This window comes from Eumetopias jubatus, unplaced genomic scaffold, assembly GCF_037043125.1.
Source record: "Eumetopias jubatus isolate StellerSeaLion01/CBP00866 unplaced genomic scaffold, mEumJub1_p1.0 scaffold_1, whole genome shotgun sequence".
NCBI lineage: Eukaryota > Metazoa > Chordata > Mammalia > Carnivora > Otariidae > Eumetopias > Eumetopias jubatus.
In genome coordinates, this window is record NW_028274807.1 from 148,593,612 (window position 1) to 148,654,559 (window position 60,948).

The 60,948-nt window shown below is 48.5% G+C and overlaps 1 protein-coding gene, 1 long non-coding RNA gene and 2 pseudogenes across 2 annotated transcripts; 3 read left to right on the top strand and 1 right to left on the bottom strand.

The window, feature by feature from the left end:
- The first annotated feature begins 9,694 nt into the window (after nt 1-9,694).
- LOC114212242 (syntaxin-6-like) lies at nt 9,695-16,679 on the top strand (annotated as a pseudogene).
- A 20,582-nt stretch (nt 16,680-37,261) lies between these two features.
- Nucleotides 37,262-42,799, top strand: XIRP1 (xin actin binding repeat containing 1). The gene has a single exon (XM_028107146.2). It carries the CDS (start codon nt 37,262-37,264, stop codon nt 42,797-42,799), a length of 5,538 nt encoding a protein of 1,845 aa, XP_027962947.2.
- Nucleotides 42,800-45,046: 2,247 nt separating this feature from the next.
- Nucleotides 45,047-48,934, bottom strand: LOC148165076 (uncharacterized; annotated as a pseudogene).
- A 1,838-nt stretch (nt 48,935-50,772) lies between these two features.
- On the top strand, nt 50,773-60,634 carry LOC114212197 (uncharacterized). Its single transcript, XR_015768975.1, has 5 exons — nt 50,773-52,528; nt 53,539-53,706; nt 54,237-54,518; nt 55,011-55,156; nt 59,444-60,634. It is a non-coding gene; the product is annotated as an uncharacterized LOC114212197 (long non-coding RNA).
- The last annotated feature ends 314 nt before the right edge of the window (nt 60,635-60,948 follow it).

The window sequence follows — 60,948 nt, forward strand, 5'->3', positions numbered from 1 at the left end:
AATTAGCAAGGAATTGTAAGCAGATTTTGGGCTGGGGTAATAAATTAGTAAAAGTAACAAGGTTTGTTTATATAGGCCTCTTCAGCCCTAAATTCCCTGTCTCTGATAAGGAGGTCTCTACACCTGCTGGTGAAGGGAGGGTACCTTTCACGTGGGAGATTTATTTTCTGCTTTCTAGAGACAAAGCAGGGGTCAGAGTGTTCTTCCTGCACTTGCCATTTCTTAAATGACTTTTTTTTTGAGAGAGAGAGAGAATGAGAACATGCACACACAAGTGGGGAAGCGGGCTGGGCAGAGGGAGAAGGAGAGAGAGAATCTTCAAGCAGACTCCCCACTGAGCTCAGAGCCCAACCTGGGGCTCGATCCCACAACCCTTAGAACACCACCGGAGCCAAAATCAAGAGTTGGATGCTTAACCGACCGAGCCACCCAGGTGCCCCTCTTAAGTAACTTTAATGCAAAATAATCAGTATGCCAAACTGGTACATTTGGCATGGGAGAGATTGATGGTAAATATAAGAAACTGATATATGATGCAAACACAGCTGATATTCATCAGGTATATAGTAGTAAGCCAGAGTAGTTGAAATATTTCTGTACATCTGCCCTAAAGCCCAAGTGCCTCCTAGCTTCCTGACTTCCCAGGAACACCACCTGCCCCCATCTTCCTATGATCCTAAAGGACTGATACTCAGCCCAGCAGGGGTCTCTAGGATCTATACTCTATTCCGCACTCTATATTTCTATACCTATAGTGTGGGTTGTTAAATATTTTGAATATCCTCCCCACTAGGAAGATGCAAAGTGCCATAGAAACGAAAAACAGAGCAAGGCAGTGTGATAAGAACCGTGATTTTTAATGGAATGACCAGAGTAAGTCTCATCAAGAAGGTGGCATTTGGGCAGAGATCTGGAGGAAGGAAGGGAATGAGCCTTGCAATTATCTGGGAGAAAACAGTCTATTTAGAGGAACAGCAAAGGGGGCAAAGAGCAGGAGGTGAGAGCAGTGAAGTAGTGTGGGGCTAGATCCTGTGGACTTTGTAAGGGCTTTGAACTGACTCGAGTGAGATGGGGAGCCTTTGGAGGGTGTTCGGCAGAGGCAGGATGTGATCATAGGTATATATATATATATATATATATATATGGATGTAGGCCTGGATGACTTTAATGAGATATAATTTATATACCATATAATTCACTCAGTAAAGTGTACTTTACTGCTTTATAGTATATTCACAGAGTTGTGCAGCCATCACCAAGGGCAATTCCAGAATATCTTCATCATCCCAAAAAAGCACCCCCTTCCTTTCAGATGTCACCTCCTAATCTTTTCACCACCCCTCACTCCCAACCATAGTAATCACCCATCTACTTTCTGTCTCTATAATATCTGCTTATTCTGGACATTTGGTATAAATGGGATTGTATATATGTTCTCTTATATGACTGGCTTCCTTCACTTAACATACTGTTTTCAAGATTTATCCATGTTGCAGCACATTTCAGTACTTAATTCCTTCCTAAGGCCAAATAATATCCCATTATCTCTATGTACCACATTTTGTCTATCCATTCATCTGTTAATGGAGTTCAGGGTTGTTTCCACTTTTTGGCTATTATGAATAATGGCGCTATGAACATTCATATATAAGTTTTTATTTGGGCTTATGTTTTCATTTCTGTTTGGTATATACCTAGGACTGGAACTGCCAGGTCAGCTGGTAGCTACATTTAAATTTTTATGAAACTGCCAGACTGTCTTCCTAAAGTGGCTGCATTTTACACACCCACCAGCAATGTATGAGGGTTCTTTCTTCACATGGTTGCTAACACTATCTTATTTTTATACTAGGCATCATAGTGGGTGTGAAGTGTTATTGCACTGTGGTTTTGATTTGCATTGTCCGGATAACTGATGATATTAAGCATCGTTTCATGTGCTCAGTGGCCATTTATTTATCTTGTTCAGAGAAATGTTTATTCTGATACTTCACATATTTTTTAATTGGGTTTTGTCTTATTGATTTGCAAGTGTTCTTTATATATCTTAGATTTGCAAATATTTTCTCCCATTCTGTGGTTTGCCTTTTTGCTTTCTTGATGTCCTTTGAAGCACAAAATTTTTAATTTTGATGAAGTGCAATTTATCTTTTTCTTTTGTTGCTTATGCCTCTGGTGTCAGAGCAAAGAATAAGTTGCCAAATCCAAGGTCATGAAGATTTACAACTATGTTTTTAAAGAGTTTTAATAAAAAAATTTTAAAAAATAAAAATAAAAAAGTTTTGGCTTTTTTTAAATTCAAGATTTTTTTAAGATTTTATTTGAGACAATGAGAGAGAGAGAGCACATGAGAGGGGGGAGGGTCAGAGGGAGAAGCAGACTCCCCGCTGAGCGGGGAGCCCGATGCGGGACTCGATCCAGGGACTCCAGGATCATGACCTGAGCCGAAGGCAGTCGCTTAACCAACTGAGGCACCCAGGCGCCCTAAATTCAAGATTTCTATGGAGAGGAACAACTTGGAGTCTTTTAAGATTTTATTTATTTGAGACAGAGAGAATGAGAGAGAGAGAGAGCACATGAGAGGGGGGAGGGTCAGAGGGAGAAGCAGACTCCCCTCTGAGCCAGGAGCCCAACCTGGGGTTCAATCCTAGGACCCAGGGATCATGACCTGAGCCAAAGGCAGAGGCTTAATCATCTGAGCCACCCAGGCACCCCCTTTTTTTAAGATTTTATTTATTAGAGAGTTTATAAGTGTGGGGGGGGCAGAGGGACAGCAGACTCCCTTCTGAGTGCAGAGACCAATGCAGGGCTCGATGTGGGCTCGATCTCAGGACCCTGAGATTATGAGCTGAGTTGAAGTCAGACACTTAACTGAGCTACCCAGGCACCCCTAACTCAGCTTTAAACCAACTTTTTGAGGCCTTGTCTTGGCAAGGCTATATAAACACACACACACACACACACACACACACACACACACACACACACAAAGAATTTGGGCTTTTACATTTAAGTCTTTAATTCATTTTGATTTAATTTCTGTGCATGGTGCAAGGTAGGAGGTCCAGCTTCATTCCTTGGCATGTAGCTATCCAGTTGTCCCAACACCATTTGTTGAAAAGACTATTCTTTCCTCATTGAATGATCTTGGCATCCTTAATTAATGAACCAGAGATATATGGATTTATTTCTGAATTCCCACTTCTATATATGTGTATATCCTTATGCCAGTACCACTGTCTTGATTGTTGTTCCTTTGTAGTTTTGAAACTGGAAAGTGTGGGTCCTCCAACTTTTTCTTCTGTTATCAAGATTGTTTTGGCTATTCCAGGTCTCTTTAATTCCCATATGAATTTTAGGATCAATTGTCAATTTCTACAAAGAAACCATTTGGGATTTTGATAGAGACTGCATTAAATCTACAGATGAATTTGGAGAGTAATATTGCTTCTCAGCCTTTTGGCTAAGATCAAGTGTAGAATTTGGAGAGTATTGTGATCTTACTAATATTCAGTCTTCTGTATTATGAGCATGGGATGTTTTCCATTTATGTAGATCTTCTATTTCTTTCAACAATTTTGTAGTTTTCAGAATATGTTTTGCATTTTCTGTTAAATTTATTCCTGTGTTTTATTCTTGTTGATGCTCTTATAGTTTTCATAATTTCACTTTTGGATTGCTCACTACAAGTGTATAGAAATGCAATTGATTTTATAACTGGTATCTTATCATTTCAGTGAACTCATTAATTAGTTCTAATAGTTTCTTAGTGGGTATCTTAGGATTTTCTGAATACAAGATCATGTCATCTGCAAATAGAGATGGTTTCATTTCCTTTTCAACCTGAATGCCTTTTAGTTCATTTTCTTGTCTGGTTCATATTTTAACAAATCCCTCTGGCTGCCTTGTTGAAAATACACCAAATCAAGGTGAGAGAAAAGCAGAAGTCCAGCTGGGAAAAGATTGTGCATGGAGCAGGCGGGAGCAGAGAAAGGGTCACAAAGTGGTTCGGGGCATTTCTCTTTTGTTCCTCTCTCCTTTATTTCCTCTTTGTCCTGCTGACCTTCTTGGTGATTTTTTGCCTTGACCAACAACAAAGCTGACACTAACTTTCTTAAAATTTTCCTGTGGTAAAATTCTTAGTAAGCAGTTCTGCACAAAGGAAGCAGATACCAGACAGGAGATAAGAGAAACCCAAACCCTACATGTTCTATTTCTGCAAGAACAGATCCTATAAGACTGGTGGACTGAAGTCCTATTTTTATGAAAGAGGGAAGAGAGAAGTATCCGTCATCAGGTCTCAGAAATGCTGCAAACCTCAGCAACCAGCTAAAGATAGCCCAGGCAAGGAACTCTGTGCCCAGACTTGGGGGGCCCTCAATGCTCTGGGTATAGAGGATATTTCAGGCTTCTCCAGTGAGCAGCCATCCCAAATGATCAGATCCTTCACCTTGGGGAAACCAGCTTAACCAGTCTTCCTCAGGAACTTCTCCCTGAAGATAGCAATGCAGGAAAATTCTCCATAAGTCCCCCTCACTTAAACCCTTCAAATCAGATGTGATTGATCTGTCCCTCCTGCTAGGCAGGATCCTAGAATTCTAATCAGGGCTGGGGCCTAGGGTGAGAACAGGGAGGCACCTCGGGCACTAGCATGACTCTGAGATTAAGGACCTCCTTAAATTGTACATCCTGGGTACTTTGCTTGCCTCACTGTACTGCCAACCCTGGTTCTCATACCAGGTCTGCCACCGACAGGCCATGTGGACCAGGACAAATCCTTCATCCTCTCTGGGCCTCAGTTTACTCATCTGAGAAGTTAAAGTGCTGCACTTAAGTCAGTGTTTCTCAATGACGACCCATGAACTCAAACTAATCCTTAATTTTCAGATTCACAAAATCTTTATACCAAGTGTCCTCACTTATTAAAATCTATAAATTGATTTTTTAAAAGATTTTATTGGGGCACCTGGGTGGCTCAGTCGGTTGAGCATCTGCCTTTGGCTCAGGTCATGATCTCAGGGTCCTGAGATTGAGCCTTGCGTCGGGGAGCGGGGAGCCTGCTTCTCCATCTGCTTCTGCCACTCCTCCTGTTGTGCTCTCTCTCTCTGTTAAATAAATTTTTAAAAAATCTTAAAAGATTTTATTTGTTTGTGGGAGAGGAGCAGAGGAAGAGAGGAGAGAGACTCTTAAGCAGACTCCATGCTGAGCAGAGAGCCCAATGCAGGGCTTGATCCCAGGACCCTGAAATCACGACCTGAGCTGAAACCATGAGTCAGACTCTTAACCAACTACGCCACCTAGGTGCCCCTATAAATTGATTTTTTTAAAAACCTGCCTTATGAGAACTTAATGTATGAGTATAGATTTAGTAGATATGTTCTGTGTCCTCCATATGACTCATCCTTCTTAAAGAAACTGCTTCATCTTATCTACAGCTGAGGGGGTCTCCCCAGGAACTATTCTAACTTTGCTCCCCACCCTGATCCAAGGTGATTGGACCAGAGATAGACCCCAGACCCAAGATGAACCAATCTATAGCCTGGACTGAGTCAAACAGATTGTCCCTTTCAAATGGGCATTGTAGAGACCCCATAGTCAATAATGGTGGCAGTCCCGTGGTCAAATCAGACAGATTGAGGTTGGTAGCCATGAGGCACATGTGCAAGCAGAGGAAGCTACTTATAAGAAGGAGGAGGCAGAAAGAAGCAGTGATGAGTAAATCCTGTGGCCCATGAAAGATGACAAACTACTTGGCTCTTGAAAGATGTAGAGGATCCTCAGTTCCTGACTTACCTGTTCTAGTGCCAATATGAGTCATGAACTGTCCTCGCATTCTTGAGTTGAGTCCTTACACAAACCACAGCCAAAGCAATTGTGATTAAAGCAGAAGGACAAACTCTTCAACAATACTATTGATTGCTACACTTGAGAAAAGTGTGAGAAAGATTCCTGCCTCATACTGTAAAGAAAAAAATTCCAGAAGGATTAAAAAATGTTAAAGTGAATTTTAAAAAAAATGCATATTCCCAAACAAGACCCATCTCTGCTGCCTACAAGAGACTCATTTTAGACCTACAGACATCTGCAGATTGAAAATGAGTGGATGGAGAAACATTTATCATGCAAATGGATGTCAAAACAAAGCTGAGTAGTCGTTCTTACATCAGACAAACTAGACTTTGAACCAAAGACTGTAACAAGAGATGAAGAAGGAAAGTATATCATAATTAAGGGGTCTATCCAACAAGAAGATCTAACAATTGTAAATATTTATGCCCCCAACATGGGAGCACCCAAATATATAAAACAATTGAAAATAAACATAAAGTTTGTTTGAGTTCATTGATAATAATACAATAATAATAGGGGACTTTAATATCCCACTTACATCAATGGACGACAGATCTAAACAGAAAATCAACAAGGAAACAATGGCTTTGACACACTGGACCAGATGGACTTAAACAGATATATTCAGAACTTTCCATCCTAAAGCAGCAGAATACACATTCTTTTCAAGGGCACATGGGACACTCTCCAGAATAGATCACATACTGGGTCACAAATCAGGCCTCAGCAAATACAAAAAGACTGAGATTATAAATGCATATTTTCTGACCACAACACTATGAAACTTGAAGTCAACCACAAGAAAAAGTCTGGAAAGACCACAAATACATGAAGATTAAACAATACGCTACTAAACAATGAATGGGTCAACCAGGATCAAAGAAGAAATTTAAAAAAGAATACATGGAAACAAATGAAAATGAAAACACAACAGTCCAAAACCTTTGGGAATGCAGCAAAAGCATTCCTAAGAGGCTGGTATATAATAATACAAACCTACCTCAAGTAGCAAGAAAAATCTCAAACAACCTAGTCTTATACCTAAACGAGTTAGAAAAAGAACAAACGAAGCCGAAAGCCAGCAGAAGGATGGAAATAATAAAGATTAGAGCAGAAATAAATGATACAGAAACTAAAAAATAGAACAGATCAATGAAACCAGGAGCTGGTTCTCTGAAAAAATTAATAAAATTGATAAGCCCTTAGTCAGACGTATCAAAACGAAAAGAGAAAGGACCTAAATAAATAAAATCATGAATGAGAAAGAAGAACAAACAACCAGCACAATGGTGATTAATTCAGACAAGAATCATCAATGGATACAAAGTCAAATGAATGGAGGTTTAGTGGGATGAGGATATTGCCATAGTTTGAGAGTATCTTTTCACAACATACTTACCAATTACAGAGTGCCGGAGTCCAGCTCCAGCAGGAAAGGGTTTCTTGAAGGAAAGGATGGCGTCGGCGAGTGAGGAGACAGGACACAGGATCAGGTTGTAAGCATCTCCTCCGATAGCCTGGGAGCGACTTTATTTATAGCTTACAATGTGTACACCCTATCTTATCAAAGTACTTATTCCATTTCTATATGTTTTCATCTCTTGTCCTTGCTCCATAGACACCAGGGAGGATCACTCCTCTTAATCCTTTCCCAGAGGCTGTCAAATGATGCCCGCACCCTTTTTCCCTTAATCTTATGCCATTTGTTCATGTCCTCATTATCAACTCCAGTATAAGGAATGGGAGGAGTAAGGGTAAGGAAGTTAATCTTATTCCAGGCTTGCCTCCAGGGGCATACCAGAGGTGGCCTCCTATTTGTATGCAACATAGGGAGGTCCCTGTACTGTGGGAAGGACAATGAGATTTTCCTTTCCTAGAATCCTGATGTTTCAGAGGTGCCTAAGGAATCTCATCAATAGGAATTTTTACTGGGCCTGGATCCAACAGCTCCCTTACAGATTGGAGGGCATTGGGTATTTGTACTTCTTGGCCCATCGTCGGCCTTTTTGGAATCAGTTTCATTATGATTGCTTGCATAGGCATAACTAAATTTATAAATCATTTTATCATGAAATCCCAGAAAAAAAATCCCATGATTATAAAGATTGCCGCAAATAAAATGAGAGGAAGTAGCAGGAGCCAGCTGTGGAGTCTCCTGATATTCAGGATCGTCCTTCATACTTGGACTTTGTCAAACAGCATGAGTAGCTTGGCTCGCGCCAAAAGAGAAAGGTGATAATGTAAAGTGGAGAAACCTAGCAGACATCAAGTATACCTAGCAATCAAGATTAACGTCATCAGCGGTCAAACAAGTCAACATCAGGAGTTTCCTGATGTCATGAACTGGGAAGAGGACAGCATCACTTCTGCATATTCCTCCCAAGAATGCATGTCTGAGTCCTGTCCTGAGGAAACCACACCAAGCAACATCCTGCAGAATGAAAGGTCTGTGCTCTTTAAAACTTTTAAGGTTGTAAGGACAGGGAGAGGCTAAAGAACTGTTCTAGATTGAAGGAGACAAGAGACATATGATTATTAAGTGGAAATGCATGAACCAAACAGGAGAGAGACGTTGTTGAATAGTTGGGGAAATTTGAATGGTCCTTGGATAGGATGTCAGTGTTACACCAATGCTGACATCTGATGTCCTGATTTGGGGGGTCATATGTCCTTGGTTTGGGAAGAGGCTCACTGAAGATTCTGGGAGTTTAGGGCATCGTGCTACAAAGATATATATTTATACAACTTTTATATTTTGGATTTGAAATACTATATAAGCAAACTACATGTATATGACATTTATTTATCATTAGTATCCCCAAAGATAATGTAATTTTGTCTCTCAATCCTACTATTATATTTTTTTCAATTTAACAAATATTTCTAATTTTCTAGAATGCTTACTTACAACTTTTTCCATACCATCTGTTCTTGTTTTACAAACAGAATATGTTCTCAATTTTCCCTTGATTTCTGGATGCTGCCAATTGCATATGCCGCAAGTACCTCCATACCAACCTGATCAAAATGGAACTCTCCATCTTTGCTTTCAAGCCTGTGGATCCTGACGTCTTGGAGGTCACTGAAAGCAACAGCTTTCTCTCTGTGTGGCATGGGGAGCCACTGAAGGGTTTTGAGCAGAGAAGTGACATGATAAAATTTGCTTTTCAAAAGAATCCGCTTATCCCCACTGAGAATAGACTGTAGGGAGGCCATGGAAGCAGCAGAACCCAGGTAGAAGTAGGGTGAAAAATTATCCTGGTTTGCCCTGGGGCTGAGGGGGTTTCCTGAGACTGAACCTGCAGTGAGAAAATCAAGAAAGTACCATGCAAACTGGAAAGAAGTGGTTATTTTAGTTAGGATATTATTCCAGAAGGTCCAGGTGAGAAATGATTATAGATAGTATGGCCCAGGTGGAGGTGATTATTAGATGTCATATTCTGGATATAAAATGGCTATATTACATGACACGTAATGTATGCGATGTGTCATGTGAGGAAAAGAGAGGATTCTCACGTCCTTAGGTAGAGTACTAGGAAAGCTAATTACTGTTTTTTGTGACAGGAAGGAGGAATTTGGGAGGAACCATTTGGGAAGAGGGATGTTGAGATGAGGAGCTCAATGTTGGACTTGCTGAGCATGAGGTATCTATTTGACAACCAAAAAGAGATATTAAATAGGCAGTTAAATGCCTGAGTCGAGATCAGAGGAGAGAAGTTAGGGCTGTAGATACTGGATATAGATGGTCTTCAAAAAGAAGTTCATGAAGAGTGCAAGTAAGAGTTCGAGAACTTATCTGGAGACTCCGGGATTGAGAGGGTAGACATTGGAGGGTGAATGAGCCATGGAGAGTGAGGAGGAACTGCCAGTGAGGTCGGAGGTCAACCAGGAGAAGGCGAGTCCTTGAAGCCAAGTGATGACAGTGTTCAAAGAAGGAGTGATTGCCTCCGTCCAAATATAAGATGGGATCTGAGAATCGAACATTAGATTTAGTTATAAGGAGATCATTGTTGAACTTGACAAGATTTATTTTGGCAGAACGGTGAGGACAAAATCTTTGATTGAGACAGAATGGAAGATGGGGGCGCCTGGGTGGCTCAGTGGTTAAGCGTCTGCCTTTGGCTCAGGTCATGATCCCAGGGTCCTGGGATCAAGCCCCTCATAGGGCTCCCTGCTCGGCAGGAAGCCTGCTTCTCCCTCCCCCACCCCCACTCCCACCCCCACCCCCGCTTGTGTTCCCTCTCTCGCTGTCTCTCTCTGTCAAATAAATAATCTTAGAAGAAAAAAAAAAGAGAATAGGAGATGAAGAATCAGAGGCAACTAGCTTAGACAAGTTTTTCAAGTTCACCTGCAAAGGGCAGAGGAGAGAAAGGCAGTACCTGGAGGGGGAAGTAGAGGATTATTTGTTGTGTTTTAAGGTGTGGAAATACCTGCCTGTTTGCATGCTGATGGGAATGATACAGTAGAGAGGGGGAAATGACGCAGGATAGAAGGGAGGCAGTGGTGAAGCTGCGTCCCTAGGATGGAGAGAAGGAATGGGATCTAGGGCATAGGGGAAGGAGCTGGGCTGCTCTAAGAGCAGGGATGATGACCTCATAGTAAGAGGAAGATAGAGGATCAGGGAGTTGGGTAGATCCAATGTTGGGAGCTCCTGGGAATTCTCTTCTGACTCTTCTAATTCTCAGGGAAATCAAGGTAGTCAGCTGCAGATGGGGATGGGGGAGGCCACACTGGAAGTCTGAAAAGAGAGATAAAGATATAAAATCATTGTCTAGGGGAGGAGGGGAGTGAGTAGAATAAGGAAAGGGACAGTTACCGAATAGCATGCTGGGCGCCTTGAGGTTTTGGTAGTCACGAACTCAGAGACCAGTCAGCACTTTAAAACTTTCAGTTCCCTGAATTGTATCTGTTTTTTTCTGTTTGTTCATCTTCGTCCTTCATCAGTTTTTGCTGTTGATTTTGCAGAGATGTCTGGTGGTTAGTCGTTGACTATTCATGGTTGATATGAAGGGCTAGGATAATTCGGGAAGGTGGCTGGAGATACAACCTTCAGTTAGAAAGACCCTCGAAGGGCTGCACAGACTAAATTAAAAAAGACCCACAATTAGACACAAATGGTCAGGTCTCAGAACTAGGCATCCAGACACAGTCTAAAAAGCCTCTAGTGTGAAACTATATGCTGTAACAGCAGTAAATGTCACCTGCAAAGAAAGGAGTATCAGACCATCATCAGCAACCCTGAGGGCTAGAAGCCAAACACCAAGCCTTCAAAATTTAGGAATTCTAGACCCAGCTCAATTACCAATACAACTTGAGGGTAGCATAAACACACATTTCATAGTAGTGGGATGTATCCCAACAAAATAAAGGCATAAACAGGAAGAAAGGGGCAAGAAATAATGAATCCATCTCAGGAGAGCAATGAAGGGAAATTCTAGGAGGGAGGTTTACTTTTAATTACTCCTGGTTGCATACCTTTCCTTAGATTTGCATGTCTACCTTGTGCATTTATCACTCTTACAACTGTTAAAAAACAAAAGCAATAATAGGCCCAAGGTGGAGTCATTTGCCCCCAGGATAGCAAACCAAGACTTAATTATGGTTTCAACCACTCCCAGGAGTGGAATTTTAAACCAATCAGTCTGGCATTTCCTGGTCAGCATTAGTAAGGTCATCTGCCTGATAAGACCTCAGCCTTCCCCCCAAGGGAAGGTAACCATGCCTGAAATAATCCTTTTTTTTTTTCCTTTTGCTAATAACCTCCTTGCTCTGCCCTCCCTCCTATAAAAGTCTTCCATTTTGTAGAGCTCCTTGGAGAGCCTGTCTATTTATTAGGAAGGATGCTGCCCTGTTCAGGGATTGTTGGGTAAGGTCAATCAGGTCTCAATGTAACTCAGTTGAATTTTTTTTTTCCAAGGGAAAAAGTGATTTAATACCCACCAATCCCCCCACTTACAAGTAATTACATTCTGGGATTTCACCTTTTCTTCCAATTCTGAATCGTTCTGTTTTTTTCCTCTTAATGGGAGAAACGTTAAAGTAGGCTTAAGGTCATCAAAATAAAAAAAAAATTGGCCAAGGGCTCATTATTCATTTGTCCTACATTTTTTACTTCCATGAAACTGTCCATATTTGTGGGTCCTCCAATCCAGACACACATTCACTCCACTTATAAAGTGAAAGATGTAAATGAGGATATATCAGCTGTTACAGTGACCAGATTTTGTGAAGTGCCTTCTGTTTTAATGCTTTAAGTTTATCACATTTTAATAACTTCTGACATTCCACTTTCCTAGATTATAAGAAAGGTCTGTGTATGTAGTTAGTTTTAAAAAATGTACCAACGCCAGGGCATCTGGGTGGCTCAGTCAGTTAAGCTTCTGACTCTTGATTTCACCTCAGGTCATGATCTCAGGGTCATGGGAATCAAGCGCCACATTGGGCTCCAAGCTCATTGGGGAGTCTGCTTGAGATTCTCTCTCTCGTTCCTTTCCCTCTCCCTCTGCCCCTCTCTCCTCTCTCTCTCTCTCTCTCTCTAAAATAAATAAATCTTTTTTAAAAATGTGCCAAAGCCTGTATATTAACAAGATTTTTTAAAAATAAAACTATATGAAACATTTAATTTATTGGTCTTTTTGAAATGTTTGATGTATCACCAGCGTATCACAACTGAGCCATTAATTGCTTCATCAACATTTTTGTGACTCTGCTGAAGAATCAGCTGTTGAGAAATGTGCAAGTTCCTTTTGTGTATCTACAAAAGCTTTATTCAGTCAACATTTCATCATTCACAATGTTTATCTTCTTAGGAGTAGTGGTAATTGGTTTTGTTTTGTCTTTAGTCTTAAAGCTTTTTTGGCAGGCTATATGCAATGCATTTCTGGATTTCTGCCCTCTCAGTTTGTGGTTGGTTATTGTCTTTGATACCCTTGTGCAGCAACTCAAACTCCAGGTGACACCGAATTTTTGTTCTTCAACAGATTTGATACAGTGACAAGATCTGAGGTGGTCTTCTGGCGGCGTTTGGGGGTCAGTGAGAAACACAGGCATGGTACCCCTCGAGGCCTTTGAGTTCCCTATCTTTCTTGCCATTTCTGAGGGTCATGGGTAAGTTCCTCTCAGTTCTGAGCTATGCCCTCTGCATCGAGCTCCCAATCCAATTGGCTTTCCTCTACAGGGCAGGTCAGATTGAGCTGGCAGAGGATTCTTCCCAGAGCCAAGTGAGCTGCCAGACAGTTCTGCCTGGAACCAAGCTCCTAGTCCTTTTGATCTCAATTTCCAGGTTTCTGAGTGGAAAATTCCAACCATTGCCATGCTAGGAATCATTTGTGGTTATGGCTGGAGTAAGTCTGCATTCAGTTTAAGAACTGGACTAGGTCCAGCAGAAGGCCTCAGGTGAATAAAATCTGCTTAAATGGGATTTTTCCTATCTGAAGAGTTGAGCGTGCCATCTTCTGGCACTTGTGCTTCTTTTATGCTTAAGAACTATAGTCCTGATAAAGAAGATGTGGTATATATACACAATGGAATATTATGCAGCCATCAAAAGGAATGAGATCTTGCCATTTGCAACGACATGGATGGAACTGGAGGGTGTTATGCTGAGTGAAATAAGTCAATCAGAGAAAGACATGTATCATATGACCTCACTGATATGAGGAATTCTTAATCTCAGGAACAAACTGAGGGTTGCTGGAGTGGTCGGGGGTGGGAGGGATGGGGTGGCTGGGTGATAGACATTGGGGAGGGTATGTGCTACAGTGAGCGCTGTGAATTGTGCAAGACTGTTGAATCACAGATCTGTACTTCTGAAACAAATAACGCAACATATTTTAAGGAAAAAGAAAAAGAAGAAGATAGCAGGAGAGGAAGAATGAAGGGGAGTAAATCAGAGGGGGAGACGAACCGGGAGAGATGATGGACTCTGAAAAACAAACTGAGGGTTCTAGAGGGGAAGAGGGTAGGGGGATGGGTTAGCCTGGTGATGGGTATTAAAGAGGGCACATTCTGCGTGGAGCACTGGGTGTTATGAACAAACAATGAATCATGGAACACTACACGAAAACAAATGATGTAATATATGGTGATTAACATAACAATAAAAAATTTAAAAAAAAAAAGAACTATAGTCCTGGCAGGGGAAGAGGCTTGCAAGGGGGCCGACATCAGAGTCTGGGATTCGATCTGCAGAGTGATTGAGTGCTGGACCCACAGCGGTCCCATGTGCACCAGCTGCTCTGGGCTCCCCAGGATGAGGAAGAGGGCCCGGCTGTGGCAGACCCGTGGGGTCAGCAGAGGGAGGCTGGGAGGGCGCAGGTGCCCTGTGAGCAGAGTAGGTATGAGGCAGCCAGGGGCTGGGAGGCCGTGTCTGTGGAGGACCCCTACTTTGTGATGAAAGGGGAGATACAGAAAGCAGTCAGCACCACCCAGGGATTATTTCAGAGATGGACAGAGCTCCTTCAGGACCCCTCCTCAGCAAAGATGGAAGAAATCGACTGGACCACCAATGAGCTGAGAAACAATCTCCGGGGTATAGAGTGGGATCTAGTGGTATATATACATACAATGGAATATTACACAGCCATCAAAAAAATGAAATCTTGCCATTTGCAACGACGTGAATGGAACTAGAGGATATTATGCTAAGTGAAATAAGTCAACCAGAGACAGACAATTATCATATGATCTCACTGATATGTGGAATTTGAGAAACAAGGCAGAGGATCATGGGGGAAGGGAGGGAAAAATGAAACAAGAAGAAACCAGAGAGGGAGACAAACCACAAGAGACTCTTAATCTCAGGAAACAAACAAACTGAGGGTTGCTGGAGTGGTGGGGGGTGGGAGGGATGGGGTGGCTGGGTGACGGACACTGGGGAGGGTATGTGCTATGGTGAGCGCTGTGATTTGTGTAAGATTGATGAATCACAGATCTGTACCTCTGAAACAAATAATACATCATATGTTAATTTAAATAAATAAATAAATAAATAAATAGAGTGGGATCTAGAGGACCTTGACGAGGTCATCAGCATAGTTGAAGCAAATGTTAGAAAATTCAACCTTGGTACGACTGAATTAAGTATAAGAAAAACCTTTGTCCCAAGTACTTGGCAAGTTGTCAGGGACATGAAGGATCAGATGTCAGCTTCATCTGTGCAGGCGTCAGCTGAGCGAAAAACTAGACAGGCACTGCTAGGGGACAGTGGCGGTCAGAGCTGGAGTGCCAGAATGACAGAGAAATAAGGACGCCTGGACCACAAGGTCCAGTTAGCTGACTCCCATTTCATCGAGGAGCATCAGGCAATCTGGAACAGAAGGATGAGCAGCTGGAGCTGGTCTCTGGGAGCATCTGGGTGCTGAAGAATGAGTCCTAGCCCATCGGAGGGGAGCTGGAGGAACTGGCAGTATACAGATTCTTCTGAGCGGATTCTTGGAGTGTTGTGAGGAATGCGAGCATGAGACAGATATGGCTCTGTAACCTCCCTGGAGATTCGGGGACCAAGGAAGATAGGACATGAACTGACTTCACTTTATCATCCCATGGCTCTCCTGCTCCATCAAACAGAACTTCTTGCTCTGCATCTCTAACTTAATGACAAAAAGTTTAAAATTTAACTTCAATTAATAAAAAAAAAATCTTCCCTCTCAAAAATAAAACAAAGCAAACAAGAAAACAACAACAACAAAAGAACTATAATCCTGGAAGCTGCAGATACCTGGCAAAATGGCAAATTTTACTAAAAGTCATGTAGTATTACAAAGGCCATTATGAGCAACATTCCAATTAAACAAGATTGCTCATTTAAGAAATGCACTTGAGAAATGCTCAAGGTATTCCAAGTTGAATAAACAAAATGGAATACCTACTTTAACTGGTACGCAGAAACTTCCAAAAGGCTTCAAGATTCCAAAATAGCTTCACTAAGAGACTCATTACAAAAGGCTAATGAAAAATTAAAGATGCAAGAGATGCCTAAAACACGAGGCGATTGGACTGACTGATACCACTTCCCTGAAGTCTCTTTTCACCTGAGTGCTCACATTTTACCAAATTCTCTGTCTGAACTGCCTTTCCCCCCCTGAAGAGACTATTAGACAGTTCTTAGATTTTAAGATTTTATTTATTTTAGAGAGAGAGTGTGTGTGTGTGAGTGAGCACAGAGAGGGAGGGATGTAGGGAGAGGGAGAGAGAAGCTCAAGCAGACTCCCCATGGAGCGAGGACACCCATGTGGGGCTGGATCTCACAACCCTGAGATCATGAACTGAGCTGAAATCAAGAGTCGGCACTTAACCAACTGAGCTACTGAGGCGCCCCAAGACAGTTACCTTTTAAAATAAAACTACCCGGGGCGCCTGGGTGGCTCAGTTGGTTAAGCAACTGCCTTCGGCTCAGGTCATGATCCTGGAGTCCAGGGATCGAGTCCCACATCAGGCTCCCTGCTCAGCAGGGAGTCTGCTTCTCCCTCTGACCCTCTTCCCTCTCGCGCTCTCTGTCTCTCATTCTCTCTCTCTCAAATAAATAAATAAAATCTTAAAAAAATAAATAAATAAATAAAATAAAATAAAATAAAACTACCCAAGGTTGCTGACAAACAACGCTGAGGTATCCTCAGTCCTTGGTCAAAGACTGAAGGATAGGACCAATGTTACAGAATTTCCCACACCTACCGGAGGAAACTCAAAAGCTTTTTAAAGAGTGTAGAGTCATTATCCGGGCCCGTGACCCTGGGCTGCCAGATCTTTATCAGCTTGCGCACTTGCTGGCAGCTCCTGGGGAAGCCCAGATGGATGCAGGAAGCAAGATGGCAAAACCCCAAGAGCAATGAATTAGAGATCCTCGACCAGAAAGTACTGGCAGAATAGCAACTGAACTTTTTATAAGCCATTCCTAGAGTCTTTTCCTGCTTGCACTGATTGGTGTATGATACAAAAACATGCAGACAAAATAAAGATAAATCTGTGGCAGCTTTTCAAGCCCATTTGGAAGGCCTTTTTCTATGGCATGTGGGGTTCCATACAATAAATAAGGTCACCGAGCCTTCTTTAGCTGCTTTTTCTAAGTGGATCATCTCCTGAGATCAGTGGTTGAAAATAAGATGGGAGGCCACTGCCTGACTGAATTCGTGACCAGAGCTGAGCATTTTGAAAGGACCCTGAGCAAGATCACAAACAAAAATCCACCAAACTAATAGCTTCGTGGCTCCAACAGCTTCAAGACCAGAAACTCAAAATAACACCTCTCCAGTGCACCCCGCTATGGGTCCATCATCAGAAAAAACGCTGGTCCAAAGAGTAATGCCTCAGGTATAAGACACTGGGACACTGGAAGAGAGCTTGTCCTCAAAGGTCCTATGTAAATTCTCAAACGTCCTTATGTCTACCTTCAAAGGAGGGACTCCATAGGGGCCTCACCCATAGCTGATGGGCTCTAAGGGGTTCTCCAGTAAACTATTACTAATAATTCTCCTAAACAGCCAAGGGGAAACTAAAATAAAAATTAATGGGATGCCTTGTCAAATTCTAGTTGAGCTATGCTTTCTACTTTAAATGCCACCCTCATAAAGCAACAAATCCCTCAGAGTAAAAAGGAAGTTTCCATGGTGGGGTTATCTAACAGAATTCAGAGAGAATTTATCACAATCAGTACAAATGGCTCTGGTACCTTCTACTGAAAAACACTCCTTACTATGTGATACAGCCCATCCCCAGGCAGAGATCTTCTGTCTAAATTAAAAGGGCACATGTTGGGGCGCCTGGGTGGCTCGGTCGGTTAAGCGTTCAACTCTTGATTTCGGCTCAGGTCATGATCGCAGGGTTATGGGATTGAGCCCTGCATTGGGCTCCTTGCTCAGCAGGGAGTCTGCTGGAGATTCTCTCTTTCCCTCTCCCTCTGCCCCTCTCTCCACCACGTGCTCACACACACTCTCTCTCTCTCAAAAAATAAATAAATCTTTAGAAAAATGAAAAATAAAAGGGCTAATAGGTTTTGCCTCCAATGGAGACCTCACCTTAGAATTCCTGACCAAGTCGAACCTGATCTTTCATATTCCTTATAGTCCATCCTTGACACAGAAGAGGAAGAATTCCCCATAAATTTCCCTAATTTAATTGAGGTGCCTGGAAATCTGTGGCCTACTTTTTTTAAAGATTTATTTATTTCAGAGAGAGAGAGAGAGAGAGACAGCACAAATGGAAGGGGCAGAGGGAGAGAGAGAATCTCAAGAAGATTCCATGCTCGGCATGGAGCCAGACACAGGGCTCGATCCCATGATCCTGAGATCACGACCTGAGCTGAAGCCAACAGTCAGACACTTGACTGACTGTGCCACCCTGACACCCCTGTGGCCTACTTCTAATACTGTCGTTGGAAGAATAAAAAGTGCAGAACCTATAAAGATTCAGATAGATATAACTAAACCTCCACCTAAATTACCTCAATGTCCCTTCAAACCTGAGGCCACACAAGGCCTCACACCCAGAGTAGAAGGCCTAATCGCCCAGGGGCTTGTCATTCCCTGTACCTGTCCCGGCAACACGCCTGATCTTGCCAGTTCAGAAATCCAATGCACGAGGATGGCCGTGGGCCCAGGACTTAAGATCAATTAACAAGACAGTTTTTCCCCATTTCCCAGTTGTTCTGCACCCAAACCTCCTTTTGTCAGAAGTCCCACTGTTACAGAATTTCTTTTCCTTTAGTACCATGGTTCTTGGTCCTACCACTTCAAAGAATGAAGAGGTAGACCAGATGAAGAGTGGTGGGCCGCAAAGCAAACTTTATTGAGCAATAGTACAAAGTTCCCAAAGAGAGAGGGGACCTGAGAGGGTTGCTAATTTGGCGTTTAGATCTAGGGGTTTTTATGGCTTTGTTGGAGAGCTGTTTTAATCTGATTAACCCTCCAATCAGGTAGTTGCCATCTACCTATCACATGGGAAAGGGTGAAGGGCTCCTTATAAAGTCCTTTATAAGGGTGGTTTCCTCTTAGGGCAGGGGGCCCCTTATCCCTGCCTGCCTTTCTTCCAACTACCTTTCATCACCACTTGCCTCAAAATGATGCACTGTTGTAAACCTCTGCTCAGCCTTCTTCAGCATCCATGAGGACTTCAACAGCCTATATCTCTTTACCTTCACTTGGAACAACCAACAATATACCTGGACAGTCATGCCTCAGGCATTCCCTGAGGCCCCTTCTTATTTCTCCCAAGTACTTTGTAGGGAAGGAAAAATTCTTCCTCTACCCTTTAAGGTCTTCCAGCTGGACTGAGACTTAAATTTCCATGAGACAAATTAACAAGAGAAAAAACACAAGGTTTTATTACATGCTCGGGGGGCCCAATAATGAAATTGAGGCCCAAAGAAATGACCAATGCAGGCAGTTTTCATACATTTTAGACAAAAGGGCAATAAATTTGTGAGGAATTGACAGGATAAAGAAAACAGGTGTTTGGCTGCTTTAATTAGCAGGGAATTCTAAGCAAAAGTTAAGTTGAGGTAATAGATTAGGAAAAAAGTAACGAGATTTGTTTCTACAGTTTTTGCAGCTTTAAAGTTCCTGTCTCTGGTGATAAGGGTGCCTTTGCACTTCTTAGTACAAGGAGGGTATTTTTTATTTGAGAAATTTGTTTCCTGCTTTTGAGGAATGGAGGAGGGCCTGAGTGTTCTTGCATTTGCTCTTTCTTAAGTAACTTTTATATAAAATAATCAATATGCCAAAGTGACACATTTTAGGGTAGCCTGCCTTTGACCCCTACAACTTCAAGATATAAGTACACCTATTCTCTGGGAAATCCACCCTTTTACAATACTTAGATACCCTCTTGCTGTGGTCAGTCACTAAAGAGGCATCCATAAAAGAATCCGTGTATTTGCTGTAACAGCTGAAAAAGGACACAAAGTCTCTAAGGAGAGATTGCAATTATTTCTAGACATTGTTCAATTACCTGTTTGTTTATTGTTTCTCTTCTCTATTATGAATGTAAGCCTCATGGAGGCAGGGAATTTTATCTGTTTTATTCACCCCTGCATCACCTGCTTCTAGAATGGCACCACCAAGCCACTTATGGCTAGTGAGCACCAGAAGAATGGCTAGCCCAAATTGAGATTTGCAATAAGGGTGAAATAGACACTGAATTTTAAAGTCTTCATATTAAAAAGAATGTAAAATATCTCATTGATAATTTATATTAGTTATATGTTGAAATGATAGTGGGACATATTGGGTTGTATAAAATACATTATTGAAATTTATTTCACCTGTTTCTTTTTTTTTTATTAGTTTCAGAGGTAGAGTTCAGTGATTCATCAGTTGTATATAACACCCAGGGCTCATTACATCAAGTGCCCTCCTTAATGCCTATCACCCAGTTACCCCATGCCCTCACCCACCTCCCCTCCAGCAACCCTCTTTGTTTCCTATAGTTAAGAGTTTCTTATGGTTTGCCTCCCTCTCTGTTTTCATCTTCTTTTATTTTTCCTTCCCTCCGTTATGTTCATCTGTTTTGTTTCTTAAGTTCCACATATGAGTGAAATCATATTCACCTGTTTCTTTTTTATAAACTTATTTAATGTGGCTACTAGAAAATTTAAAATTACATATGTGGCTCAAATTTGAGACTTGCAATATATATCAGACAGCACTGAAACTAGAAGAGATGTTAGCAAACCTTTTTTCTGTAAAGGATCAAATAGTAAATATTTTAGGCTTTGTGGGCCATATGGTCTCTGTGCAGCCTTGCTGTTATAGCATGAAAGCAGCCACAGACAATATTTACACAAATAGGTGTGGGTGGCTCTGTTCCAATAAAACTTTACTTATAAAAACAAGCAGCCTCACATTTGGCCTATGAGCAGTTTGTGATCTATGATCTAGAACATTGTGTAGTCCGTAGTAAATATTCAGCAAATGTTGAGCAAATGAACAGAAAGATGGCTAAAAAGATAGAGCCCGGTGAGCCAGAGGGAGCCCGGTTAGCTCATGTTGCAGAATGTAGGGCCTACTGCACATGACTTTTATTTTATGTCATTGGAAGGCTTTAGGCAGGATGGTGATAAAATCCCATAGCTTTTGTAAAAGGTCACTGTGATAGATAGCATCCAGCCCTGTGCCTTCACCCCTGCTGGAACTCATGCACCCAGCTGGCTGAGAAGGCTTTCAGGTGAGTCTCTCTCTAAGGATTGCCTAGGCTGGGAAAAACTCCCTTGCACACGGTCGTACCCCTGTCTGGAGGTACCCACTTGCACCAATGAAGGAACAGGAAATGCCGGCCCTCTTGCCCCATGTGCAGACAACATGGAAGTGTACCCCAGCTGCAGACCTGTTTATAGGATTGGCAGTTGTGGCCCTCGTGGTGGCTGCCTTCCAATTCAACTGTACCCCACTCCTCTCAGGAGTCCATCTCCTCCCATCCCTTGCCCACAACTCTTGGTCTTAGGAGCACTCCCGAGAAATATATGTGAATCTGCATCTCAGAGTCTGAGTCCCGGGGAACCTGACCTGCAACAGCTAATACCAGGAACACTCTAAGAAAGCTAACTTAAAATGGGACTTTGGGGCTGAGTATCTTGCTGTTCTAAGTATGCATGGCCTCTGACAAGCTGCAGCAATGCAGTTGTCTGAAAAGTCCCTGGGGCTGAATATCACTCCAGCTTCTGCTTCTGTGTTCACACCTTCTTTTTCTGACTTGTCTTCCTCCCTTCCTTGTGATTAGATTGGGTCCACCTAAATTATCCAGGATGACCTCCCTGTCTCAGAATCTTTAACTTACTCACATCTACAATGTCCCCTTTGCCATAGAAGGTAACATATTCACGGGTTCCAGAGATTAGGATGTGAACATCTTTGAGGACCATTATTCAGCCAACCACAGGATTGGATGGGGGCGTGCAAGCAAGGGAAGGGCCAATGACCTCGAGGTTTTAGGGCCTGAACAACTGGAAGGAGGGGTGGCCATGACCCAAGATGGAGAAGACATGGGGCTCAGAGATTCAGCCAGTCCCTCTTCAGAAGCTGAGTCTTGCCACTTCTCCTCCCAGAGGCTGGCCTGTGTTAAAAGATAATTTTCAGAAAAAGGTAAGATCTCATGACTTTCATACAGTTGTAAAAAATGAACCCATGTTGAAGAAGTTATCTTATTCATATGATCTGAGAAAAAAACCAAGCAGATATTATAACCGATTCAAAGGAAAACTCCAAACAGCACAAATTTATAGGGAGTAAAGGAATGTTGAAATGAATTACAAAAAGGCCAAAAGTGATTCTTCCACAGTGAGGAGGAAGTCAATTAAAATCACTACCAGACAGGACAGCATTTATATATCAGTTACTTACAAGGTAGGAAGAGTTGCAAAGTCACTCAGATTCAATGAACAGGGGGCTAGAATCTAATGAACCATAGAGGTGTGTTATAGATGGTACATAATTTTCTATTGAAACACATTTTTTTCCCCACACCTGATTTTCCTGTCAGAGGACTCCACATGTAATTCCCAGGGAGGGTCAGTTGAGTTTCTGGCAGGAGGGGAATGAGGAGGTGGGGTTGATGTCTGCTGGCAAGATCCAAGGAAGAACAGGCAGAAAGAGAAACAAAAACAACACATTGTAATACAAACATTTGTGTTTTTTTTTTTTTTTTTTTAAAGATTTTATTTGACAGAGAGAGCGTGGGCGCATATGTGCACGCACACGTTGGGGGAGGGGCAGTGGGAAGGGAACAAGCTGACTCCCTGATGAAGGCTCGATCCCAGGACCCTAAGATCATCACCTGAGCCGAAGGCAGAAACTCAACTGACTGAGCGACCCAGCTGCCCCTTTTGTGTTGTATTTATTACAGTACTTCTTAACTGGTTAGTCTTTGTTCATAGAGAAACTTATGAACTGAATATTCGTGTCCCCACCCCAAACTCATATGCAGGAGCCCCCCCCCATGTGATAGTATTTGGAGAGGGGGCTTTTGGAAGGTAATTAGGCTTTGATGAGGTCATGAGGCTGAGGCCCCTGTGACAGGGTTAGCATCCCTATAAGAAGGAGCTCTCCGTGCACCCTTCCCCTCCACTGCCACGTGAGGACACAGCAAGAACGTTGGCATCTGCAAGCTAGGAAGAGGCCCTCCCCAAAGAAAAGAATTTTCAGGTACCTTGACCTTGGATTTCCCAGACTCCAGAACTGTGAGAAATAAATTCCTATTGTTTAAGCCACCCAATCCCTGGTATTTCATTATGGCAGCCCACACTAACTAAAATACAAGCTATTGATTTTTTTTTTTTTTTTTTTGGTCCAGTCATTTGTAATCAGCCACCTGGTGACATTCTACATTCCACTCCAGAGCAATTAGACCAGACTGCAAAAACAAACATAATTCATCCACTCTCCTGGCCATGATCGCTTTGGAACTGAGAAAGCATTCCTTCCGTACAGCTGCTCCCCAGCAATACAACAGCTCTTCCTTGTTTGTGGCTAAACTGGAGGTACAATGGTTTCTACAAATGAGTAATAAATTTAGCAGTATAATCTCTCATATATTTTCTTTTCTCCCATCTCTTCTTCTAATCCAGTTAGCATGCGGGATGAGGGAGAGAACGAGTGAACTCTGCTGTGCAGTAACATTCTCAGAGCAAGAAGGTAGAATTCAGCACCAGATGGAAAATCTTAGATGGCCATCCATACGCTTGTTGTCAAGAGGAGAATGTGTTGGGATAAAAAAAAATTTTCTTCTACTGACTTAGGTTCAGTACTGGGGGCCTGTGAATTAACTAACAACAAACAGATTAAGAGGGGAGAAGACAAAGTTTCTTTATCAGGGACCCTTCAGTGTACTGGCTCCCCAGATAACCGAAGATAGGTTTATAAACCCTCTTAATAAGGAGAAAGAGCTTCTATGGAAAAATAAATGGAAGGTAGGAGAGTTTCAGATAAAGTTTATTTAAGCAATTACTCAACCCAGTTATAATGGTTAGTCTCCTTTCTGGCTGCAAGTAACAAGAACTTTTCAAAAGGCATTTCCTACCTCCGAGATTTTAGTCAAAGCTCCGTAGGTAAGAAAAATGGACCCAAGAGCCACGCTCCCCACCCCAACCTGAAATGAAGTGCAAGATTTACAGAAAGTTGACAACCAAATTGGGTCTTGACCTTTCATCCAACACGTTCCACCAGGCAGAAGTGTTCGACTAGAAGTGAAACTGGAAAGAGGGTTTCTTGAAGGAAAGTGTTGTCCTCCGCCCACTTTAGGTCTGATAGGGGCCTTCAAGAGTGCCCCCGGAGAGCCCGGCCCCCTGGACTGAGTGGAGAGCAGGAGTGAAGAGGGCTGATGGTCTCCTGTAGCGCACTCAAGAGGAGGTATGTGCAGGTGGGGAGATGGCGTCAGCACTTGCCTTAAGGTCACGTCACCCTGTTCAGGGAATGGCCTACCCATGGGTGGTGTCTCCAGTATACCCACAGGGCAGTCCACACAAGGAAGAGCCAACACCTGGCCCTCCAACCCTCCCAGAGAGTGCCACCAACACTTTTCCTGCCCTCCGTCCCTCCTCCCTCTCCTTCCTGCTCACCCTGAGTCTGGAGTGACAGCAGATGGGTAAAGGGTAAACAGAACAGAGTCTGGAGAGGAAAAAATGAGATAACACACTACACCCCCCCTTCCCCACTGAGTTTCCAAGTCAAACCCGGGCAGCCTTCTTCCATCACTCCACCTGGCTCACCTCCCCTCCAGAGTCCAAGTTCAGGTGGTGGGGCAGGGAGAGAGATCACAGGTCTGGTACTTTCCTGAAGCATTGATTCCTGAGCTTGGCAGAGGTTCAAGGCTGGCTCTTTCTAACATGGTGTGTTTTTCAACGACGTGGATGGAACTGGAGGGTGTTATGCTGAGTGAAATAAGTCAATCAGAGAAAGACATGTATCATATGACCTCACTGATATGAGGAATTCTTAATCTCAGGAACAAACTGAGGGTTGCTGGAGTGGTCGGGGGTGGGAGGGATGGGGTGGCTGGGTGATAGACATTGGGGAGGGTATGTGCTATGGTGAGCGCTGTGAATTGTGTAAGACTGTTGAATCACAGATCTGTACTTCTGAAACAAATAACGCAACATATTTTAAGAAAAAAGAAAAAGAAGAAGATAGCAGGAGAGGAAGAATGAAGGGGAGTAAGTCAGAGGGGGAGATGAACCAGGAGAGACGATGGACTCTGAAAAACAAACTGAGGGTTCTAGAGGGGAGGGGGGTGGGGGGATGGGTTAGCCTGGTGATGGGTATTCAAGAGGGCACGTTCTGCATGGAGCACTGGGTGTTATGAACAGACAATGAATCATGGAACACTACATCAAAACAAATCATGTAATATATGGTGATTAACATAACAATAAAAAAATTAAAAAAAAAATAACATGGTGTGTTTTGAAGCTTCTTTGAGGAATCCCCAAGCCCCATACTCCCTGCAGTTACTGACATGGTGGATGCATTTCCCAGCTCCCTCCTGATAATTCCCATTTAGCCACTGGACCTAGAAGTCTACCCCTACAAATATTCTTTCTTCGGGGTTCCCATTTGGCTCCAGGCAACCCCATTGGGCAAGGCCTTTGAAGAGGTCTCTCTCCATCTCAAGGTACCTGGGACTCTGGTATTTTCTAGTCAAACATTCTAGTCTCTTTTCTAGGTCCATCCACCTGACAGCAGACTGTTCTGCCAGGGCCCACATCTTGAGGCCTGGCAGTGGCCATGGAGGGGGGTGTTTATGATGCCATGTGGGCCTGCAGACTGGGTGTCCTCACACGGACATAGGCCCCTCACAGTGTAGAACAGAACAGGGACAGGAGGAGAAGAAGAGAACAGCAGGTGCTAAGATCCCGAAGTGAGAGAAAGCTTCGTGCATCCTGAGGACAGGACAGGGAAGGAAGGAGGGAGTGCTGCGAGGCGGGGTCGGAGACACAGCTGGGGCTGCTTTGCTCGGAGTCTTGGGAGCCCTGGCAGACTTTGGTCTCATGCTGGGGCAGTGGGAAGCCTTGCTGGGAACAAAAGGTGGGAAATGGCGGCCTGGGCTGCAGCAAGGGCTCTGGAGGTGGTGTGAGTGGGGAGGCTCATGGGCTGGGTCACCCCGTGGGGGGCTGCCCTGGATGTTCTCAGTAGCCACTTTCTCATGGGAGGTTCGAGTGACTCAGGAAAGGGAGGTTAACCGTTCGTGGACGATACCTGGAGATAAGGAAAGAGGTGAGGTGCCTGGAGCCAGGTAACCTTGCCACGGCTTCAAAGTTAGCCAGCAAATTATAGTGCTTTGATCACACTTTGTTTTCCCAGCTGGACAGTAAATGCCATGACAGCAGAGATTGTGCCTATCCCGTTTACCCTATATCCTCAGCCCCTAGCAAAGAGCCCAACAGAGAGTGGGCCCTCATAAGTAGTAACCTAATGACTTGTATCTATCTATTGCGGCATAACAAACTACCTCAAATTTTAAGTGGCTTAAAACAGCAGCAATCATGGGCGCCTGGGTGGCTCAGTTGGTTAAGCGACTGCCTTCAGCTCAGGTCATGATCCTGGAGTCCCAGGATCGAGTCCCACAGCAGGCTCCCTGCTCAGCAGGGAGTCTGCTTCTCCCTCTGACCCTCTTCTCTCTATCTCTCATTCTCTCTCTCTCTCTCAAATAAATAAATAAAATCTTAAAAAAAAAAAAAAAAAACAGCAGCAATCATTTTGCCCACGGTTCTGCGATCAGAGAGACAGCTCATCTCTGCTCAGTGTGGAGTCAGCTGGGACAGCCAGCCCGGAGACTGGAATACCCACTTCTAAGCTGGCTTCCTCTCGTGGCTAGCACTTGATGCTGACTGTTGGCTGGAAACTTAGCCAGGGCCCTGGGCTGCTGGCCTCAGTTCATCTCTGTGGAATCTCTCCACGGGCTGCTTGGGCTTCCTCACAACTTAGTGACCGGGTTCCAATGTCCCCAGAGAAGCAGGTGGAAGCTGTGCTGCTTTTTATGGCCCAACCTCAGAAGTCATGAAGTGCCCTTCCACCAGTCACAGCCCTGCCTGGATGCAAGAGGGTGGCATATAGACTCCTTTCTGTCAATTGGAGAAAGTCTGTCAAAGTCACATTATAAGGGAGATGGGATGGGATGGGACATATCGGAGTGGCCATCTTTGGAAAAATGCGTTCAATCTGTCCCACAAACAAGCATGGTACTGTTCGGTTCAAGGAGGAAGGGATATATGTCACATTCTAGAAAAGTTCCCCTGGAACCTGGAGAAGATAAAGCATTGAAGTTAAGAGAGTTACTTGACAGTTATGATTATTCACTTGCTTGTTTTATCTGCCTCTAACCAAAATGTAGGCTCCCTGAGGATATATATAGATAGAAAGAGAGAGATCTATATATAAAATCTCCAGTGCTTAGCCCAGAGCTCAGCACATAGTAGCCGTGTATTCTTTTTTTTTTAATTTAAATTCAGTTAAGGGGGATGGGGGAACAGGGTGATGGGTACTAAGGAGGGCACGTGTTGTGATGAGCACTGGGTGTTATATGCAACGAATGAATCATTGAACACTACATCAAAAACTAATGATGTACTATATGTTGGCTAACTGAATTTACTTTTTTCATTTTTTTTTTTTTTTTTACTGTGTTCAGTTAGCCACTCTATGTATAACACCCCGTGCTCATCGGGTGCCGATAAATAGATGAGATGGTAAAATGCAGTCCTGGTCCGGAGAGGTGAAGTGTCACTTGATGACGTGCTGCCACCTGCTGGGCACTGGGGGCCTTGCCAGCCATTTCCAACACTCCGCTTGCCCACCTGCGTTTGGAACTAGGCATCTCTCTTACCAGCGGGGCTTTCCTGACCCTGATTTAGTTTTTCACCACAAACCTGACTCCTATATTGGTTCCCACTTGACCGGTGAGAATTGTGAGGGGCATGTCTCCTGGGTGCCTCCACAAGCTCACCCCAAGCCCTCCGCAGCCCTCGGCAGCCTGGAGGTGGTTCTGGGGCAAAGTCCTCAAGGGCGTCCTTGGTGAACCTGGCATCCCCTTCCCAGTCCTTCTCTTTACTCTGTGGAGCACTGAACACTGTCATTCTTTTCCCTTCTCGAAATGCATTCCTCCCTCAGCAGCTTCCAAGATCAACTCCCCTCGTGGTTTTTCCCCTGCCTCCCTGGCTGCCACTTCCTTCTGCGGCTTCGCTACAGTCCACCTTCTCTACGTCTGTCCCTGTGCCCACCCCTCCCCGCAGACCCCTGGCGGCCTGCATCCTCCCTGCACACGAATGGCTGCTGGGGCTCTGTCTCAGGTCCAGAGGTCCAAATCCCATTATCTGGCCCCTGAAGACAGGCTCTGCCTACCTCACCCTCATCTGGTTCAAAGTCAGCCTGTCACCCCCTCCCCGCCAGCCACCCTGCCCTCCGCCTCACTCCCAGTGCCCACCCAGAGCCCCAGGCCGGACAGCAGGGGGCCTCCTCTGAGGGCCTGTCTCCTCATGGCCGAGGACACTGAACAGTTTTCTGCTGTACAGACAGGGAAACTGAGGCTTGGAGAGCTGATATGGCCTGTCCAAGGTTGGAGAGCTGGTAAGTGTGGAGCTGGGGTTCCAGAGGAGGGTTTCTTCTTTTTTTTTTTTTTTTAAGATTTCATTTATTTATTTGACAAAGAGAGTAACACAGCGAGAGAGGGAACACAAGCAGGGGCAGAGGGAGAGGGAGAAGCAGGCTTCCCGCGGAGCAGGGAGCCCGATGCGGGGCTCGATCCCAGGACCCCGTGATCATGACCTGAGCCGAAGGCAGAGGCTTAACGACTGAGCCACCCAGGCGCCCCTGGAGGAGGGCTTCCTGAACCAACTCCTTCACTACTCCGCGGGGTTCTGGCTCCGCTACAAACCTCCAGGCCCCAGGTGTGAAATGGGGGGGATGAAAGACTGGGCTCTTCCTGCTCTGACTTCCCCTGACCAGGATGATCTGAGGCTCTCTGGTGACCTCGGGGTGCTGAGCACAGCTGCCTAGGACCCCCTAGCCAGCCGCACGGTGGGGAATGCTGAGGCCGAGCTCCGGGGTGCCTGGGCGCCTGTTACAGGTGGGCAGCCGTGGCCTCCTGCCTGCCCTCCACTGCTCCGGTTTCCTCTATTCCTTTTCTATTCCTGGGAGGCAGAATACCACAAACTTAGCAGCTTAAACGACCCCCTTTATTAGCTCACAGTTCTGTAGCTAATACAGAAGTCTGGCATGGCAGGGCCATGCTCTCTGCTCAGGGAATCATAAGGCTGGAACAAGGCTGAGCCTCAGCTGGAAACGGAAGAAAACTCCTCTTCCAAGCTCATGCCAGATGGTGACAGAATTCAGTTCCTGCCATTGTTAAGATGGAGGTCCCCATTTCCTTGCTCTCAGCCAGGAGCCTCTCTCAGTTCCTGAAGGCACCACATTGCTGCTCACACAATCCGCCCATCTTCAAGTCAGGGAAGGTGTGTCAAATCCCCCCATGCCTGCAGTCTCAGTGACTTCTTCTGCCACCAGCAGAAAGCCTTCCTCTTCTAAGAGCCTTCCCTGATCAGGTCAGGCCCACCCAGATAATCTCTTCATCTTAAAATCGGTTGACTTGGGACTTGAACCACACACGCAAAATCCCTTCACAGCAGTGCCTAGAGTAGTGTTTGATGAATCACCAGGGGACAGGCATCTTGGAGAACCATCTTTAGAATTACACCAACTATATCCTGTGAAGACCTGCTCAAATGAATCTGTACTCAGCAGGGCGGGGGGAGCAGAAATGGATAAAACTTGACTCCATGACCTCCAGGACTCCTGTATCAACCCATCTCCCTCCACCCTGGGCTCAGTCAGATTTTCCCACTCCCCTGCCTATACTTAGGCCATATCTTCCACCTAAATGTTGTTCCCTACTAACTTCATCAGCTCAGACCGCCAGAACAAAATACCACAGACAGAGTGGCTGAAACAACAGAAATTAATTTTCTCACAGTTCTGGAGGCTGGAAGTCCAAGATCAAGGTGCTGGCCGGTTTGGTTTCTCCTGAAGCCTCTCTCCCTGGGTCCTCACATGGCCTTTCGTCCTTGCACACACATCCCTGGTGTCTCTTTCTCTTCTTCTAAAAGACATCAGTCCTATTCAGTTAGGACCCTACCCTCTTGGTCTCATTTTGCCTTAATTACTTCTTTAAAGGCCCTCTCTCCAAATACAGTTACATTCTGAGGTCTGGGAGTTAAGGCTTCAACATATGAATTTGAGAGGGATAAAATTCAGCCCCTAATACCCACCATCTCTTCTCATCAAGTGCCTCCTCATTTGGGGGCCTCAGCTCACAGGCTACCTCTCCATGAAACCACACTGGGGGCCCACACTTGGAGTTTGCTTCTCCCTCCCTGGGCCCCTCAGTGCCAAACTGGTACCTCTGTCCTCACCAGGTCCATTTCCCACTGAACTGTGGGCTCCCAGGACAGGTTCTGCAGCTGGGACCTGGGTCCCAGCAGGGCATCGTGTGTACTGGGGAAGGAAGGGAGGAGGGGAAATTGGCCAGCAGGATGCTAACAGGGTCAAAAGGCAGGGCCCCTGTCCCAGGAAGCTGCCAACTGCAGCCCTCCCCGGCCACAAGTGCTCTGGGGTCCCCGGAATGTGTGCAGGACTGACAACAATTCTCCAAGCCCAAGGATTAAGGGGCAGCCACCTCCAGGCTTCCTGCTGTTCTATCAGGCAGGGCCGGGCATCTTGGCGGTGGCCATGTCCTTAGTGGGACCCAGGTATGTCTCGTCCCCATCACATCCCTCCTCACAAAGCATCCCCGGGGGCTGGACCTCCCTGACCTCAGGGGCAGGAAACCTGAGTTCTAGTCCTTGCTGAGCCTGTCACTCATACGTCGACCTAACTTCTCCAAGCCTTCATTTCCTCACCTGTAAAATGGGCACAAACATACTGGTCCCCGCCCCCCTCCCCGTACCACCCTCACTCCACTTCAAGGGACAGTCCCTGTATAGACACAGATTCCCGCCTCAAACCCTGTTATCTTTCTGTCTGAGGGGCAGGCCGGAAGGATAGGAGAGCTGGTGCTTCTGTCCAGGTGGGGCTGAGGAGGGGTGGGTGAACACCCCAGCTTCCTTGCCCTGGTGACACACGTTCTGCACCAGCTCTCCAGAGGCTCTCCAGTGGGATCAAGCCTCAGCTGTCCACAGTAGTAACCTGCTCTCCTCCGCCCCCAACTCACTTTACTCCTTCACCACATTCCTCCCCTCCCAATGAAGTCACGTGCTCCCAAATGCTCCTCTCCAGGGTTTGGGGGGCAGGGGCCACTCTTGGGAGATCCCGAGCTAGGGAGCTAGGACGCTAGGGTGCAGAGAACTGAAAGACATTCAGAGGTCATCTAAATAGGAAGAGCCAGGCTGGCGATTTGATCCCAGCAGTCTGACGCCAGATCCCATGCTCTACCGCCTCTCACGTGGTAGCCACGTTCCCCTGGCAGGAGGGCGGAGACTTTCCCCGCTAGTGTACCCACCCTCAGAGCTGCCCCCAGAGCAGAAAATCCCTATTCCGAGTTCAGATGGTTTTATCAAGAGGCTGAGCAGACCTGTGTCTCCCGCGGGCCTGGAACAGACCCATCCTGACCTGCTCAGAGCGGTCCCTTGGCACCAGTGTCTGCTTCCCAGTCAGAGGGAAGCCAGGACTGCCAGCCAGTGCCTTGAAGGGCACTTGTCTTCAGACCGAGAGGACACACTGAGATCTGGGACCTGGAGAAGCTGGGGGTGGCAGGGATCCAGGAAAAACTTAATGAGCTTTCTCATTTATTGAGCTTGTAGTATGCCAGGCCCTGCTCTAGATGCACCATGTGTGTGTGTGTGTGTGTGTGTGTGTGTGTGTGTGTGTGTGTGTGTGAGAGAGAGAGAGAGAGAGAGAGAGAGAGAGAGATGTATATTCACAGCAACCCTTTAAGGTCTACACAATTATTATCCCCATCTTATAGATGAGGAAACTGAGGAACAGAAGGGGTCAGGAAGTTGCCAAAGTCAGACAGCTAGTGAGTGTCACAGGTAGGATTCACACTCAGGCAGTCTGGCCCCTAATCATCCCTGGACCCTGTCTCTCCTGAAGCTTCCGGTGAGTCTGCCACCAGCTACTAACTCTGAGCTCTGCCATCATGTGCCGGCTCTGCAGGGAGACTATGAATTTCTGACCAACGCCCAACTTTGGCGGAACCCCACGTGGAGGGAGGGGCTGACCGGGGAAGGCGCCCTCAAGACTGAGGAGCAGTGGGGCTCCAGAAGGAGGGACTGGCGTCCCTGGAAACCACCACCCCTCCCCCAAGGCCCCTCTGCCTTTTGACAAAGGTCGATTAATCAGCACAGCCATTCAACCTCAGTGTATTTGTTTATTCCCAGCCTCATTCCCAAGATGATTTGAGGGAGCTGAAAAAGAGAGATGTGCAATGTCTCCACCAAAGATACTCTGATAGGGGCGCCTGGGTGGCTCAGTCCGTTAAGTGTCTGTCTTCGGCTCAGGTCATGATCTCGGGGTCCTGGGGTTGAGCGCTGAGCAGGGAGTCTGCTTGTCCCTCTCCCTCTCCCGCTGCCCCTCACCCCGCTCGTGCTTTCTCTCTCTGTCAAATAAATAAAGTCTTTTTTTTTAAAAAAGATACTCTGATAAATCATGCCTCAATGGCCCTGTAATTGACACTTTCATGATGTGGCACTGTTGGATCATTACACATAGGATGCCTAACTCATTCTGGTTTTCTTCGAGTTTTCCAGCTTTGAAACTGAAAGTGCTTTATTCTGGGACCCCCTCGGAGACAGGCAGCAGTTGGTCACCCTCATTACACAGGAAGCAGCCCGCAAAGCCTACTTGCTAGACTAAGGATGTAGCTCTGAGCTTCCTGACAGCCAAGGCAGAGAGGGAAACACCCTCTGTTATGAGATTTTCAGCGTTGATACCCGTAGCGGGGCAACAGAACTTTCCACAGGGATGTGTCGGGCATGATAGTTACTACGCACACATCTCTATGGAGCACTCAAGATGTGGCTAGTGTGATGGAGGAACTGAATTTTTAATTTTAATTCATTTCACTCAATTTAAATGTAAATAAGCACCTGTGGTTAGTGGTGACTATATTGAAAAGGAGAGTTGTATTAGATAAGAACAAAGCAGATGATCAGGAAAAGCCTGGGGAGCAGGCAGGGGGTTGGATAAGCACAGGGGAAGCCAAAAGCGGGAGTGGATGCAGGAGAAGGGGTCCCCAGATGCCCCTCTCTCTGGCCCCATGTTAGTGCAGCATGACTCACGCTGACTCAGTGGGAAAAGCGAGCAGTGCCTGGTATCCCTACCTGGCAGCAGAGGGCATCTCGGATGTCAGAAGGAGACCCTGTGCTGCCAGGTAACAGAAGGCACCTGCATGGCCTTAGACCCAGCACCTGGGCAAAACGCCTCCTTCATGAGCGCTCTGGGTGGCCCCCTGCTGCCCCTCACCCTTCCTGGTCAGAATGCCAGGATCTCTGGACCCTGCTAAGTACCTTGAGTTCTGGGAAGCAAAGAAGGGGGAGGCATGACCCCCCGCCACGGCAGTCGTCTGTGACTGGGAAGCTGATGACTCCAGGGTCAGAAATAACCCCACAGTCAGCTTGCCACGTGCCACCCCTCCCTCCCTCCCCCCCCCATTCCCAGAAAGTCTGGGCCCTGAGTCAGAGGGAAGAGTCCCAAAGTAAACAAGGACCCAGATCATCTGCTATGAAAACCACAGAACCATTCTGTGCAATTCTTTGATAAGTCAGGGACCTAGTGAAGAGTTGAGGCCTGGAAATTCAGATGTCTTTCCCCCAGTGCAGTTGCACTCCAGACTGTGTAGCCCAGTGTCACGGGACATGAAGAAGGACAAGGGAGGGAAAATCCTCAGCGCAGAGGGGATGGGGGAGAAGGAGAGCCGGGCTTACCCTCAGAAGTGTCCAGGCCAGGAGCAGAGGAGAGGGCCCGGGCCTGCCCTGGGGGGGCGGGGGGGGGGCCTCCAATCCCCTGGCACAGTGAACACACACATCAGGAATAGTCAGAGACCAGTCCAGAGCAGAGAGGGGAGCCACGTGGAATAAGGGGCAGGGCCGTCCAGGTGTCAGATGCCCCTCTTGATTCATTCCCTCAAAATAGGTCTAGGACACCCGTACCCCACACCATGGCTGAGTCACTGACCCCAAACCTCAGATGAGACTTGAATGAATGAAGTGGTCCCTATTCCTCTTCCCTCACAGCAGCAAGGACATGTAACTGATTCCCCGGGATGGAAGGGGGACTTCCACAAGCCCTATAAATAACTGAGCCACTTCATACTCTGAACTTAGCCTCTCCCACCCGCCCCCACCTGGCCCACCCCTAGCCAGAAAGATAAAGGCAGCTGCTAGGCTGGCGGAGGACAGAGACCCGAGCCAGGGCAGCAAGAAGGTGCCTAACGAGGCCAGCAGAGTAGGACCGGCCCTGCACAAGAAGCCGGAAAGACAGGCCATTAGCTCACACCTGCCACAGACCTGAGCACCCCCTCAGCCAAGTGGGACCTCCCGGTGAGTGACCTCTCGTCTTTCCATGGCAGGCTGGCTCTCTGCGCTGGGGTCCCCTGTGGGCAATGTGGGATGGCTCTCAGGAGAGCGCAGGACGGGGTTAGCTCTGGGTGGAGGAAGGAGGTTGCAACCGGATGGAGGTGGGGGGGGGTCCCTGATATAAAAGTTCCATGAGGAAGTTAAAGGAACATTAGCATGGGCCCCATGGGAGCGCTCAGAGCGGCTGCCACAGGTCTGAGTCCCACAAAAGAGTCAGGTTCTTACCAGTCCGGCATAATTCAGAAAGGCTTTCAGGAGAAGGTGGCCTGGAGATGCCGTTTTTGAAATACAGGCACAGAGCTCCTCGGGTTTCAGGGTTTCCTCTCAAAGAAGCCCCAGGCAGGCCCAGTGTCCAGAAGAAAGAGGGACAGAAGAGAGGTCGGAGGACACAGGGGCTGGCGGGTAGGACGCAGGCCCGACTCTGCATTGCTAGGACAAACCCCATGCCCAGCTGTTGTGGGCAAAAGTCTTGGCATATCTGGCACCAGAAATATCTCCCCAGGGCTGGCCTGAGCCCAGCTCCCCACATATCATGGCCTAGGGCCTGGAGGAGAAGGCAGACTTTGCCCCAGGCCATGGTCTTGCCCAGGGGGAAAACCCTTCGGGCAAATCTGGGGACACGAGTTGGGGAGACCAGATCTCAATGTGCCCAGATGGAGAGACCTGTGGAGGGTGAGCCAAGGAGAAGCAGACCTGGGGGCAAAGGTGGGGTCACCCTGAGGCTGGCTCAGCCCTGGGAGGCCAAGCTCTGGCACACTTCTTGGGGTTCAGGCCTGACCCTAAGTCTGGTGGTCACAGTTCCGATTCCACCCACACCCCACCCCTGTCCCTGCCCTTTAGAAATTAAGCCCCAGGAATTTCAGGCTAGGCAGGGGCAAAGGTGGGAGGGCCAGGGTTCAGAAAACCTGCTTCAGGTCTTACTACTACCTTACAGAGCCCCCCGGAACAGCTCCTTCCCTGTCTTTGGGCTTCCGTTTCCCTGTCTAAACAATGGGGGGTTAGGTTCCTTGACCTCTGAGGGTCCATAGTTCTGACATCCCTGGATTCTGTGATGCTAACAATTTGTAACCATAGCAGGGATTCTGGAGATTCCTGGGGTCAGTGGTGGGGTGGAGCTGGTGGTCCATACATGCCATCTGCTCAGGCCACGTGGTCGTGACAGGACAGGGAGGCATGGTTTGCCTTTGTTCCCATCAGAACTCAGAGAGGACAGGAACCACCCAGAGCATGTGAGGAGACTCGGGCTGCAGGTTTCAGAGTTTTCCCCACATCAGGGCTCTGACGTCTGGTGGGCAGACTGGGATGGCTCTCTCAGAAGGGGGGGGTTGGCAAACAGGTCTCAGTTCCCCCCACTTCTTAAGTAGCTATGAGGAGGAAGTCCTGCCCCCCACCTGCTGCCTGTGTCCCTTAACCTCCTCCCACCGCCAGGCCCCAGCGCTGGTCATCCTGCAGGCCAGGCGCCTGACACCAGCTCGGGAGGCAGGGGGCAGGATCAGGGAGCCCAGGACAGAGAGGGAGATAAGGTGGGTGAAAGAGCCCAGGGTCCCAGTGGCTGAGCCTGGGCCTCCCTCCTGAGCCCCGGGCTGCTGGGCCGAGGCCAGGACCTCAGCTATATTTAGCATGAGTGTGGAGCAAAGCAATGGGTCAGGGGCAGCGGGAGGGGGGACGTGCTTCCCATTCCTTTCCTATTGGCCTCTGGGGACTGTCAGTACACCTGTCACAAGACAGATAAGACACACAGAGGACTGAGACCAGAGAAGGGCTTGAGGGGTGGGAGGCCACGGCGGGGGGTGGGGGGTAGCTGGGGTGAAGCAGTGCCTTGATGGAAGCTGACATGAAGAGGGAGAAAGAGGAGATGTTCGGGAGTTTGGGGCTGGTGGCCTACAGTTGGGGAAGAGTCTCCATGAGCCAGGGCAAGGAGGTGTCTGCAGCAAAGCCCTCTGTGCACTGCCTTCCCTCCCTGTGGGTGTCACCCGCACACTCTGCTCCGGGCGGCTGCTGGGGAACAGAGGGGCACCACAGCCAGTAAGAAAGCTTCATACCCCCTTCCCTCTTATTTCTTGGGAACAGGGCCCCCACATGGGGTCTAGGCACTGCCTGCCGCTCATTCACCACGATCTGACTCTTTCTATGCCTCGGTTTCCTTGTCTTTAATTGGGAGTGACTGGACAGAAGGCCCTTGACATCCCCCTGGCTCCCACCTTCTGAGTCTTGGGGTATGGCACAGAAAAACCCTACCTGGGATTCAGAATCTGGCTCTGCGGAGCCGTGAGGTAGCTGGCGAACAACTGCCCCTCACAGAGCCTCAGCTGCTTCTGCTGCGGCCCCTGCTAAACCTCCCAGGGCCAGAAGGGCTGGAGGGTGGGCAAAGTGACAAGTGCGCCCTCTGGTGTTGTGACAGGGAATTTCTTCTCCGTGGGCAGTAGTCCCCAGTTTAGGGGCCCGCCTCTCCCCCACTGGTATCCCATCAGTCAGGATTCACCTGGGAGTTCAAGAGGGGAAAACCGACTTGGGTAAAGGAAGGTGAGGTTGGGACATGTCCAGTTTGCCCATTGGAGGTTTCAGCATCCCGTGTAGGGCTAAAGGACAGAGTTTCGTGGCCAGCAGTGCCCTGCCTGCTCCCTAGCAACCCAGGTAATTCTGGGGAAGCAGGACCCACCTCGATGGATGGCTCCATATGCCCTAAGTTCAAGACTTGTCACAGAGCAACCATGCAGGTGGCAGGGTGATACCCAGGTGAGGTCTGGAGAGGGAGGGAGTCTCTAACCCAGGTCACCGCGGGACTACTCTGTCCGTAGGCCCTGCCCGCTGTCATTTCTCCCAGCTACAGCCCCATCCTCATCTCTGCCCCTTCTCCTCAGAAGGATGGCCAAAGCCCAGACGCAGGCAGCCCCCATGCCGACCATTCCGATGGCCACTGCAGAGGACCTGCCCCTCCCTCCACCCCCAGCCCTGGAGGATCTGCCACCGCCACCACCCAAGGAGGCCTTCTCCAAGTTCCACCAGCAGAGACAAGCCAGCGAGCTCCGCCGCCTCTACAGGCACATCCACCCAGAGCTCCGCAAGAATCTGGCCGAGGCCGTGGCTGAAGACCTGGCTGACGTCCTGGTTTCAGAGGAGCCCACTGACGGTGACGTCCAGTGCATGCGCTGGATCTTTGAGAACTGGCGGCTAGATGCCATTGGGGACCGTGAGAGGCCGCCTGCCAGGGAGCCCGTGTCCGGCGGTGATGTCCAGGCTACCTCCCGCAAGTTTGAGGAAGGCTCCTTTGCCAACAGCACAGACCAGGAGCCAGCCGGACCTCCGCCATCTGGAGGGGACGTTCGTGCAGCCCGCCGGCTGTTTGAGACAAAGCCGCTGGATGAGCTGACTGGCCAGGCCGAGGCACCGGAGGCTACGGCCAGGGAGCCTGAGGCCAGCGGGGATGTCCAGGGTACCAGGATGCTCTTTGAGACGCAGCCGCTGGACCGCCTGGGCTCCCGCCCCTCTCTCCAGGAGCAGAGCCCCTTGGAGCTGCGCTCAGAGATCCAGGAGCTGAAGGGCGATGTGAAGAAGACAGTGAAGCTGTTCCAAACGGAGCCACTGTGTGCCATCCAGGATGCAGAGGGTGCCATCCATGAGGTCAAGGCTGCATGCCGGGAGGAAATTCAAAGCAACGCAGTGAGGTCTGCCCGCTGGCTCTTTGAAACCCAACCTCTGGATGCCATCAACAGGGACCCCAGCCAGGTGCGGGTAATCCGGGGGATCTCCCTGGAGGAGATGGCCCGGCCCGACGTCAGTGCGACTCGCTGGATCTTTGAGACACAGCCGCTGGACGCCATTCGGGAGATCTTGGTGGATGAGAAAGACTTCCAGCCGTCCCCAGACCTTATCCCTCCTGGTCCGGATGTTCAACAGCAGCGGCACTTGTTTGAGACCCGAGCACTAGACACCCTCAAGGGGGAAGAGGAGTCTGGAGCAGGGCACCCACCCAAAGAGGAAGTAGTCCCTGGCGATGTCCGCTCTACCCTGTGGCTATTTGAGATGAAGCCCCTGGATACGCCTAGAGACAAGGTCCAAGTGGGCCACCTGCAGCGAGTGGGTCCCCGGGGGCGTGAGGGGCTCACGTCTGAGCATCTCCCCAGTGATGGCTCCTTTGCACTGTCCCACTCTCAGAGTGCCCCCCAGAGGGATGGGGTGAAGGGGGACGTGAAGGCCTTCAAGAACCTTTTCGAGACCCTTTCCCTGGACAGCATTGGGCAGGGTGAGCCTTCAGCCCATAGGAGTGTGCACAGAGCAGAAGGAATTGATTCTCCTGGGCAGTCCCAGGACCTAGGGTCCCCAGTGTATGCCATGCAGGATGGCAAAGGCCACCTCCATGCCCTGACCTCTGTCAGCAGAGAGCAGATAGTTGGAGGTGATGTGCAGGGCTACCGGTGGATGTTTGAGACACAGCCCCTGGATCGACTGGGCCGAAGCCCCAGTACGGTGGACGTGGTACGGGGCATCACCCGGCAGGAAATGGTGGCTGGAGACGTCGGCACTGCCCGGTGGCTCTTTGAGACCCAGCCCCTGGAGGTGATCCACCAGCAGGAACGGCAAGAACGCCAGGAAGAAGGAAAGAGTCAGGCAGGTTCCCAGCCTGAGGCACTCCTAAAAGGTGACGTGCAGACCATCCGGTGGTTGTTTGAGACGCGCCCAATGAGTGAGCTGGCCGAGAAGCAGGGGTCAGAGGTCACAGATCCCGCAGCTAAGGCCGAGGCACGGTCCTGCACCTGGATGTTTGCGCCCCAACCCGCAGACAGGCCAGAAGGCTCCAGGGAGCAGCACCTGCAAGTTAGCCAGATCCAGGCTGGGGAAAGACAGACAGATGGACATGTCTTCGAAACTGAGCCTCTGCAGGCCTCAGGCCGTCCCTGCGGAAGAGGCCCTGTGCGATACTGTAGCCGAGTGGAGATCCCTTCGGGGCAGGTGTCTCGGCAGAAGGAGGTTTTCCAGGCCCTGGAGGCAGGCAAGAGGGAAGACCAGGGGTCCAGGGTACTCCCCGAGCCCATCTCTGTGGGCTCCGTGCACAAGTTCACCTGGCTCTTTGAGAACTGCCCCATGGGCTCCCTGGCAGCTGAGAGCATCCGGGGGGGCAACCTTCAGGAAGAGCAGCCCGTGGGCCCCTCAGGCAACAGGGTGCTGGAGCAGCAGGAGACCACAGCGGACGGGACCCTGCAGGCTCTGCACACTATGCCGGGCCTCCTGCACCACGGAGGCATCCTCATGGAGGCCCGAGGGCCAGGCGAGCTCTGCCTTGCCAAGTATGTGCTCCCAGACCCGGGGCAGGGGGGACCCCGCATCCGGAAGGAGGAGTTGGTGTCTGGCGAGCTTCCCAGGATTGTCCGCCAAGTGTTGCGCCGGCCAGATGTGGACCAGCAGGGGCTGCTGGTTCAGGAGGACCCAGCGGGCCAGCTCCGCCTTAAGCCGCTGAGGCTGCCAGCCCCAGGCAGCAGTGGGCATGTGGAAGACATGGACCCGGAGTTCCAACAGTTGCTGGCTTGTGGCCTGGGGACCTCAGCAGCAAGGACTGGGCTGGTGATGCAGGAGACAGAGCAGGGCCTGGTCTCGCTGACCGCCTACTCCCTGCAGCCCCGGCTGACCAGCAGGGCCCCTGAGAAGGGCAGTGTGCAGCTGCTGGCCAGCTGCATAGACAAAGGAGACCTGAGTGGCCTGCAGAGTCTGCGGTGGGAGCCACCAGCTGATCCAAGCCCAGTGCCAGCCAGCGAGGGGGCCCAAAAGCTGCCCCCAATGGAGAACATCATCCATGTTCCCCCACTGGACCCCGGCATGGGGATGGGACAACTGAGAGGCCCGGGAGGTACCCCCCACCTCCCACAAGCCATTGGAAAGGCAGTGCCTCTGGCTGGGGAAGAAAAGCAGGAAGATAGTCATGCCGGGCAGAAAGGGATAGCAGCTTTGGGAAAGTCCGAAGGAACCACAACACCCCCAGGGCCTGGGGCCCTAGATCTCCAGGCTGCCATGCAAAATCTGCGGATGGCAACCGCTGAGGCCCAAAGCCTGCACCAGCAAGTTCTGAATAAGCACAAGCAAGCCTCTACCCCTGGAGCCACCTCGGCACCCCTGGAGCCACCTCAGCGCCCTGATGGTCCTCTGCAGGCATCGGCCATGGTCACCTTGGCTGCCCAGAGCAACACTAGGCCTACAGCTGCAGGTGACCCCAGGATCCCAGCACCCCCCAGAAAGGTCAGTGGGGAACAGAAGGCACTGCCCAGAGGGCTGCCTGAGGGGTGGGTGGCTACTCAGGATGGCATCTACACTGCTCACCCCGTGAGGACCTCTGAGCCACCCGGGGGTGTTCAGCCTTCTGAAAGAGAGCCCCCACAGCAGGGCAGGGACACTGCCCTCTCGGCCCAGGCCCCCAGCGCACTCCAGGAAGGCCCTGGTCAGAGTCTGAGGCCCAGGTGGGAGGAGCCTGGGGGCTGCACACAGGTGGCCTGGGGACCTCCAAAGAAGGCAATGGCAAGAGTCGGCCCGGGAGGCCTCCAAGCCACAGAGGCCACCCTGAAGGTTGCCTCTTCAGCCCACCACACTCTGGCCTCTGAGCCTCGGCCTGCAGGTGCTCGTCTGCACTCCCATAATGCCTCTGTTCCTCCTCCTCCTCTTCTCCCAGCTGCTGTGACAGGACCGGACTTCCCAGCCCAAGCCTGCCATGATGGGGACTCTATCCGGCAGGACTCCGAGCCCTTGCAGGGTGCCCTTCTCCACTCCCACAGCAGCCCTGCCAGCCAGAGAACCCCTGGGGAGTCACAGGCAAGGACCCCAAAACTGGAGCCCAAAATGCCCCCAAGGAAGAAGCCTCAGCTGCCTCCCAAACCTGCACACCTAAGCCAGATCCCCCCTCCTCAGAGGCTGCCCACACCCTCAGTTTTATCTCCCCGATCCTCCAAAGAGGCAGGACAAGGAGAACACAAGCCAGGTGAGAGAGATGCAGCCACCCTTCGGCCAGCCAACATCCCCACCACTGCAGGCCAGGGATGCCTATCTCTGGCTGGATGCCCCCATGAACAGAGCCAGCCCAGCCCCCAACATGGGCCCAGCACCAGGGCTTCCGGACTCACCAAGAGCCAGGCTGCAGGCAACAATGCCCAGAGCCCTGAGCCCCCCAAGCTCTCAGGTCTCAACAGTCACCCCACCTCACCACAGCAGGCTCCCAGTCCCCCAGGAGAGGGGCCTACGGCAGGTTCCCAGCAAGAGGCCCCGGAGAGCACTGAGATTCTGCAGGGAAGCCAGCAAGAACTCCAGGGCCTCCTGAGCCAGGTGCGAGCCCTAGAGAAGGAGGCTGCAAGCAGTGTGGACGTGAGGGCGCTGAGGAGGCTCTTTGAAACTGTGCCCCAGCTGGGAGTGGCCCCTCAGACTCCTGCTGCCCCCCACAAACCTGAGGCATCAGTGGTGCAGGCCTTCGGGGAGCTGACAAAGGTCAGCACAGAGGTGGCCCGGCTGAGGGAACAGACTCTGGCCAGGCTGCTGGACATTGAGAAGGCTGTGCACAAGGCTCTAAGCTCCATGTCCAGCCTCCAGCCTGAGACCAACACCAGGGGCCATGCCCAAGGACCACTGCAGGCCCACGGTGCCTGCAAGATCAGTGACACGGACAGAAGTAAAGCCAGACCTAACTGCTCGAGCCAGGAGGTCAGAGGGCAAACTGCAGTCAAGAACCAAATCCAAGCTGCAAGCCATTCTGAGGTCCAGAGTCAGGCCAAGGTCAGAAATCACACAGAGGCCAGGGGTCAAGCAGCCTCAGTCGTCCCTTCCACCAGGAGGCCAGAGACATTGAAAGAGGACCCAGGCCTCCCTGGAGTCTTGCCTTCCAGCAGAGATCCAGCTTGCTCCCCAACATTCATCTCCATTGAGTCAGCCGCAAGGAAGCTTCCAGAGGCTCCCAGTCCCAGGGGCGTCCTTGATGTCTCAGTGAAAAGCACTCACCTGGCACAGGATGTGGGCCAGGCCCGGCTCCACCAGAAAGGGCTCCTGGACAAGGCTGGAAAGAAGGAGGTCACCGAGTGCTCTGGGCAGCCCAAGCCTGTCCCTGCCTCAGCCAGGAGCCCCCTGCCCACTGGGCAGCAGAAGGGTGTTCTGGAGCTGCAGACTGGACCGGGTGGCTCCCAGTGCGATGGAGCCGCGAGAACAGTTACCCAGCAATGTGAAGGGGTGGGCCCGTGCAGGAACAGGGTCCTCTCGTCCCCCACCGTGGTCACCGAGCAGGCAGGGCTGTCCAAGGGCCCAGGCCCCCACCTCGAGCGCCATGCTTCCCCCTTGCTCCGGCAGTTCCTGCACAGCCCAGCCAGGCTCGGCGGGGGCCTGGCAGAAGCTGGAATGATGCAGGCCCCCTGTGACCACTCCCAGCCTGAGGCCCAGTGAGCCCCTTCACCTCCACCACAGCCTACCACCGGCACTGCGGCGTTGCCCTCCAGGGCCCGAGGACCGAGGTGGGAGCCGACCTCCTGCACTCCTAAGGCAAGGACCAAGAAGAAAAGGCATCTTCTGGAACGTATGGGCAGCTTCCCTTTCCTCAGTTCCATCAGTAGGCCCAGCCCTTGCAAAAGGCGGGGAAGAAAGGTTGGGAAGAGGCCCGCCAAGTAGCACCGGAATGGGAGAAGCGCTTGTGGAGGATGGAATATGTCCAGACACACGCTCCTCACACAGGCCTAGCCCAAAGGCCAGCCCTAAGAGGGAGCCCCCTTAGGATCGAAGGGACCCTCCCCTCTCAGCCTTTATTTCTTTTATTATGAGTCAAAATGTTCTCAGCCAAGGGCTCCTTAACCCTGGGAGAGGACAGGGCCAACTGGACAGCAGGATTGGTCTCTGTTCGGGATTGGTCTGAGGGCTCCAGAAGGGCCCTGCTGCAGTCCCTTCATCACCATCCCCACCGCTCAGCGGGTCATCCTGGCAACCCAAAGGTCACGCGGAAAAGCTCAGCAATCAGCACATGTCCCTAAAGCCAAAGATACTGCCTCTCCACCCCCACTGCCCTTCACTCTGCACCCCAAATGGAAAGGATACAGTCTGAATAAACCCAAGTTTTATTCTGTCGCCTGTGTGTGTCGGACGGTTTGCGCGTCTGTTCTAGAATCTGGGTTCCCACTGTGGGGGAGAAAATAGCCACAACCTCCGGATGCCCCATTTTCCTGGCAATAGCAGTGTTGGAAAGCTCTGAAAAGCCACCCCTTCTTCTACCATTGTGGCTGGGAAACAAAGAGGCCCCACACACCGCCCCCATTCTCCTTGCTTCCCTCCCCCACCCTTCCCCAGCCCATACATACACTGCTGCCCCTCTACCTCTGGTCTCCCCTCCTGGAGGTTCTTGGACATCACCCTGGAGTGGAATCTGACCAGAACCCTGCTCCAGAGTGGGAGAGTAGCCCAGTCAGGCCTGGGAAGGAGGGAGGGTCACACCCCAGGAGAACTCCAGTAGCCAAGATGGCTGGGCCCTCTCCCCTGCTCAGGCCAGGTGCTGTGTGCAGAGTGGGGGCTCCTCGGAAAGGGAGTGCATGGAGCTTGGCCCGGAAGGCCAGAATGATTCAGTGCAGGGCCCTTTATACTCTTTCAAAAAACACTGAGTGCCTGCTGCATGCCAGGCCTATTCTAGGCAGCAGGGACACAGAGGTGAGGTCTTATGGGGTCACACTCTTAGGGAAATGACCTTCTAGAATGAGGGGACAGACCATGAGTCACAGGAAAAACCAGATGAGGAATAAGGGTAATGCACCTGACTAGGCCACTCTTCCACTCTAGGGGAAGAGTGTTAACATATGGTGATGTGACAATGACAGGTGATTGCCTTAGAGGACACAGCCAAGGCAAACCTCTCCAAGGGAAAAACCTCACCTGAGATCTGAGTTAACAAAGAGCCAGTTACGTGAAAATCAAGGGGCGGCGGCACATGCTAGGCAGAGAGAAGAGCACATGCAAAAATCCAGAGATGGGAATGAATGTAGTTCCTCAATTTCCTGGACACCCCTCCGTCTACCTCCCCCCTTGTTCTCCCCAACGTTATGTGGGAGCTTGTCCACACTTTTGCTTCCGTTAACAGGTAGGCTCCTAGCCTACCACCAGCCCCGGAATCAGCCTTCTACATGTCATGTCACAGCCCCCTCATTGCCTGCTCCTCTCACACGGTGAGCTCCCCTGGGGCAGCTGGGCTCTGAACTGGAAAGAGCCAGAACCCGGTGGAAGACAGTGGTGTGTGGGAGCAATTAAGATACCAAATCTACCCACCTGGGGCTAATATCTACATCTCTCTGGGCCTCTGGCCACATGTCCCCCTCCCCTGCCCTCTGTGGGCTCTCACTTGATTACGGGGGCCCAGCAGCCTACAGCATGACTGTTCTCATTGTTCTTATCTGTACAGTGGGCGCGATTACAGTACCTACTCTTGTGAAGATTAAGCAAATTATGTGCAGAGTGCTTGGAGCTATATGCCTAGGACCTGGAACTCCAACATGTTCATTTTTTAGTGTTATTGGTAGCCATTAATTTTAGTATCTCTTTCTCACCTCCAGGTGGAGTTCCTGTCTCCTTCATCTCAGTACCACTGGTGCTTATCAAAAGTGCCTAGAAGGCACACCGTAAATGTCAAATAAATGAAGGCGCGGATGAACGAAATGATTATGTGAATTCAGTAATTCATCCGACTAACATTTATTGAGCACCTACTTCCTGCCAGGTTCCATTCACGATGCTGAGGCTAGAGATGAACAAGGCAGAATTTATCCCTGACTTCACGGAACTGGGGTTTAAAGAGGGAAGACAATGTATTACAAGCAGATAACTTTAGAAGCGAGCGATACTGTGAAGGAAATAAAAACGAGGTCAGCCCACGAGAAGTGGCTGTTACTTTAGCTTGGGTGGTCAAGGGAAAGCATCTCCGTAGAGGTAGCCTTAATGACACTGAAGCGGGTCCGGACGACAAGGGGGAAGGGTGGGAAGAGGTAGGTGGGTGGGTGGTGAGCACGCTGGCGGCAGCGTGCACCAAGGAGAGTAGCAGCCGCTCGGTGAGGTCTCGCCCAGCGCCCTGCACACCTGCCGCCACACCCGCCGCCGAGGCCCAGGCTCCACCCTCTCCTCCCGCCCGGAGTGGGCGGGGCTGGAAGTGGGGCCCGGCCGCAGGCGGCGCCCAGGGGGCGGGGGCAGGCGGAGGTGGGGCGCGTTCCCGCCCGCCGTCTCCACGGTGACGATGACGTTACCCAGGCCGCCGGGTTCGGGTCGTTCGGGCCGCTGCAGCCGTTGCCCGGAAACGCCCGGCAGGCGCGCAGCCAGGGGTCGGCTCCGCGCGGCAGACGCTGGACGCCAGTACGCGCCGTCCTGGCCGGCCCTTGCTCGGAGCCTCCCTCCGGGATTACAGGCGGGTGCGGGTTCCGGTCCTCACCCAAGTCGCGGCCCCACCCGGGACCGACCTGCCGGGCAGGGCGCCTCCTCCCTTCTCGTCACTCCCTGCCACTGCCGCTGTGTCCCGAGTTGGCCACCAGTCCCCATCTTCAGGGGCATCACGCTGCCTCGGGCCATCACCCATTCCCCGCTTTCCTGGCCCACTGCCATAGCCTCCCAAGTGGTCTTCCTTGCTTCCCCCTGTCCTAACAATCTGTCGTTCACCTGGCAGCCAAAGCTCTTACTGAGAGTTTGCCAGATCAAGTCGCTCTCGTGTAAATACTCTCCAGTGGCTTCCCAGCTCACTCAGTCTGAAATCTAACTCTTCTCTGCCTTTAAGACTAGAATGACTTGTCTTTCTGCCCTCCTCTCCCAACTGTTGCCACCACTCTCATCCTCACACACATCTCCCTAGTTATACTGGCCTTGATCTTTACCAAACCGATTCCTGCCTCAGGGCCTTTGCACCTGCTGTATCCTCTGCCCGGAAGTCACTTCTCTCAGATCTTCAGTGGCTGGACTCCTTTTCACTCAGATCCCGTTCTAATGTCCCTCCAGAAAGGCCTTTCTTGACCCATCCCTCCCTGCCTATCGCCCCTCCCCACCTGCACCCCATCAAAAGAGGCCTTCCAACAAGTTATCATGGTGTTTCATGTTTTCATGAGACCTCCCACAATATAAAATTATCTTGCTCACGTATTTGCTTATTGTCAGTGTTCTCAATACTATTCCTGTATAGCAAAGCACCTCACACTTAGTGGTTTTAAACAACCATTTTATAACACTCACGAGTTCTGTGGGTCATGAATTTGGACAGAACACAGGGGGATGGCTTGTCTCTGTACCATGATGTATGGGGCCTCAGCTGGGAAGACTTGAAGGCTGAAGTAATTTAACAGCTAGTGTCTGGAAACATCTGAAAGCTCATCCACTCGTGTCTGACAGCTGATGCTGGTTATTGGCTGGGATATCAGCCAGAACACATATGCACAGCCTCTCCACCGGCCTGGGCTTCCTCATTGCATGGCAGTCTCAGGGTAGTTGGACTTCCTGCATTTCATCTCAAGGCTCCAAAGGCATGTGTCCCAACTAACAAGGCAGAAGCTGCATTGCCTTGTCTGACCCAGCCTTGGATATCACACAAAATCACTCCTGCTGCACTTTGTTGGTTACAAATGAGTCACAAGCCTGCCTGGATTGAATGCAAGGGGTATTAAGACACCACCTTTTAATGAGGAAGAGACAAAGTTCTAGAAAAACACGTGGTCAGTTTTGGGGGGTGCCATGTCCACATGGAGTCTTCCCCCACCAGAATATCATCGCCATGACAAATCACTTCTCGTTTGTTTATTGCTGCATCCCCTGTGCCTGCCAGAATGGTACAAAAGCACTTAGTAGGTGCCTGATCCATGTTTTAGAGTGAATAAATGAAGGTTTATCTTTCAAGCTGTCACTGAAGCCCAGCTCTTCTCCCCGTAAGTGTATTTCCTGCCCCAGCCCTTGGTTTTAGCCTGGTCTGCTCTGGAGGAAACCCAGTGTTTGCATTGGAAGATGGGAGTCAAGTATAGTTGTTATTTGTTTCTTTGGCGGGAAGGGTGAGTTACTGGAGACTGAGAAAGCCAACTGAAGTTCTGGAACAGTGTTCTACTGTAAAGAGTATTGAAAACACAATCGGGATTTTTCTCATTCTAAATTCTGGAAATGCCCAGGAGAGGACTGCAGTTTTGTCCTCTGGACCACAGGGATAAGGAAAGTGACCCAATGGAAATAGAACTTTGGAGAGGCACCTCGGGCAGCAGAGAGGGGGCTGGAATGCCTAGTAGGAGCTATTATTGCAGAGATCTGGGCAAGAGGTGACTCTGAAGCCACCCACAAGCCTGTTATGGTATGCACATTTTCCCTGCTTTGTTACTGGTGAAGGACTTTCCATTTGATCTTCCCAGAGTCCTGGAACCTGTACAGTTTCTCCTCTTTGTTTTGTCCTTTTCCATGAGAATCAGCCCTGGCTTCTCTCTGCCCCACCCCCTCACATCAATCTGCCAGCTTCCCAAATCTCTCTTTGCCTTTCCCCACCCTTCCATCTGCACTGTGCCTCTGAGACTTAGGTGTCCTATTGCAGCAACAGCCACCCCAGTGTTCTCCCCACCTCCGGTGCCACCTCCAAACTGTCGGTCCTCCAGTCCAGCCTGGCCGCAATTTCCTACCAGCTCTACCACAAAATTCACATTCCTTCAAGTCATTCAAGGCTCTTCGTGTACAGCTGCTACCTGTTTTTATAGCCTTTCTCCATCCATTCCCCCCATAATATTCTGTCCAAGCTGTGTCACACAGCCCTGGTTTTGCCCAGAGCCAGCTTACCCATTGGGCACAGCAGGCAGGGGGCCTGGGGCCCACAATACTTTCAAGGGCCTGTGAAAATGTGGTAACTTCTAATAACATCAGAAGGGGAAAAAAGGAATTTTTAGGGGCGGCTGGGTGGCTGAGTCGTTAAGCGTCTGCCTTCCGCTGGGGTCATGATCCCAGAGTCCTGGGATAGAGCCCTGTGTCGGGCACCCTGCTCCGCGGCAAGCCTGCTTCTCCCTCTCCCACTCCCCCCTGCTTGTGTTCCCTCTCTCGCTGTGTCTCTCTCTGTCAGATAAATAAATCAATTTTTTTAAGAAAAGGAATTTTTGGGTAGAAGAAATTGTCTTAATACAACATTACCATATTCGTCTTTATACCACCACTGCTGTAAAATCTATTATGGAGGAAGACTCAGCTCTGAGGCAACCTCTTCAAGAAAGCAAAAGCCATCAAGAGTGTCCTTCTTTGACCTCTCAATCTTGTGCAGTTTTGGAGCTTGGAAAACCCGACTGTAACCTTTTCGCTTAGTGCATCTCTCTCCCACCGCACTGTTAGTACCTGCAAGTCCATAATCACCTCCACCTCCGTCTTCTCCTTCTTGATACCCGCTCCCCACCTGTGGCAAAGCTGCCATGTTAGACGCACATCTAACTTCCGAAGAAAATTCGGGCCGAGGCTCAGCCTGGGAGCCCTCGGGAATCGCGCCCTGGTCCCATACCAGTAGCGATCGGGGCTGGGGCCCGCGGCCCGGGGAGGGGGCGCGCGCCCGCCGGGCTGGCGGCCCCGGGGGCGGGGACTCGCGTGTCCTTGCGACTCGGCCACACGCCCCTGCCAGCTCCACCCGTCCCCGATCGGAAGGAGGAAGCTGCCCCTGCGGTTCCCTCTCTTCTTCCCCAAAAGCTCCGCACTCCTCCTTCCGTCGCACCCCCTTCCTCCCGCCTCCCCCGTTTAGGTTTCTTACGAAAAAATGCCGCTGAGAATTCCCAGAAGGTCCCGGATGTGAAGTCACTGGCGTGAGGTCACCGAGACTGGTTCCAGGAATCAGAAGCTTGCGGGGGGGCGGGGGGGGGGGAGGAAGGAAAGCGCGGAAAACGAAGGAGCGAGTGGAGCCGTGGGCGCAGTCGGCGGGGCGCCTGGCTGAGGGGTGGGGGGTGGGGGGGTCGGGTTCGCAAGCTCGGCTCCAGCAGACCCCCGGGGAGGTTCCCCGAGAAAAGGGCCTCGCTTCTCCCACGGCGTAGAATTGCCGTGGTTGGTTAGACACCAACAAACCGATCTGTGTTAACCAAGATCGAAAAGTCTGATACTGCCTGATAGAGGTGGGGAAACAGGAGCGATACCCACTGTTAGGGGGAGGGGGGAAGGGGGCGGGGCGGACAGGAACTGGCTGGGCCTTCCAGGTTGGGGAACAACTCGGCAATATAATCAGAATTTCAAAGGAACCTACCCTTTAACCTAACCCCTACGCTCGTAGGGATTTGTTTTTTTTTTTCTTTTTTGTTTTTTGTTTTTTCTTTTTTTGTTTTATTTTTTTTCTTTTTCTTTTTCTTTTTTTTTTTTACGCTCGTAGGGATTTGTCCTACGGACGGGACTGCAAGGATGAATTCCTAAGGTGGCTCGTGGCACCATTGTTTGCTGATAGACCGGACGTGACTGGCAAAGAATAAGAGTATCAGCACCTACAAGCATGAAGTTACCATTTCCCAGGGTGGGGAAGACTGCGAGGAGCCGGCCTTTCAGCCAGCGGGTTGAGGGATCAGTAGTCTGAGCTACTTACGTGGGTCAGGAGTCCAGGGGTGATAGAAATCTCAGAATTATTCGGAATTTGTAGCACCGATGTTTGCAGACGGAAACAGCTGGTGCACTTGGATTGAGAAATTTGAGGAGGGTTTAATGAAAGGGCCTTTCACAGAGGGTAGCAGGGTGTAGAGAAACCACCCGGACCAAGTAAGGACCCCCCACCCCCACCCCAAGCTAGTAGCAATGGGGACTTGACCATCCATAGTTCTGTTGCGGGAAAGGTGAGAGTTGCCGGTACTTGGGGACAGACAGAGAGAAGTGGAGAGGACAATATCCAAACTTGTGTGATTTCCTCCAAGGAAAGGGACTTATTTTTGAGATCCAGGTTTGGATGTTGGGCGCTGACAGGAGTGGAGAGCTTCGGTAGAGGAGTATATCCCTGGCAACCCTACATGGAAAACGGAGATCCTGACCTCACTCACCTCCCTCTGATCTCCTGTCTGTGTTGGCCAGCGGTCAAACCCGACGGAAAGCCTGACAGGACCGTCCCCGGGCGCAGAGCTGGGAGGAGAAGGGTGGAGAGTGGGTCTGGGGAAGCCAGTGGAAGGATGAGAGAACCAGCACAGGTGAGGATGCTCTGCAAGGCGGGAGGGGGGTGCGCGGGCTGGAGAAGGTGCTGCTTAGGGAGTGAATGTAGGTAGAAAAGAGGCAAAGGTCGCTGCCCCGAAGCCCTCTGATATTTAGAGATTGAGAAATAAAATAGACCCAGGAAAGGATCTTCCAAAGCTGCATTGATTGAGACCCCAGAACAAGGAGAGCCATGCTCAAGGCCTAGTGACACCAGTGCGTGGAGTAGGAGGGAGGGAGGGAGGGCAGGCGGGCGAGCAGAAGGGCTGGGATATATGCTCCCTATAGGTCAAGTAGGATGAGGGATACATACGTCAGTGTGTGGGCTGTGTGTGTGTATCCTGTACATAGACTGCTTCTAGAAAAAGACAAAAAGAAAAAGCCCTAGTAATAGAGCCACTAGTCGAGACCGAGGTAGACAGAATGAGGCCCAACTTTTTATTTTCTTCCATTTTGAGTATTTTTTTAAAAAAAGGTTTTTATTTTTTATTTTTATTTTATTTTTTTAAGATTTTATTTTCTTTATTTGACTGAGAGAGCACAAGCAGGGAGGAGCCGGATGTGGATGCGGGGGCTTGATCCCAGGACCCTGGGATCATGACCTGAGCCAAAGGCAGACACTTAACTGACTGAGCCACTCAGGCGTCCCCCATTTTGGATATTTTTAACAAAGTACATGTGTGAATTTTATCAAATGGAAGAAAAAATTGTCTGTTTGTTTTTTTAAAGAGTCTCCCATGGCAGGAGAGATACAATGTTATAGAAAGAGCAGATCCATAGTTTTTCCTAATGAACTGGAAGACAGTCTTGGGGTAGCACTGGGACTTGAAGAGAACCCACTGGAGCCTGGGAGGGGCGGGGCTGAGGAGAGTGTCGCTGGAAGGACCTCCTCCCTGTGTCAGTCCAGCCACCGCCTTTAGGAGCAGTGAGGTGACCTTGGACATCTGGTTTAAACCATGTTCTGTTTGCACTGTGATCCCCTCAGTGACTTGCCCTACCCCCACTCTGCACAATCCAAGACTTCAGGAAAACTTAATTCTTCACATTTCAGTGACTTTTTAATAATTGTACATGTCATGCTTTAAGTATTTTCAATCTTGTATATTAAAAAAAATAAATCCCCTTCCTTGGAAGAAATCACACCAGTTGGATGTAGTCATCTTGGAAGAGAGTGATTCCTCATAATTCTCTCTCCGCTGAAGCTGTGCTTGGACAAGGTAATTCTTCCCTGCCGAGCACAGAATCCTTTGGATTAGAAGTATTTTTTTTCCCTTCCAGTTAAGAATCAGCTCCAAGTGGATATTACTTCAGGATTGTGCACTGATTCTTATCCCCATCGCAGATCCTGGGGCCAGGGACCCAGCCTGAGGAGCCTCAAGGCCAACTTCAGGAAACTTCTCCTAACACCTGGAGGGATGGCTGTGGGAGGGAGGCTGGTGGAGGTAGCATTGGGAAGCCCATGTCCCCTCCTTTTCCTGGAGCTGCCTCCTTGGGCTGGGAGGGGGGTACTCCCAGTCTAATAGACTTGAGACTTTCTGGATTCGAGGTTTCCCCAAAGGGAAGGAGCAGAAGTAGGAAGGGAGACACCAGCCCATCTCCCCTCCTGGGCACTGGCTGGGACATGCTAAGTCTGGGCTCCACTTCCCTCTCCATCTCCCACTCCTAGAATAACTGAAATTTCTCAATATGCCCTATGCCTTTGAGTCTCTTGGTCTCTGTCCTGCTGAAAAGAAAATTCCAGAGACCTTGTCTGTGTTACATGACACTAATGATCAGTGACTACAATACTGTCTGGCACAGTTTGGTAAACAGCATGCATGAATGCCCCAAAGGACTTTTCCACAGCTCTACCTACATTTCAAGAAGACTCCCCTGACCAGTGGTCACTACAGTCCCTGGCATCTCAGGACACGGTTCCCGGTGTTGGCGGCCTCCACCCAGTGGTGCACCAGAGCTGGCCCAAACCTCCTGGAGAGCTGCCTGGAGTGTGCCCATCTCTTCCCAACTTCTCTCGAGGTGCCGGTAGCTTGAAATCAGCCACGGTGGGAGAATTTACACGGTGGAAATTGGCAAACACTGTAGATCTTGATTCCCTGCCCCCCCCCCCACCCCTCACTGGTTGGTAAACATTTACCAGCACACTACTGCCTCAGGGGTTGGTTCTGCCACTTACAAGCTCTAGGATTCCCGCAAGTCACATGATCACTCCGAGCTTCACTCCTCCACAATATGGAGATTCCCATAGTATCTACCCAATAGGACGGTCTGGAGAATTCAATGTGAATATAACTGTAATGTGTTTAGCACAATGTTTGGCTTCTAGTAAATGTACAATACAGCTTAGTACAGACCCAGTTATCTATTGCTGCATAACAAACCACCCTCAAGATTTGGTGGCTTAATACGCATTTATTTTGCTCATGAATCTGTAAGATGGTGGGGACTTAGTAAAGATGGCCCATAACTGGAGAGGCACAAAGGCTGGGATCATCTGAAGCCGTGTCCACTTCTATATGTAGTATTTAAAGCTGGCTATCAGGGGCCTTAGCTGGGGCCGATCAGAACACCCACGTATAGCAATCCAGGCTTCCTCGGAGTCCTGTGACTGAGTTTTCAAGGGTAAGTGTCCCAGGAAACAGCCAGGCAGTAGCTATATCACTTTTTCTAACTTACCTTGGAAATCACACAGTATCACTTCCTCCACCTTGTATTCACGAGAAGCAAGTCACCAAGGCTGGCCCATACTTAAGGGGAGAGGAATTAGATTCCCCCTTTGGATAAGAAGAGTGTGAAAGAATTTATGGACGTGTTTTTAAACCATCACAACTGTTATTATTGTGTCCTTAGGATACTCTAGCTTCTCATAAGTGAATTATCCCACTTCTTAGCCTATGAGTTCTCTGTGGGAGGGCAGGGATCCATTGGATTCATTAAGATCCCTCTCCCTCACTGCTCCCCAAGTGAACCTAGGTCCCTGTTTGCTACAGAGTTCAGTAAATGTTATAGAAGTGAATTTCTTCTTGCAGGGGCTGGCCCTGGACATTTGTGCTGCACTGGATGACACCCCTGTTGGTCCCATAGAAACCAAGGTGAAGGACCTGAAAAGGGCACAGCCAGGAGGGCAGGTGGTCTTTCCAGCTGAACCATGACCCCAACAGCCTCTGTTCATCCTGGGGTTGTGGGTGACCATGAGGGTAAGTTTGTGGCTTAAACAGACTCCCTCGCAGGCCTGCTGTGAAGATGGAATGGCAAATCACTGTCTGAGAGTCAGATCATGGGCTCATGATATAATTTCTGTCTTGGTCTTAGATGTTCCAGTCTGTCAAATGGAAATAAGAAAAGGTCTGTGGGTTGGGCACTTGGAATAGATGATCATATTTAGAAAGCTGGGCTAGAAGCCAATTTCTTCTTCTGGAAATGGTTGACAGGGTCGCAACAGGGGGAAAGAAAGCAGAGAAAAATCTCTCCCCTTCTGCTATGGACATGAATCCATCTCACAGTATCTTTGAGATCCACAGAGCTGGGATCCCAGAGAGAAGCATGTGTGTGTATGTATGGGAGATTTGGGGAGGACTTCTTCAGGAAAGACCCAGAAAAACCTCCATTTCAATGGTGGGGGCAGGAAGCAGGAACTGGACCACAAGCTGGAAGGGGCTCAGGGGAATGTGGAGGTGCAGAGCGGTCAGGCCCAGCCCCTCAGCCACCCCATCCCTTATTCCTCAAGGTCCCTGTGTGCCACATCAGGAGTTCGGGTCAGACCCTCCAATGCAGCCCCTAAAGGCATCCAGGCCTCCTCCTGCACTGGTTCCATCACAGGGGACCGGGCCTGCCTGTGACTATAGAATGACCCCCGGCTCTGGGCCTCAGGCCTTTGTAAAATCAGCAGAGTCGTCTAGAGAAGACCTTCCTAAAGTGGGGCTCATGAATCTCATGGCCAGCACGGAATTTGAGAGAAAAAAACGACCTTGGGCTCATTTTCCCCAGAAGCGGACCCTGAGACAAAGATGTGAGTAGAAGTGTTTCACTTGGGAAGTGATCCCATGAAGGACCAATGGAGAGAAGGGGAGGTAGGGAGGGGAAGGAAAGCGAAACCACCACACGGTGTGTTGATAGGTGTTTGCTGCTGTGGGCAACTGAGGCTCAGTCCCGCTGGGGCCTCTGGGACGCTGTGTGCAACATGCCTCGGAGAGCCCCACCCTAGTCCACTCAGGTAAAGGGCTGCATCTGGGGCATTAGCTCCCTGGCACTCCTAGCCTACCCTGCATGCCAGTTGAGCACCATCCTGTGACCAGAGAAATACCCCAGGTTGAGCGTCGCATGTGTTTGCGGTGAGATGCCGTGAGCACGTGTGGGAATTGGGAGTGCCACCGGACACGAGGAGGGTGTGGTAGGGTCTGCCACACAGGCAAGCAATTTTGTTTATGTACATTTCATCAGTGTGGGATAAGTGGTGCGCCTGGGTAGCTCAGTCGGTTAAGTGGTTGCCTCTTGATTTCAGCTCAGGTCATGATCTCAGCTTCCCAAGATTGGGCCCTGCATCATGCTCCACACTCAGGAGGGAGTCTACTCGAGATTGTCTCCCTCTCCTTCTGCCCCTCCCCCGTTCATTCAAATAAATAAATAAATCTTGTTTAAAAATGTGAGGTAAGTGATGATTTCCATACAAATCCATTACCTTGCAATGATCATCACGGTTTGGTAGGTGCCCCTGTGCCACCAGAACTTATTTGGCCAGTTCGATTCAGCTCATATTTAGTAAAGAGAGTGCCATTAACTGTAGTTCAACTTGCTAAGATATTTTTTTTTTAAGATTTTATTTATTTGACAGAGAGAGAGAGAGAGAGAGAGACAGCGAGAGAAGGAACACAAGCAGGGGGAGTGGGAGAGGGAGAAGCAGGCTTCCCGCAGAGCAGGGAGCCTGCTGCGGGGCTCTATCCCAGGACCCTGGGATCATGACCCTGAGCCGAAGGCAGATGCTTAACCATCTGAGCCACCCAGGCGCCCCTGCTAAGATATTTTCAACCACATTCATGTTATTGTTTACATTCGTCATATTTCCATTTTGTTGTTAACTACGCTATGGTAGTGGGGCCTCAAATCATAAAGATGAAACAGTAGTTCAAAAGAGGTTTGTTAAAGCAAAAAAGGAGTATTGGAAATAGTAACAAAACTGTGCAATATCAAATGCGATCATATATACCAGGGTAGATGAGTGTGTAGAAGGAGATGATTTTACATAAGTGGAAAAAAAAGTGTGAATCAGAAAGACAGATGTGGGACTGAATATCCGAAAGTAGGATTTTGTCAGCTAGTAATGCATTTCCTCTAGTCCCTGAGGCATTGTCTATTATGAAACTTTGTCAAATAGTGGCACGAGGCCCACTGAGACATTTGCATCATCTTCACATCAGGCCCTGCAAGCTAGGTAGAAAACCAATCAAATCCTTCCAGAATATGGGTGAAATAATCATGTCTGTGTGATAATGATGCATTTTGCCACTAAAGACAGAGAAAAGATCAAAACCAGAGAAGCACCATTAAAGTTGTCTAACTTAAAGCGAAAACCAATACACAATTCAAAACCACGGCTTATAAATTAAATCGTAGGCTACTGGAGAAAAGCAGAGCAAGCTTTGGGCAAAATTACTTGATCAAACAACACTTTCGGATGTCACATAAAATCAATAGCACATAGTGTGAAAGAGCAATTTCTGTCCTGAGTGAGTGCTAGCAGACAATTGGCTTTATTGTTGAATAAAACCACTTGTGGTAAGCCTTGTTCATTGTTGATCCAGAATTTATTCCATCCCTTCTTTCCTGATAACAGATTCCTGATTTTGATCCATGCACCCACATCTCCAATCTCAGGCAGTTAATTACAAGTAGTCTAAATCAATTATAACCAGCCCATTTCCCACTTTCCCAGTCTCCCTGGCTGCTATAAGAGACCACAAAACCAGTTTTGGCCAATGAAATATGATTTGAAGTCTGCTGAGGGTACATCTATGAAAGTTTTTGGTTTTGTTTTGAATCAAATGGGCATACATGCTGGTACCCCTTCTCCCTCTCTTCCTAACTTAACCGTGGTCATGATGCCTGGAACTGGGCCGTCATCTTGCAAATATGAAGCAACCAGCACAAGGTAAAGGCTGAGAAAATTCTAGAGACATCAGCACTGACATTACTGAATGTCAGTGGCTGCCTACATCCAGCCTTCCTGTTACAGTACAGAAGTAAACCCCTCTATGTTTAAAGCCACTGTAACTTGGATTCTCTAGTACTGGTAGTTGAAAGCATTCCTAATGGGTGTACCCCTGATGTATCAGCTCTCCACATATTTTCAGAAAAACATGAGGGAAACCTAAGCGATGACTCTTTGTTCTATTTATCACTAAATTCCCTTGTAAGATGAAGTGAATGAGCTTCTGGCTTCCAGCTGGGGTCAGCTATGGAGACCCAGCAGGAAAAGGAGAGGGAAGAGAGTGAAAATGGGCATTTAGCCCCTTGGTTCCCTGCCTGTGAGTCTTCCTGTGTTGGACACGGTTCTTCAGCAGGGACAGGGGCGGGCACTGGGCCTCCCAAGGTAGCCAGGCTCCTCTGCTCAGTTCTCTCCTTTCTGGTGACCATTCCCTTTCCCTTCAGGCCTGTTGATGGTAACAGCTCTGCTGTGCCGTCCAGGTATTGCAACATCCCCCCGAGGTGCTCCTACACCTACATGTTTGTAAATAGTCCTTGTAAACAAGCTTCTCTAAAATCATCCTCTTCTGAATGCGCCTTTATCTGTTGGTATGCTGACTGATCTACCAGCATCAGTTCACAGATTTAAAAGAAAACACACACACACACACACACACACACACCTTGCATCAGAACACCAACCACACACCACTGTATTCACAAAGACCAGCTGTCAGGCAACAATCTGCCTCTTGATCTCGGTTATGGGTGAAAACAAGTAGCAAGAAGAGTCAATGCACTCAATTCATGGCCTCTCTGACTATGTCTCTTCAATATTGTGCAGAGAAATGGACAGCAAGTACAAGACACTGTTGAACAAAGTATGCTGGCTGGTGGGGAAAGAAAATCACATGAGGCTCTGAAATAAGACACGACATACAGCATACCTTTGTGGCACCGGCCTCTCTCGGCTGCCCATGACTAGCTCAGGCAGCAGCTCAGCCTGCATGGTCAATGCCTTGATTACCCTGAACCTTTGGCTTCAGGGCGAGACTACAACCATTTTTCATGTTGAGGCTAAGATATCAAGAATTTGAAGACAGAACTGTGGTGTCAAGGCTCAGCCTTTGAGAAGATGACTCTTTCCCTTACATTTGAAGATTTTCTTCTCTTGGCAGAGAAATAAATTAATATACAGGCAACCACTAGAAAAATTAGAAACAGACTGTAAACTTTCAAATCATCAGACAAAAATACAAACACATGTGCACACACACATGCATATCAAAGAAGACAAAAAAATACACATGGTAAAACAGAAAACAGAGGAAGTATTAAAATGGAAAACATAACAGAGATAAGATGACAGAATTAAGACTAATATATCAGTTATATCAACAAATGTAAATAGATAAACCCATCCTTATAATAGAAAAAAGACTCACGTTGAATCGTAAAACGATCTCCTATTGTATGTTGTATAGAAGAGATGTATCTTTACCAAAATAACTTAGGAAAATTAAAAATTTAATATAAACCAAGTTATACAAGAAAATACTGGGCTGAGGCTTCAGTTACCATCAGCCAGGGTTAAATTAAAAATGAAAATGTTAAATGAGATGCAAGGAAGCTGAACAGTAGAGACAGCAGTACCCACATTAAGAATCTAGTTTTTAGAAATCTCTAAGCACCTCTATAATAAATCTCTATAGCTTCAAAGTCAAGAATAAGATATGATAGTTCAGAATAACAATATACAGATAAGGCAGGTAGAAATTGGATCAAGCACAAGAGGACATTTTAATCGACCCCATCAGCTCATGACATATCAAGAAAACAAATGGTAAGAAGGAATGTGGAAGATCTGAATAGAAATTAAATATGATTGATTGAACTTGAGAGGCAAAAAACCCCAAAAACCTCAAAATATTAGCAAATACAAATGAACAATATCTCAAAAGAATCATCCCTCATATCCAAGTAAGTTCATCTTAGTAATGCAAATGGTTCAATAATATTAGGGAATCTCTAATAAAATAGAACATATTAACAGATCAAAGGAGAACTATATAATATCTTAATAGATGCCAAAAAGACATTTGACAAATATCCCACAACCATCCTTGCTTAAAACAAACAAAACTGTAACAGACTAGCAAAATTATGTATAAATGGTATGATTGAAAATTGCACAACTGTTAGAGACAATAAGAGAATTCAGAATAGGGACACCTGGGTGGTTCAGTCGGTTAAGCATCGGCCTTCAGCTCAGGTCATGATCCCAGGATCCTGGGATCAAACCCCACATCGGACTCCTTGTTCAGCAGGGAGCCTGCTTCTCCCTCTGCCCGCCGCTGCCCCTGCTTGTGCTCTCTCTCTCTCTCTCTCTCTGACAAAAAAAAATAAATAAAATCTTAAAAAAAAAAGGAGGGAATTTGGATAATGGCAGGTTCCAAGGTTAATATGCAAAACATCCCTTACATTAAAAAAATACAATTTGTCAGAAAATATAATAGGAACAAATTGCAGTTACAATAAAAAAGATAAAATATTTAGAAAAATATTTTAAAGACATCTAAGGGCTTTTATAAAGATAATATTGAAATTAGAGAGGGAAATTTCTATCCTGTGCTTTTGAATAGAAAGAACTCAATATTATAAAAATGTCAATGCTCCATTAATCTATTAATTCAATATGGTGTTTTTTGGTTTTTTTGGTCAGTGTGATTCACTATATTTTTGTTTGTTTGTCAGGTGGGGAACTTGTCCAAAAAATGACATGAAGCTCAAAAAGGCAAAGGAGCCGGGAATGTCCTGGAAAAGAAAAGTAATACGGTGGGGCTAGACCTATCAGATGACAAAACACATTATGAAATTTTATAATTTGTACAGCAATTTGGTACCCAGAGATGAAACAGACAACCCAGTGGACCAGAATAGAAAGCCAGATATTTTATCTGTTTAAGGTAACGTTTAAATTAGGAGAAAAAGGTGGCTGAAAAATTAGCTAATTATTTGGGGAAAAAATAAAGTGGGCACACTATTCCATTCCTTAAGTCAAAATAAATTCCAAATGGATAAAGGATTTACATATTAAAAATAGACCATAAATCCCTAGAGAAAAGAATAGGTGAATTTATAATAATAAGATAGGGAATGGAACACATAAAACCCAGGATCCCTAAATACTTAAGAAATTTGACTATATAAAAATTTAAAACTTCTGTGTAAAATATACTGTGTAAAATATACTATAAACCAAGGTAGAAAACAAAGCGGGAATGAGTGCATCATGCGTGACAGACAGAAGGGCTCATCTCCTTAATCTTCAAATATTTAGCCCTGTATGAAATATGTAAAGAATATAAACCAGCAGTTTAGAGAGAAATGCAAGTGGCTTAAAAAAGTCTCAACTTCACTCATAACTAGAGAAATGCTAACGAAAACACTAAGGCATCTTCTTTATTTCTCCTATCAGACCAGCAGAGATCAGTACTGGATCAGTTTGATCACACCCGGTGCCAGGGAGAGAGTTGGGAAACAGGCTTGCTTAGATACCCTGGAGGGTGAAATTGGGGCAACTTTTAGGGAGGGCGATTTGGCAATATCTGTCAAAATCCTTTGACCCAGAATTCACTGCTCAGATTTTTAATCCACAAATCTCCATTCAAAAGTCTTCCAGGTTAGACAAACAAGAGTGTTCAAGACCTGTACTTGAAGACAATCCCCTTTCTTGGGTTTTGCTTCCCCAGGCCTTAGCTCAGTGGGGCCCAAGCCCCTTCGCAAATCCAAATCCACCAGAGGGCTGGTGGAAGACACGTTGCCGGGGCCCCATGGCCGGAGTTCTTGACTTAGTGGATCTGGGGAGAATCCAAGAATCTGCATTTCTAACAAGTTCTCCAGTGATGCTGAGGCTGCTGGTCTGGGAGCCACCCCTTTAGTTTATTGTGGGGACTAGGGTGGGTGGAGGGATGGGGGCCCGGAGGGGTGAGTTCCTTTGAGGGGAGGAGGATGAGGCAAGATGGAGATGAGCAGGACTCCTCAACACAGGCCTGGGGAGCGGAGGAGGTGAGTGGGCTGGCCAGACAGAGGCCTTTGATTGGCCTAAGGAGACAGGACTTTAGTCCCCGTTTCCAGCCTCACTAAAGACTCCTCCCCCACCTCAGCTCGGCTGTTCCTGAGACAGCAGCTATTCTCCGTGAATGCATAGGCTTGGGTAAGGAGCATGTTCGCCGTGAGCGGACAACATGGACTGAAAA

Excerpts from the sequence above, each read along its gene's own strand:
- XIRP1 (XM_028107146.2), top strand. The coding sequence starts at position 37,262 with ATGGCCAAAGCCCAGACGCAGGCAGCCCCCATGCCGACCATTCCGATG.